Raw genomic sequence first — 60,948 nt, 5'->3', positions numbered from 1 at the left:
AGTTTATGAATCTCATTACGATTCTGTCAACATTCTCGCAGTTTGATGTCAGCTGGTGTGATAACAGAATTGCATTTTTCCCCTTACTTTTGTATAACAAAGGAACAATTTATAAGCCTCTGCTTTTCACTACAGAAGTATTTAATATATTTTATATGTTTTGTAAAAGGGAACTCTAATTAAAAGAAAGCCAAGATATGATCCTTTTCCATGTGTTTCACTAATAATTTCCATTCTGTGCCTCCATATGCTGACCAAAACAAATTTATGTTGATTTCTTTTTCTCTATTGAGCAAAATGAAAAAGGGGAATGTGATTAATGTTTTTGGTTTGGCTGGGAAACTAGATGCAACACTAATGCTTTCTAAAGAACTACTGTTTCTGTTCCCAGGAATTCCTTTTAACAAAAGGTTGCTGTTCTCCAGTTAGTATGCTGACACGCTCTTTGTTTCTATAGTAATACAGAAAACAGGCTTTGTTTTCAGCTTTTAGCCTTACATTGCTGTTTCCCATTCAATAACCTGTATATAGAATCCCTTCCAATTGTAAATTAAATAAGGACCAATTTCTTTGGCATGCTGTTTGCTCCTTGCTTCCTTAAGCATGCTGGACTGTCCTTGCAGGAAGCATTTGATTCTGGAGTCATCCAGCCTCCGGTCCTGCACAGGTGTAACACAGAAGGGATATGTACAAGTCAGTCTCTAAAACTATGCACACAGTGATGTGTAGGTGCAAACACCTCACTGGCATCTGCATTCACCTTGTTGGTAAATGCATTCACCCTGTTAGCACCTGCTTCCACAAAGATCTTAATGGTACCTAAGTATGGGCCTGGTCTTACTTTCTGGCAAATCGTGAGCAAAGCTTCCATTTGGAAATCAAAGGGTGAGGCTACTGATGGTTTCACAGTACTTCTGCCAACCCATGTCCGGCCACTGTTTTTATCAAGTCACATTTTTCAAGTGATATTTTATAGTATAACAGCACAGATACTATTGAAACAGGAGTCATAAACCTGATTTTACAAAGAAGAGACAGAAAAACACCTACATAAATGACAAGCTCTGTTATGTTGAAACTGAGAGTCCTCCACAAACCTTCACAGACAGATGCCGTATTTTCACAAGTTGATTCTCACACCCTGTCTCCTCCACCTTCCACTTGCATTAGTTAACCAGAAGCAGTAATTTTACAGTTAAAGCTACAGTTCATGGTTGTAGGAATGCAAACAATCCAAATTAAATGTGATCCCATATGTAAGTAAACTGTAGCAATGCACAGACCTACTGTACTATGTTTTTTGTCCTAGGAGGTTTATGTTAAATAAGCTTTTATGAATCCTTCAGGTAGATGGAACACAGCTGGGAAATCCTGCTTCCTGTCTTCCCACAGGTTTTCTGGCATTGGTAGAAGGATGCTAGAGGCAGTATTCGGCCTCAGTTTTGATTCAAATTTAGAAGACTCCAGCTGCTGCGACTCCTGAACAGTTACATCCATTCAGCCAGCTGGGGGCAGCAAAGACGTACAAGGGAAAGGCAATATTTTGATGATCGTCTCAAATGCTTCAGCTCAGTATTAAGTGTTTTTCCAAGCACAACTGATAACCAGTTTTACTGCAAGCAAAAGAAAGCTTCCTAACCACTGTACCCATCAGGTGGCTAATGCAGAGTCTGCCAGAGAAAGGTTCGATCCAGTCTTCTGAGCGTGTACTAGCTGTTTATATCCTGCCCTCTGGAAACAAATCTGTTACTGTGGGAAGCCTCATTATTTCTTTATTAAGAGTTTATATGAAAGAACACACTGGAGCAGCATATAGATTTTTTATTACTTTCCATAACAATGTCTACAGAAACTTACTGTCATAAACTGAAAGTTACTTCATATTGTTGTTTCATTCAATGCAAAATTAATTTCTGGAAAGGAATGTTAGGAAGCTCACTGGATTCTTCAAAAACATGACCATTTCGTGTCATTCATACTACCTGCACCTTTGTGAACTCAGTGCCTGGTGAATGCTCCTTGCTGTAAAGTGAAGTTTTTCAAATCATAAAACCCCTTCAGTGAGCAGAAAAAAGAAGCAAAAAGGGCTGAGAAAAATAATAGACGTTGGAGGATGTCTGAAGAAATGCAATTCTCCATTTTTATTCTGAGATTACTTTGCAAGAATTACTTCAAAAAATTAGTACTTTAAAAAATAACCTCCTATGGTAATTGCTAAATTATACTTTTTTTGTGTGCATTGTTTGAGATCTCTCTAATACAATTTCAGTGTACATCTATCTCCTTCCAGCTAAAGTTGTCACTTAATGTCTATATAACCTAACATCACAAAGTCACACAGAAGTTAAATAGCCTGCTGTCCTGGTTTTGGCTGGGACAGAGCTCTCTTTCTAGTAGCTGGTACAGGGCTGTGTTTTGGATTTGTATTGCAAACAAAACTGATCACTCAGGGATGTTTCAGTTACTTCTGAGTAGTGCTTGCATGGCATCAAGGCTTTTCTGCTTCTCACCCTGCCCTGTCAGTGAGTGGGCTGGGGGAGGCACAAGGAGCTGGGAGGGAGCATGGCCAGGACAGCTTACCCAAACTAGCCCAAGGGTTATTCCATACCACAGAGCGTCATGCCCAGTACAGAAACAGGATTTAGCAGAGATGAGTGGATCACTGTTCGGGCATCAGGCAGCAGGTGGTGAGCAACTGGATTATACATCACTTGGATTTTTCCCATTTTTCATTTCACTCCTTTTATTAGAATTTCTTTTCATTACAATTTATTATTATTATTGCTTTTGTTGTTGTATTTCATTTTAGTTAGTAAACTTTTCTTATCTCAACCCATGAGTTTTACTTCTTTTCTCCAATTCTTTTCCCCATCCCACTGAGGCGGGATGTGTGGTGCTTAGATGCTGGCTGGCGTTAAACCACAACACCTACCCTTTTCTTTGTGTACTGCTGTTTTGATGGCAACTGTTTGCTTACTAATTTGTTTATTTCTTTTATAATGCTTTTTATATCTGTCCCATCCTTGGAAGCTTGAAGTGCAGCTTCATTGAAAGGAAAAATAAGGACAAAATCTCCTATGCGGGGGACAGGCCTTTGGTCTTTATCAGAGAGGAAATAAGGGTGCGTGGTTGACTTGCAGTCCCAGGAGTCAGGTGTAGGTAACAAGCGGCTGAGTTGTGCACACTTGTGTGGGGAACATCCAGGTCTTGGGAGTTGTTTACTTTTAGCTTCAACTTTTGCTTGGGGAAGCATTTTTGGCATGTTCATCCTTTCCCGCAGCTGGGAAGTCAGTGTTTTTCTTGGACGTGCTCTGGCGGTTTTCTTGGTCAGGGTAGCCACCTTAGGAATTGATCCTCTTGCAGCCTGTAGGGCAGGCTGTACAGAAGAAGCAGAAGTACATTTAGCCACATTTTGACAAGTTAGTAAGCCAGGTGTCCCCTTAGTTGCACTCTCACCAGCTGTGCTCCAGGGCACCTGTCTTCTGCCAGCCTTGATGCTGGCCACTTGGTTTTGCCTCAAAGTGTCAACCTGCTTGTAGTTCAGCAGTTCAATAATATCATGGAGAAGCTTTCTTTTCACAGTGTCATCAATGGAACAGTCTAAACACAAGGCTGGGTTGTAGTTGACTTCTAAAAGCCATGGCTTGAATTTGTCATCAATCAGGATGTCAAAGCCAAAAAGCTCAAAGCAATTGGAAGCCACTGGTAAGGGGGTTACAGCAAGCAGGGTGAGAATCACTATGTTGTTGATCTTCTGCCAGAGGACCGTGTCGTCAGCCCCAAATATTCGAAGGTAAGAACGAAATTTGCTGAATGTCCATTTGCAGCCACAGCCAATCCCTTCTTTATATTTTTTATATGAAGCTCCATATTTGTTGATGCTCGTGTTTGTTAGGTGGGCATAGATGTTGTCCAGAGAGCCGAGGTCAAACTTTTCAGTGGCAAACCTCACCAAACCTTCCTCATAAATGTAAATAGTGAGGGGGCTAAAGCTGGTGACGCACACGTAAAGGCGCAGGTCCATTTTATACCCTGAAATGAGCAAGGGGTTGCTAATGTACTTCTGCACAATGACTGTACAGTCATATACTAAGTCTTTAATGTCCTGGAAAATGAGTATGCCCCTTCCACGTGAGAGACCAACAGGCTTGCAAATCCAGTAGCTAGGTCTCCTGCCTACTGACTGGCTCCCCTTGCTGTATTCTGCTAGAAACTTGACGTAGTCATTGGGCATGATGAATGCCATCGGACTAAATTCATACAGAGCTGACCCATATGCTCCTTTCATGCGTTTCAGATGCCTCGCCAAGTAGTCTTTTCTAGTGATCTGGACAGCCTCTGGGTAGTGGTTGAGCCTCTGCCACGGTTTAATGTTGTGGTGGTCTGCCATGCGGAAAGGTGAGTTCCGCCAGTACAGGTTCCAGTCTGCATCACCATGCTCCTTTTTGTCAAATGCAGTCCAGCCGCGTTCCAGTAAAACCTCACGGACTATGGCAGGGGCATTCTCATGGAGACGGAACACCAACGGCCTCAAGACATCTCTTGTATCATAGTCACCTGCCATCATTTCTATCTTACTAGCTGAAAGAGAACACAATCACCAGGAAGCAAACAATAAATATAATACCACAGATTGTGCCAGCAGTCATCATCTTCACTACACTCTTAATGCTTGTCACTCTCGATATATGTTTCTGTGGTCCATGACTGAGAAGTCAAAGACTAGTTTAAGCTGAAAGATATTTAAAAGGCATTGATTCCAGATAGCTGTAAAGGCAACAATTTGCACTGACAGCTGTGAAGTTATATGTCTCCAGACTTTATTTACTTTTTCTTTGAGGTAGCTTACTATAGCAGTAGTAGTCCCAAAGCTTTTGCAATTCTTGGATACTTACAATTTTTCTTTATGGGTTTTGGGTGGTTTTTTTGCATCTGCCTTCAGCCTAATGGCAGTAACTTTGTAAGATTTGCTATGCACTGCTGCATTAACAAGACATCTGCTAACTTAGCATGTTGTCCTGCTCTGAGCGTAATCTCTTGGTTGAGATTATAAAGCCTTCTGTAAGGGGACAGTGTACCCTCAGCAAGTTCACTTATGACACCAAACTGGGAGGACTGGCTGATTCACCAGAGGCTGTGCTGCCATTCAGCGGGATCTCGACCAGCTTGAGAGTTGGGCAGAGAGGAACCTTGTGAGGTTCAATGAGGGCAAGTGCAGAGTCCTGAACCTGGGGAGGAACAACCCCAGGCACCAGTACAGTCTGGGGACTGACCTGCTGGAGAGCAGCTCTGCAGAGAGAGACCTGGGAGTCCTGGTTGATAGAAAATAAAGCATGAGCCAGCAATGTGCTCTTGTGGCCAAGAAGGCCAACGGCATCCTAGGGTGCACCAGGAAGAGTGTGGACAGCAAGTAGAGGGAAGTTCTTTTCCCCCTCTACTCTGCCCTGGTGAGGCTTCATCTGGAGTTCTGTGTCCAGTTCTGGGCTCCTCAGTTCAAGAGGGACAGAGAACTTCTGGAGAGAGTCCAGCGCAGAGCCACCAAGATGATCAGGGGACTGGAGCATCTTTCATATGAGGAAAGGCTGCGGGAACTGGGGCTGTTCAGCCTGGAGGATACTGAGGGGGGACCTCATTAATACTTAGAAGTATTTGAAAGTTGTCTATCAAGAGGATGGAGTGACACTTTTTTCTGTAGTGTCCAGTGATAGGATATGTAATGGACAAAAGCTGGAACACAAAAAGTTCCACTTAATGAAAATCTGTTTTACTGTGAGGTTGAGGGAGCCCAGGCACAGGCTGCCTAGGGAGGGTGTGGAGTCTCCTCTGGAGATTTTCAAGAATTGCCTCCATGTGTTCCTGTGTGATCTGATCTAGGTGGCCCTGCTTGAGCAGGGGAGGTGGACTAGATGATCTCTAAAGGTCCTTTCCAACCCCTACCACTCTGATTCTGTGAAAACTGATGGTCAACAGTATAAAAACACTTATTGATTCCAATGCTCTTTTCCACCTCTGATGTGCTGATTTAAAGACACAGATAATCACCTGTTGTTCCTCCAGTGAGCTCCTCCACAGTTCTTGAAGAACAGGGCACATTCTTGCCTCATCACTCTCCTCCAAAGAAAATAATGTTCCATACAAATCTATGTAGATTCTCAATGAAATACCATTTCCTACTATCTACAGTGGAAGTAGATGATGGCTCCCATCTATTTTTATGTGTGAGAAACAGATTTTGAGCTATTTTTAGCATAGCAATTCTCAAACAAACAGCTCATGACACGTGTTCTTCCCTCCCCAGATAATTCAATGTATATGAGACTCAAACCATATCTATCTTACTAAGTGATGGTCCAGTGGACAAAAAGACCCATGGACCTTTAGATCTGAGATTGTTTCTCTCAGTTTTAATTTCCTCAAACCCTGCAGAGCTGCTCCATGAGGATTAGACTCCATGCTTGGAACAGAGAGTGTCTTGGATGAGAGAAGAATGTTTGTGTCAAGGACCATTCTGACACCACATTAACATACTGACCTCCATCTCCTCTCAGAAAATAGCAAGCAAAAGAAATACAAAGTGAGTGAGATATAGGATGGACAAGACCCCTTCTCATCCTATTTCCAGAGTGACATCCTTGCTCTTTCTTTTCAGCTTGAATTTTAGATTCCAGAATGAGTACCCTCTGCCTTCTAAATAAGTCCAGAAAGCAAGGACATGTCACATCTGAAACTACTCAACGCAATGTGTAATTGAGTTGGCCAGGGATGCTATTTCTGTGGAAAAATATACAATTCACTGAAAGCAAAAGCTTTTCTCCAGAGAACAACAGCAATCTTTGGAGAGATTTTTCAATTTAATTTGATTTTTCTTGGTTTAAAATTGTCATAATATCTATTTCTTTTATAAAAGATAATGGTTCAGAAATACTTTCTTAAATGCTGATTTAGTTTTAAAACTACAAACCCAAATGTGAAATGAAATGCTTTACCATTACCTAAATGCAAATTAACATAATTCAAAAGTTTTGCAAGTCACAAACCAGTTTAAGACTCTCATTATTTTATTTGAATGTGAAAAAAAAATCCTAAACTTTTGCAGCATGAAAACACGTGTTTCTCTGAAAGTCAGTGATTCTCTGTACCTACATCTCTGCTGTCCAATGCATTCTGCTGCTGCTCATGGGCTCTGACGGGTAACCACAAAGCAGTCACAGAGCTCTTCCATTAGTGCTGTTGTGAAGTGTGTAACAAGCGTGTTACAATTCAGGGAGTAAAACCAGGAGAATCTGGATGGAGGCTTGATGGGAGGAGGGTTTTAGAGAAGGGGCCAGGGAGGCTGGGTAGAAGGGCAGTGGTGTTAGAAGTAGATGGCTACTTTACCACAGGATTGTAGCATGTAGGTTAAAAACAGCTGTGGACCATTTTATATCCTGTAGTGAGAGAATCATTGGCTAAAAATTCAGAGATTTGAAGCAAGCTTTGGTCCAGGACATGAGGAATGAGGCTCCTATTGGAAACAGACTTCAGCCCTCATTAACGGGCTACAATTGTGGCCAAAATTTGTCTTTAAGTATACAATGACTTTCTATATTTCAAAGTAATATGTAAGTCTATATTCCAATAGTAATAAGCATATTAATATATTTAGTGATGTTTTGCAGACAGACATGCAAGACCCTTCTATCTCAGGTTTAAGCTAATATTGGAAGGCAAGAAGGTCTAAACTGCTCAGGGGTCATTTCTCTGAAGCCCCTTAGAATTCAAACATTCCCTCCCTGTACAGACTGCAGTTGAATTCACCCTAGTGAGAGCTTTCCTTAGGTAAAAGGTTTATAGGGAACAGGAGACAAACATGAAAAATAGGTGCTGAAGGGCAGTCATGATGTTACAGGAATTACATAAAATATCACAATGGGAAATGTAGTCTTGCTGTGTCTTTTGCAGTCAGTGCTTCTTTTCAGACCTCAGGAAGTTGGGGGTTTACTGTTGAACTTGCACACAAACCTAACATGGAGGTCTCACGAACCTTTGTTATCTTTGCTTCCACTTTCTTTCCGGTGAGTTCTTTTTCTCATCTGCTTAGTAAAGAGCGCTATGTCGTATGCTTAAAAAAACAAACAAAACCCCCAACTATACACAACTGAAGTTTTATAGTAGCTGGTTCAAACCCTTGGGCAAAGATTATTAAGAAAAAAAAATGATGTAGTTTGAAGTAGCCATGCTAAGCATTTGGATGACTCAACTGCAGTTATCTTTGTCTTTTCTGCACTGCTCAACGTTGCTACTAAGCAGCATTTCAGTGAAAGGCACTGCTATACGTGAATCCAGTGTGTGGTAAACTGTGCCATCACGGTCTTTGCTAGGTAATAATCAATTAAGCTGTTTTTAATGTCTGAACAATGAAGCCTTCTTTGGATCATGTCAACTTGTATTAATAGGACATCTTTCACACCTCTGGCATTCACAGAGTAGTTTACAGGAAATTGGCTCACTAAACCTAACTACAGCAACTGTCAGCTTCAAATGCCCTGCAAATTAAGTGCAAAGAAAATAAAACATTTTAACCAACAAAGACCACCTGCCTGCTTTTAAGGAAGTTATGGCACATATACGCAGAAGCTCTCCAAGTGCAATTACAAAACAGTAACTCTGGGGCTAGGCATCCATCTAAACGAATGAACACATTTCTCTCACGTCGCATAAAGGTGTGCCCAGATGAACAATCTCTGCCTTCAAACCTTTCCTTAATAACTTGCAAACCCACCCGTGTGTGCGCAAACGTCCTCACACAACGCAAAAACGGCTCCCTTTGTCCCTGCGCACGCCGAGCCGCCCCGGCCGCACACCGTACCTGTGCCCGCCGCGCGGCTGCCCTGCTGGGCCCTGCCCTTCGCCCGGACCGCCGCCGCCACCGGCTCTGGCGTCCTGCCGCACGGAGCGAGCGGGGCCGGCAGCGGCGGGGCCCGGCAGGGCCCGCGGGCAGCCTCAGGCCGTTGCTTGGCAATGGGCAAGGAAAGGCGGGAGGCCCTCTCCTCCCTCAGGCTGAGGCCGCCAACGGATGCGGCGGCTCTTGGCAGACTTTGGAGCTGTCCCCGCTCATCTCTTGCAGGGCTCTGGCTGAGTGTTGTTTTAGCCACTCGCAGCCTTTTTACCCGAGTCTCTCAGGGCAGAAGCATGCCCAGAAGTGAGAACACCCATCAGCTGCAGCTCCTCCTTCTCTTGAACTGCTTTTTTTTACCCACTGTGCTCACTCATGATGCTCTCTGCCCACTCAAGGGTCCAGGCACTCAGGCTCAGCCGGGCCACCTGCCCAGGTGTTATGGAAGGAGGCTGCTCCACAGGGCCATGCGCAGGCAGAGGCGGGTGTATGTGTCCTGGGAGTTGCAGATGTGGGTTGAGCCTCTGTACATCTTCCACCTCCTGCGTGTGCATCTCAGTCCAGCTGCTTGGACATTTGGCTGCTGCTGCATTAAGACACCACAATATTATGGGCCTCATGCAAGTAATTACTTAATCACAGGACAGTCTAGAGGTTGGAAGGGACCTCTAGAGATCATCTAGTCCAACCTCCCTGATAAAGCAGGTCCACCTCAGTTAGGTTGCACAAGAACATGTCCAGGAAGCTTTTAAAAACCTCCAGAGGAGACTCCACAACCTCCCTGGTCAACCTGGGCCAGGGCTCCCTCACCCTCACAAGAAAGAAGTTTCTCCTCTTGAGTGAAACTTCCTGTGTTCCATCTTGTGCCCATTGCCTCTTGTCTTGTCTCTAGGCACTACAGAAATGTATCTGTATTGGTGTATCAATATTACTTATTTGAACCTGAGTATATTACATTGCAGATGAATGCCATAATCCACGGGCTCCCCAACATCTGTGTCCTCAACTGAGATGGGTGTGTGACAAGTCCCTGAAGTCTCTGGAAGAAATGGCTCAGCCATCCTTCTCTGTGCTTCTCCTCCTGTCTGGCATAGGTGACCTGGTGTCCTCATTACCTCCATCGTCTCATGCTCCTGTTGTGTGAAGGCCTCACTGTTCTATACTTCTAGGGAGCTGCAGTTCAGGACTGAGGATACAAGGGAACACAAGGCATTCAGTAGATGAGCGTTAGTGGGCCTATTACCCATTGCCAGGTTTAGAGCTCTTGAAAGTTTCAGCACCTGAGTGTGGAGGGATTCATCTGACTACAACTTCAAACACCAAAGCTAGTGTTCACTGAGGTTGCTACATCTGCTCTCATTAATCCCACACAGAGTCAGACTGATAAAAGCTATTGTTTCATTGCAGTCGTGTAGTGTCACCATTGAGTGAGATACAAGCTTGTCTGGTAGTGAAACATGAGGTGAAGAAGGGTGAGTCTACCTGCACTCAGCTGTTGATTGAGGCCTCAGCAGAGACAGACCTATGCTGTTCACTGCCTGCTAGACCACTGAAGCAGGGCTGACAGGGTCTTCCTTGGCCATGAAAGGGAAGAAGCCTCATGCCACAGGAACCTCACCTAATTATTTTGTGTATTTCAGTGAAGGGGTGTTCCTAGATGAACTTGTGCCTGAAGGCTTTTTTTTAATATACTCTGCATCAAAATCCCTGTTGCCTTTATAGTAAATAAACCTACATACATTTTACAACTGTGTACTGTCCAGATGTAATGATGTCCTAAATGTCAACTTCCATTTAGATCACAGCTAAGACAGATGGATGCCTTTATCCTCTGTTCTATACTTACTCTCCCCAGGAGTAAGCTTGTTCACTGCATTGCCACGTATAGCTGTGGCTTTTATTACCAAGGTAACAGAGTTTCTCCTCATGCTACCTGTGGGAGGAAAGAGCTGATTTTGCCCTTATTTTGCAATTGGGGAAATGACTAAAGTTTTGTGATGATCAAATACTCAAAACAGCTCCCAAAAAAACAGACTACAGGGTCCTTTCTCCCATGCTGACTCTGTGTCAGTGATATTGAGGTTCTCTGTAAGGTCAGAGCACCTTTCTTTGCTCCTTGGTAGCTCCTCACAGTTTCAACTGGAGTCTGTGGAATGAGGAGCTGTTTTCTGGATGTGTTGCTGAATTTTACTGTGGGCAAATCCTGGGCACACAGAGTACAAAATAGTTAAGGTCTGCTGGGTCGGCCCTGGCCACCAACAAAGCACCGACCTAGTTGCTACTTGGTCCTCCCACCAGTGGGATGGGGGAGAAAATCAGAAGAGCAGAAGTGGTAGAACTCCTGGGTTGACATAAAGATGGTTAGGTAGGTGAAGCAGAGCTGTGTATGCAAACAAAGCAAAATAAGGAATTCATTTGCTAGTTCCTATTGGCAGTCAGGTGTCCAGTCAATTCCTGGAAAGCAGGACCTCTACACATAGTGGTTCACCAAATCACAGAATGATAGGGGTTGGAAGGGATCAAGACAAATGCCATAACGAGGAACATCCACACTTTATTTATTCCCCAGCTTTTATTCCTGAGCACAGCACTGTGTGGTATGGGATATTCCTTTGGTCAGTCTATCTCAGCTGTCCTGGTTGTGTCACCTCCAATTTCTTGGGCAAGTGCAACCTACTCACTGAGGGGGTAGAGAGGGAAAAAGAGAAAACCTGGGTACTGCGCAAGCACTGCTCAGCAATAGCAAAAACACTGTTTGCTATCCACACTGGTTTGGTTACAAAAATCCAAAATATCGGACCATATGGGCTGCTGTGAAGAAAATCAACTCCATTCATCTAGACCCAGTATAAAAGCAGGGGGAAAAACTTTTCAAGCTGTATATTCTCTGAGGAAGGGATCATCTTTTTGTTCCAAAGTTGTATAGCATCTTATGTGGGAGATCCTGATTTCTCTGTTGGACTGTTACAAATGAACAGTAAGTGATTATGTTCATACAGATCAGACGTTCTCTGATGTTGATCTCAAATATCCTTTTTGCTTCACATGCCATTGAACATTGCTATGTAAAAGAGAATCAGAGGAGGATTTAAAGATGTGTTTCACTGTTTTTGAGATGAAATCGGGTTTCTATATCAGATGGAAGCAGGGCAGGGGGAGAATCAGCAGCAGTCTAGCAAATCCAGTATCTCTGGGCAGCTGGGAGGCTGTCAGGATTCTGCAGTCACAGTAGTTTTGTCATTTGTATTTCCAACAGAGCAATTAACAGCGTGCCTTTGAGCAGAAAAGGCAAAGGCACAAGATAAAGGTGTATCTGTGAGGGACCCCACCTGTCACCTTCTTTTCTGCAAGACAAAAAGAACTCTACTTAATTATATGACCTGGAAAAGAAGGGTATCATCTGAGAAACCATGAATCAACACAGTTGAAGCCTGGAGAAGAGTCGAGATGCTTGGGAGAGAGAAAGATTGGAGTGGTAATAAAGTAGCACTGTTACTTTAAAGATCTAAAAATTTGGTGATTTTTTTTCCCACATAAAGTGTGTTACTGATTTCTATCATGTTATCACACTCTATAGTGCCTCATCCTCCTGTTACAGTTAATAACTGAGAAGAAGTAGTTTCAGGTGTGAGCTCCATGGCATGCAGCAACTTAACTAGCCATATAGTTTATTTCCTGGGGCAGCACTAATCTTGGAGATGAGCAACATTTGTCTTCAATTCCTTTTATGCTATCTGCCTCACACAGAGGATCTGATCATAGTGGCATTATCAGTAATGATCATGTTATCTGTACAGTGTACTGTACATCTGTACTCATCAAGATGTAGGGATGCTGCCTAGTATTTACACTGTATGACTCTACTCCTTGCACTAAAGCCACAGAAATCCAAATCTGGAAACAATATAGTATGGGTGAAACTAAACAGAAGTTGAAATGAGATGAGGAAAACCCTCATCTGAGCTACTGTTGAGTGCATATAGATCTCTAGGAGATATTACAGCATAGGCCTATCCTCTTTTTCTCCTTCTGACTCAATGACTTGCACTACTACCTGCACCCTGTTCATGGCTGTGTTCCCCAAGTAACGTGCCCTGGCTGCGTATCTTGAAAAACCTCTGTCCATGGATGGGAAAATGGGGAAAGTTCATCATGACTGAAGCAGTTGGTCATGTGGAAGACACCTCTTTTGGGAGAAAGCTGCTGTGAGTGGTGATGGAAAAATTGGAGACAAGAAAGCCAAAAGGAAAAGAGAGCTGGGACAGAGGGATGACGTGGACAGAAACACGGTCTTCTGCTGACATAAGACAAGTTGGTAGACTCAGAGGCCAGTGTTATTTTGTGGTGTTCAGACCTGTACATATAGCCAGTTTATAACAATGTAATTTACAGCAAATGTTAAAGACCAAAGAATAAGAACAATACAAATCTTCATTATTAGTGGTTCCATCAAATGATCATAGAATCATAGAATGGTGGGGTTGGAAGGGAAATGGCGTGTATTATCTGCGAACAGCTGAGCAGCCCCAGATGCTGTCATCATCTAATTTCTCATGTGGGCTTTTCAGGTTTGATTGTAAAGCTGTAGTACTAGGTCTGATCCGCAGACACAAAACTGTGAGGACATTAAGAGTCTTATTTATATTTATTAAGACTTTATTAGTTAAAAATAAAGATAAAACATTTAGTTGGTCATTTGTATGAAAGGGCAAAGTGAGACAATCTTCCATTATAAAACTGAGATGTCAAAAGATATATTTACTCCTGAGACACTTCCTGATGACAGCACCTTCCTCACCTTCCTGGTGACAGTACATGTTTTAACGCCCTTGGAGACATGCCTGTAGGAGCTGGACAGTTTGCTATGCTACCATCGCTCTGACCCTCTTGGATTATATGTGTGTTTCCTCAATGGAGGGTCCTACTTTTGCCTTCTTTGTAGCAGTAGGTGTCCCAGCTGAGCTCTGAGCTTCAAGATATTCAACCATTCCATACATCACCATAGATAGCACAAGCACAGATAGTAAAATGTACAATTTGATGTAGACTTGCAATTTGGTGCTATAACCAAAAGCGATGACAAATCCAAATGATTCCCAGAGACGGTAATTTGCAAAGGCAGCCTCCTTGTGTTTCTCAAATAAAATGCCATAGAGTCCTAGAAGGAAGGAGAGACATGGCTTGTGAAGATTAAGTCTGCGATCATGTATTTTCTGCAAGGAGAATAAATAGACCACAAATGTCAGACCATAAATGTCAGAGAAAAGAAAATACAAACTTTGTCTTAAAACTTTTTTGTGCTCCTGTGAAAAGGTGTAAGTGAAATAACAAAAATGACAAAATAGAGAAAAAGGGAAAGAAAAATGGAAGAAAATATGGGCTCTACTGAAATGAGATGGCAGGAATTTTATTTTTCAAGCTATCAGCCATGTAAAGGAAGATTCTTTCACTGATGGACTAGCAAGTAAAGAGGAAGAGGAGATCGCCAGAAGTGGCCCTTGACATGGTAGAATCTCCATGTATAACTGTTAAAAAGGCTATGCCAAGTCCTTACAGACTTTCACAGAACAAGCAGTTTTGTTTAGGAACATGGTCCTTAGGGACAAAGTTGCTCTTTCAATGGGAGATGGAAAGGAATAAAGACCCATAGTGACCTCCCTGCTGCCACCCTTCACCAGTTTTGAGAGAGCCTGCATGGACGCTACATACCCTGTCTACCTATTCTTCAAACCACTTCTTTCATCCACCTAAGAACATGAGAGACTGATTATATAAAATGCATGCCCCTTGTTTTCACCAGAACTTGGCCCCAGGGAACTCCCACTTGAGGCTCACAGAGTGTTGCCAATGATAATAACATGTGCTACACATCCCTGCCAAGAGAAACAATCTGACCCAAACCACTTGAATCAGAAAGTTGAGGAGAGAGTTACAACTGGACTCAGATTAATAGGAAGAGATTTGCCTCTCTGAGATAACCAGGTTTTCAGTGTTTCAGCTGGGTTGGCAAAAAGAATATCCTTGATATGTACAGAACCTTTGGGCAGCAACTGGGAAACTTGCTTGACGTACAGACTTAGCTAAATCAATCATCCTAGTGCAGTCATGATCATGGGTAAGCTCCCACTGAGTTCAGCCACCTGCACACCCACAACTGAGAGTCAGAGAGGGATTCTCAGCCTGCAGACCTGAGTAGTAGGGGACATAGGGAAAAGGAGAGAGCTTGCTTTCTCCTGGGTGCTGAGCTAGCATCAGTGGTGATAAAGAAGTAGGCGTTTCCACTGACTCAGCTGTGGTGTGCAGGGAGGGAAGGGGAGGAATATCACGAACCTTGACTCTTCTCATCCACTTGTCTAACAATACATCTGTTTGAAATATGCACATTCAGCCAAAAGGCACAAAGGAGTACAAAGTTCTCTAGAAGTCTGAGTACTCTTTAACTGATACTTCAGTTTTGTATGTAAACTGCATCCTGATGACTGTAAGAGGACATTTATTGACTGTTTCAATTTGGATAGAAAATATGGACAAATGCATCACAAGACATACTCAGTTCATTAAACTGTCTGAGTGTAGTGTAGTGTGAATTATTTGATAATCTTTCATAGTTTTGACTAATAAATGAACAAGTTGCCCGTGGAACTCTGATAGTATTCCCTGTGTTATCTTTTGGAAAGGAATTAGTGAGAAGAGTTCAATATAGGAAATTTTCTAATGCCATGACAATCCTGTGTAAAGATTCTGGCTTTCAAAGGGCACTTGTTTTCCCTTGCTATTTTTTTGAAGCCTTCTCTTTCAATCAAAACAATGGGAGAATTGAGTGAGGATCTAGTCCAAGTTTCAGCTATAGGAAGGAAGGGCTGACTTGGCAGGAAAAACATGTTTCGATGTTGCATACATGATATTAGCTAACAGTTACATAGGAGCACAATGGTGTCTTTGCCTCAAATCTAAGCATTTGTTTTATCACAGAGACTGTCAGGTGCAGTGTGGCACAAGTTGCCTGGCTGAAGCTTTAGCAAGACCTGCTGGGCTGGCTGAGTGGCTGCTAGATTTGATTTCTTACATCTCACTTTTAACACTGTTTGCCCACTTCTTCCCCTGGTACTAGTAGGCATGGAACAGGGCTGCTGCAAATTATTGGAGTCCAGGCTTATAAACTTTCCAGACTGATTCATATCCTTTGCAAAGATGCATGTCAGCCTGGAAAGAACTCTATTTTACTGTAGTCTAGCCAACAGCTCTGTGCTACCCAAGTGTTACATCCCAAGTGCAATTATTGCTGTGGGTGTACATATGTAATAATAGCATCTATGTTCCGATTAGATAAGAGGGAGCACTACACACTCTGAAATGAGCAGCATTCATTGGAAATAAATGAGAGTGTCCACAAGCGTACATAACAAACATGTTGGGAAACCTTTATATGATGGACTTATCTTCTGTGAGCCTCTATATCCTCTAGAGGGAACTCCAGTTCTATCCAGAAGGAAAAACAATACAAATGTTTTCCAGAAGGAAAACAATATTGACGAAATGAGTCAAAATACAGGAGCAGATGGGAGAGCATTTAACTACCTTACTGACTCAGGCTCTGGCAGTGATTTAAAAAAAGTATGTCTGACAGTCATGAGCAGATTTAACTTCAAGTCATCACAGACTATAGCTCTTTCTTACCTTCTCCAGCGTTTTAGAGCCTGTCTTTAGTCTCTACAAGAGAATTTTCTCTACTTTTGATTAAGGCAAAACATTTAAATAATCCCTTACAGAAGTTGTTTTTTATCAGCTCATTATCTGAACTGTCAATACATAATAACTGCACTGTATCACAAAGCAGAAGAACATGAGAGATTATAAGAGCAATTGTAATGTGCCAGATAAGAAGTTCAATGTTTTACTTCCAGTAACAGACTCCTAGGATAAGAGTGTAAGAAATGAGGAAAGTATACAGTGATTATTCCCCACCTGATTATGCCAGTGATTATGCCAGTGACCTGATTATTCCCCAGTAATTATGCCCTCCTGACTCTGGCAATCAAGAACGTAGGGACTTTCTGAGTTGGAGGTTTCCTCTGGGCCACCATGCTTTAATAGCACCTAAGAATGTTTTCCCCTAAAATGTTATAATTCCATCTTGAAAACATTTACATTTTTTACAATGAATTCCATACTTTATATATTGTGTGAAAAGAACTTTTCTTTTGATATTGATGCCTGATAACTTTCTTTGGTGCCACTGATACTATTATTAAGAGAAATAGTGAGTTTTTAATCATCTTCTCCATACTATTAATAATCTTACTAACTGCTTTCCTTACTTATCCCTTGTCCGGACTCAAGTGTTCTAGTTTGTTAGTCTTCCTTTAAATGAAAGTCTCCCACAAGTCTGTTCCTTTTTATTGCCTTCCTATGCCTTATTGGATAATTGGATTATTATTTTTGAAATGGAGCAAATGAGAATTGCATGGATTTGCTTGGATGCTTAATGTTACTCTCTGCAGTTTCATGCTTCATTTTTTTTCTAATAACTACTAACAGCCAATTTGCTTCTTTTGTTGCTGAGCTTTGAGTTGATTTTTTTATCCAGAGCGCTCTGCTTTATTGCAAAAGACAGACTAAATGTATCATTCTTCTTAGTTTTCTAATTTTCTTTGAAATACTTATACCCATCCAGAATATTTATTCTGAATATTTTATCGTCTTCTGCAGTGTTCTTCTCTCTTCATCTTGGAAAAAATTGTTTAATGAGAATTTTACTTTCTTATTCCCAACTTGGTCTTATTTCTTATACTTTTCGATGAACTAATGTATTTCCTTTAGATGCTGTCGTAAATCCGTTATCATTTTTATTCATGCATTGTTTTATAAACACAAACATGAAGATTTTCATAACTCAAGAGAATACATTTCATTGTCACCAGGACTTACCGTTAGTTTGTGTCTGCCAAATGGCATCAGCTAGGCCCCAAAGAGCAGGGAATATGAAAAACACAGCAAACTGCTTAGGATGAGGTTTCCACAGGAGAAGTGCTATTATGCAGGCAGTGTTTGTAACTGTGGCTATTGATTGATTTAGAAAGAAAGAAGAGAAATATAAATGTGATCACAAACAAGACAGATAGTGGCTAATAACACTTTCAAATTCTCCCCCCATCTAAAGCACAAGGCAATCTTAAAATCTTCGTGGTTCATTCATATTTGTGCTGAGTTGGTATCACATGAAATACAAGACAATGTAGTCCTTTTACAGTCTTCAATTAATAATTCTGAGCAGTATCCTAAGCTGAAAGATCCTGATATGGCTGTTAGCCCAAAGGGCAACTGCCACTGAGTAGAAGAGGCTACTGAGTCTTGCAGTCAGGACATGAGGATTTCTTTCAGGGCCAGAGGAGACAGTTAAGGGTATCTAGAGAGTCTAGACTTTTTATCTTTCTTTTTAAAAGAGGTTTATAAATGAGTTACTAATTCCTTCCCCCAAAGGTACACTTTCTCAAGCTCAGAGCAAAGACCATTAAACAGAACAGAGAGGTTCAGAGGTCTTGCATTACTAACACTACAGTTTCTTTATTATTATATTTGGGATTTTTTTTTAGTCTCAGTTGATTTAAAAATTCAGTTTCACAGAGTGGGACATGCACCTAGGACAGACACATACAGAAGAATCCCTGAACTAGTGACTGTAGCATAAAGGACTCTAAATTTCCTCTTCATTGCCCAGGTTTAAAATTTCCATTGGAAGAAATGCCTAGAATGTCTAGATGCACATTGACTCAGTGACATTTCTAATAATACAGGTTACCGTGTAGTGGAAGTAAGTTATTAGTAGACTTCAGTATGCTTAGTGGATTCAGGGACACAAATGAACAGTGTCCTCTGTACAATCTCATCTCATAGCAACCTGAAGATTACTGTCCCATACACAAGCTCTCAAGTTGTTCTAGCCTGACACTCACAAGTAGTGAAAAGGACACCAGGCCAATATTTAATATTTTTCCTGAAATTCTCAGACTGGTTGCTGAAATTTTTGATTTCACCATCTCCCGGGACTCAAATCAACAGTGTCTCTCAAAAGATTCTCAGTTACTTCTACTCCATAAAGGTGAGAATGTCTCACCACAGTGGAGAAATTCTTCTCAAGTATAGTGTAGGCCTCAACATATGTACTCTTTATCACTGGTTGTGTAAGAGGTAGAAAGCATCAAAGCTGTAGGGTGCTATCTACTCAAAAGCAAGGTGAACTTCACCACCAGCAAAGTGATATAAGACGGTGACCTCAGTACAGTAAACTGTGTTGCCCCTCTTCTCATGAAAGAAGTTTGCCTCCAGATTAGCTTTGGTTTTAATTGTTAGCTGACAGTGAGCTCTCCCTTTCTAGTGCATGGAAAATGGGGAGCACTGGATTTCATGTGTTACATGAGGTGATCAGTCCTCCAAGTGACTTACATACCTAATGCAAATAGAAGTTTTCTACCCGTGAACTGAGAGATCTTTCCGAAGAGCAGAGAGCAGAGGGAATTTATGGCTGAAAAGCAGATCATCGCATAACCAACATAGTGTATTCCCAGAGCACAGGTCACATATGTCTGTAAGAGAAGAGATAGTGATGCCACATTTTATTCAGTGAAAATATGCAGCTAAGGTTCAAAGGTCTTAGCCTGAGTATTCAGTAAATAGCCAGCATGGACAAGATCAAAGGAGCACAGAGAGAGTTTGCTGACAAGTCTGTGGTATATTGACATAGTTGGCCTTCAACAGCAGTATTCCTAACCCAGTTCCCAATCAGACTGATGCCATGCAAACAGAGCAGTTACAAGCAGAGAAAAAAAACAGTTCACTATGCAAAGAAAACTCCTGGAAGGGCCACTAGGAATTTTCCGCCCTTCTCTTCACAGCCCAAGACGTGAAAATTGACAGCACTATGGTCATTACAGAGCAGCTCCCATGAAATGAAGGGGACCTCACCTGTAAGAGCATATGATGAATGGAGATGGCCACAGAGTGCCCCTTTTCAATGCATTCAAACACAGCAGCAAATGCACTGTTCCCTACACTTATATGCAAGATTTGAAAAGCTTATGTATCAAATAAGTAGCTCAGCAAGATTGCCCTTTTGTTTTGGAGGCTTTCTCAATGAATGTCTGGAGAACACACCTGCTCTGTGTCTAGATTTGTAAAGAAACTGGAGGAGCAGAAGTGGGTTTTGATCATTTCAATGTGTAAGGGTTTGGACCTGTTGCACTAGTGACTGGTGAGGGCTTTCAGCCAGCCACGTTAAGGACTTGCCCTCTTACCGTAAAGGTTGTCAAAATAAAATACGTGGTATGTGTGCTGACTTGCACTTATACAAACTCTAGGGAAACAAGAAGGAAGGAAGATATGAAAGCTTTGCAGACTTCTGGCTTTTATCCCGGTTTGTTATTTACAACAAGATGAAGAGTTTGAACCTGTAGTTCTCTGCTGTGGCGTCCACTAGTGAGTTAAGCTCTCCACAGCGTTCTTTTTGAGGCTGTTCCAAGGGACATATTTACTGTTGGCCTCTCCTGTTTGAAGATGTCACTCAGAGTTCATTCAAGTAGAAGTAAGCAGTAATTTAGCAAGCCACAAATCGCCATTGAAAACATCTTAATTTAACAAGTAAATATAGATCAGATGCAGCGGTAAGACACAAAAACACAAAACCCAATCAGACAGAAACAGATTTTCATTCTCATCCACACCTTTGTGTAGTCACCAGAAAGAAATCCCTGTTCAAACCCACTGTACATTGTCAGAGGGATTAGAAGACACTGTCTTTTATCTTTAAGATGCTGGAAAGTTGCTAGGAACGTAGACCAAAAGGATGATGTCTTTAGTGTTTCTTTCTCAGTCTCTGCTTGGTCAGATTTGATCTGGTCCAGAAATATAACAATCAGCAACACAGCTAGCACACCACTAGCTGCAAAAACAAAACAAAAAGTTCATGAAAAACCGAGGAATGCTGGAAGAATAATGGGAAGTCGCTTGCTGCTGTTATTGTTCTGACTTAGTGCTTAGCTCTCTGTGGGATGTTTTGGCAGATGCCTCTGATTCGGCTTCAGTGTAAAGGCCATTTCTGTGTAAACAAGAAGGCCTGATCTACATTCTCATCTCTGCATACAGCTGTGTCCGTTGCAAATCCCCTCAGCTTAGCTGTGACTGGCCTGTTATGACAGCCGCCGGGCCAGCTGCACGGCCACAGAGGGTGATCACTCACCCTCCCAGGGCAAGCCAGGGGCCGCCCAGGGGCCGCCCGGGGGCCGAGCTGGCCAGAAACAGCTCCCTCGGGAGCTATCAAAAGGCTTTAAATCAACACAAGAGAGGAGTATTCACTCCCAGTGCCAAGGTTGTCATGGCTAGGGGGGATGGGGATCTTCCTTCAAATACATGGGAAGAAAAATAAAGGGCTAGAAGTAGCACTGCTGTCTTGGATCCCAGTATATGTTGCTTGCTTTTTTCTTTCTATTTAAATTTTGTTCTCTTGGAGCTATGCTTTGAGTACAGAATAGGTGCTATTTTAAAGATGATAGTGAGCAACTCAAGTCATCTGAAAAAGATGGAAGTTACAGCTTTGAACCTGTAATTTCCTAGCAGAAGCAGCATGTGAAAAACTGCATGGGGTAGTTAATCAGAAAATGATCATGTGTGTATTGGTTTAGATTTGTTGCTTGTGGAGTGAATCAACGCCATTTTTTTTCATGTTATCAAGAACTTAACCATGTCTAATAATATACATGAAGCAGCCACGGATTCACAACTGATTGTTTTGTTACAGGTGCAAGACATGATTATGTTTCCTGTCTTATTTATGCTGACTAGAATTCCTTCCGTGGAAACAAGTGGAGTTCAGAGTAAGAGGAGAATTAGGCACCTCTTCCCATCCACATTGCCTGTTTGATGTGCTTCCATGTAAGTGGATATGGGCATGCTCTTTTCTGTGAACTTTTAATGGCCAAAATCATTGGGAGATTTACAGTAAATTACCTCAAATTTTTATTGCTCATTATTTTTCATCCACATCTTCTGAAATGAAATTATGTTCTTCAGTGTCCTGGTTCTCCGCTGTTGCTGAGTTATAAACATTTCATGATCTAAATCGTTGTTGGTTCTGCCAGGCTGTTTATTAGTGCTTATGAGCTGATTGCAGGACTTATGTGGGCGAGAGTGGGACATGCATATTTACAGGACAAATATTCTAACAAATATTGCAAATGAATCAAGAGCAATTATAGGAGATAAGTAACTATATGGCTTAATAGTAGTTGGTATGAACATAAATAGAAACATCCAAAGTTCTTGAGAAAACTAAACAAGAGACTTATCATTATTATCTCCATCCAAACTAGGCAAAATATGTGTTCAGCAACCAAATAGAGGAGACATTTAAAAAATGCCTGTGAATGAAATATTTAGCTATTTGGTTTCCCTCGAGGTATGAAAAGACATATCTTTTATTAAGAGCTTAAAAGAAAAATGAGACCCTACTGAGGCAGGGTCAGTAGACAGCAGGGTTGCATTCATTTTGCATGAGCAAAGCCTAAGGGAGTGCTCTATATGTTAGTCATCAAATTTAAACTTAAACTTGTGAGCCAAACCTGCCTTTAGCAGAAAGTCATCAGCTACAACTCACTCTGGAAGGGAAGTGGGGAGATATTCTTTGCATTTTCACACCCATTTGGAGTGGAGATTGCGGGAGGACGAAGAGTTTGTTGCAATGCCTTTGTCCACTTTGTGGCTCTGACCACATCACAAACTCTGTTTGAATGTATGACAAATTCTGTGCATCTGTCTCAGCATAGAGAGTACTTCTGTGCACAGAGACTGTAAAGATATTTTATCAGAGTTAAGGTGACATATTGCGTTGTCAGATACCTCCTCTTTATCCAGAGAATGGCTTGTTTTGGGACAGATACTTTTTGAACTTTCCTCATTGAATGCATTTTTGCACATCTATTTTTGTCATCTATGTTTGATGGCATCAAACAGTCTTCTGAGTCTTTGATTCTTTTCTAGCCTTATGCAAGGAAGGTCTATAGCAGCTGTAGTTGCTGAATGGGAGATGTGCCAATTCACCTAGTGCTCCCCTTTATCTTTGCCTTTCATACTAAGGTATTATAATTCAAGCATCACAGCTGAGAATTGGTGAGATTTGTAAAATCTCCACAGGGATCCAAAAACCTCCTTCCAAATGTTTGCATGTTCTGGGAGCCATGGTTCAAGTCTACCTCTAATCACAGTGCAGTTCATGTGCTAAAAATGTTTTATATGTGGTGCGACGTTGGCCAGTTCTGATAGGCATCCCCAGATGACTAGAAGTTGGTGAGTTCAAGCATCACTGGCTGGGCTGCTCTTAGCATCTTGGACCTCTGTGTGCATATATAACTCTGCCCAATGCCATCACTATTGCTGATCTTGAAGGCAGTTTAAAACTCTCTCATGCATAGCTGGATAAACTGCTGTAACTCCCTAATTGCAATGTGGGTGTACTTGTTATTCCAGTCTGTAGAGCAACACTGACTTCGAGTGAAATAGTAGGGTCACCATACAGGTCTTCAGCTTTATTCCAGGTGAAAAGTGTAAAGAACATCTTACTCCTTTAGATAAAAATGATATAGCATTGGTACAAAGAATTTCAAATTATTTGGGAAGGATTTGTTTACAGTTGTCACATATCTTATTTCCTTTTAGCCAGTTGGAGCAAAGGAGGAAGCTAGAAACTTAATCTGCAAAGTCATGCTAGGTTTCACAAGTACAGGTTCCCCATCAGTGATACTCATTGAAGACTGTGGGTTACTTACCAGTGTAGATCCCAAGCACAATGTAGATTAAGGAGCTGGATGGTTCTGCTGACCCAGTGGTGTTAGTGGCATCAGTCATGCAATCATATGCTCCGCAGCATGCCAGGCTTTCTTCTGAGATTTCCACTAAATCAGTAAGAATCAAATGAAAGGAAGGTCAGGGAAGAGATCAGATGAGTGCACACTGTATGTAAGGATGTAAGGAGGATGGAACTTGGCACTTGGTCCTGGTTTCAGATCCTTCCTGATTAGAGATGTTTTACTTCAGAATCCCAGTTTGGCTTAACAGAAACAGTTGCTCAAGACAGGACACTGAAGTGATGGTTACACAAAGATATGGACTAAGGCCAGAGGCTGAAATCTGAATCTGAGCTCAATCTACAATATGTAAAGTTCCAGTGTGTATCTGTACCTCTTAATCATAATACCCCACATGACAGATCCCTTAGTTTGTACCATTGCTGAACTGATGGACCTCTCTTCTTACAGCCAGAGCACATTATCCCTCTCCAAATAATTTCTTCATATATTATAAGAACAAAACCACCTTGAGACATCCTTTTGGTTTAGAAATTCAAATTACAATTACCCACTAATGTAGTCTTCCAAGAAATTGGCTTTTCCTGTCTTTATTACTCTTTGAGAACATACTTGAAACTAGAACAGTTTGGAAGGGTTTGGAGTAAGACCTTTACTTTGTTCAATCCCATCTGTGTTGTCGTACTCATGCACCCTGTGTGTCACCACATTGTACCCACTTCCTCCAGTACCCTTTCCGCAAAGAAAAAACACTAACTCAAATTGTGAGCCCAAATAAGCTGTGTGGTGGGGAAGAATGGTCAAAAAACGTACAATTATATAAATGCTTTCACTGCAGAATTTGTCACACGTCCAAGCATAATAAAGGGAAATACAATGTACCTTGGCTGATTCCTTAAACAAGACTTGATCTGTCATTTTTCAATTAGGGTTATTGTGTAACGTTAAGTGTGTTTTTCCCCATTGCTTCCAATCAAAGCTGCTGCAATGTGAATCAGCTGTATCACTAGCTTTGTAAACAACTTTAGGTTCAACATCAGATAAACCTTAATAATGTAAAGAAAATTGTTACCTTATTATAGCCAGTGGCTACCACTACACAGTTTTGAACAAACAATCTCTCAGCAAAATTACCATATGCAAAAGGTGAGTCACACTATTATAGTGTGGAAGTGTGTAAACCAAGTTTTTTATCTGTTCATGCGTCACCTGGAAATGAAGATGCTAGTGCAATTAGTGATATGGAAGCTGCAAGGCAGAGTTTGCTCTGTTCCTCTGGAAATAAGGCTGCAATATTGATGAGCAAGAAACGATGACTCTTGTAATTTACGTTGATTACTGTCTTCTGTTGTAGTACTAACTCATGGTGTAGCTTGCCTTGCTGCATCTGGATGCAGGGATGCAGGCATGCAGGCAATGTCAAGTATATGTACATCTGAGTTTTATGCACTTTAATTCCACAGATACATACCATATCTTTCTAGCTGATCAATGAAATGGTACATTTTAAGTATCTTAACAATATGGATGGATACCTTTGTTTCACTGTCACAGGAGAGGAAAAGGAATGACTGGAGCCTTACTCCCTCTCCCCACAAGAAGTCTCTTCTAGGTTAAAGCTGAGTCTTACTGAGAAGGCACAGTTGGGAAGGTTATAATATAATTGCTCTTCATTCTTTTGAAGATATACAAGGCCCCTGGCTTTGAGACCTCGTCACAGCTCATCTCCCAGGAACACAGCATTTCTTGAAATCCAATGTAATTGATAAAAAATAAGTAAAAGAGTTTCTTAAGAGTTTAGAAGAACATTCCTTATGAGGAAAGGCTGTGGGAACTGGGGCTGTTTAGTCTAGAAAAGAGGAGACTGATGGGGGATCTTATTAATATTTACAAATATCTAAATGGTGGATGTCAGGAGGTTGGGGCATCCCTTTTTTCTGTTGTATCCAGTGACAGGACAAGGGGTAACGAGATGAAGCTGAAACACAAAAAGTTCCATTTAAATAATAAGAAAAAACTATTTTACTGTGAGGGTAACGGAGCCCTGGCAAAGGCTTCCCAGGGAGGGTGTGGAATCTCCGTCTCTGGAGGTCTTCAAGACCTGCCTGGACACACTCCTATATGACCTGATCTAGGTGAACCTGCTTCTGCAGGGAGATTGGACTAGATGATCTCTAAAGGTCCCTTCCAACCCTACCATGCTATGATTATATGATCCTCAGTTTTAAAAAACAGGAGAGAATTTACAAGACCATAAAAAGTATTTTAATCCTCTTTTTCACATGGTGTGTGTTCTGAGGCAGAGGAAAGTGTTTGCAGTCTGTGCAGACCCCTCAGCTGTACCACAGCCTCTGCCCTGCAAGTGAAATCAGAATGGGCAGTCCCTCCCGAGATATTGTGGTACTCAGTGATCATGCCAGTGAGGCTCTGTTGCACTTGATGCAGCCCTTTAGTGTCCTGCTTTGATGATGTTTCATCTCTAGTTGCCTGAGTTTAAAGGAAGCATGATTCTCCATGTCACACCTTGTAACACTTACTTTGCCAGAAACCGAAGGATTCAAAGATTAAAATCTGATGTCAGCTCCCTGACATTTAGTTTTAAGGTAAAACCTATTTGAATACCTTCCGGAGGATGTGCTGCTTAACAGAGCTAGGGAAGAGAGTTAACTTCTTGCTAGTCATAGTAGCAGTGTGTATGGAAAACTCTTTCCGTGTCCATCCTATTCTGACTTTGCCAGGATAAGGAATGTGTTGGAGTTTGCATTGATAATACACTGTAATACTCTGAATCTCTAAGTTGGTGTCCAAATACTAATTTATCTTCACAACTGCCTTTTTAAGGCTTAGACCAATTACAAGCATGGGAAATGAGGGCAAAACTTGAGTGGTTTCTTCAAGCTACATTGGCATCTGCTGTCTGAGCCTGAAATACTGCAGAGGAGCCTTGGCATGCAGACTCCTGGCAACAGCTACTTCTATTTCTTCCCCACAATTCTGTAAAACACTCATTATCAGCAAGCACCAGTATCAGCTTGACTAACTTTGAGTGTTTAACAGCAAATTAACCAACACTACAAGCTTTGCAAAAAGGCTGCTTTTGCTTTTTGTTTTAATTCACTTTAAATATGTCAGATGTGAAAGACTGTCACTGCCAGCAGCCTACCTCTGCTTTACAAGGCAGGGGTGGAATTCAAAAGGAATTCAAGAGACATCTATTTTTAAGCTAGTTGTCTGAGCTCTCTTTATAGTGGATAAAGAGCTGATAAAAAAGAGACATTTCCAGAGAGCAATTTAGCCCATCTATTTCAGATATCTACCTTCAGATGAGCTAACTCACATCTAAGTGTCTGTTTCCATTGACTATGAAGGCAATGGAGGGTCCCCAGCTCAGCTACAGAAGTCTGCCTTTTAACTATCTAGAACTAGCTGATGTTTATAGGAAGAAGTGCCAATGTTTTAAACTGTATTTTACCTTTGGTGGAATCTTGACTAAATATCAAGGATGAGATAAGATTTCCCCAGATGCCAGCAGACTGAAATATCAGAAAGAAGACCCCAAAGTATTGGTTGATAATGTCTTTCCCATCTTTTCCTGCTTTCTCAGCATATGAATTGCCAGCAATGGTGAGGTAAGTGCATTTGGCAGACCAAAGTAGTGCTCCTCCTAAGCCCAGGATCACAGAAGTAGGGATTAGTGTGTACCTGCCAAAAAACATTTTATTTAGCATAGTTATTAGCCATTAGCATAATAATAATTTGCCCAAAGATCCAGATGCAAAAATAGACATCAAAGAAATAGATTTACCCTTTGTGTGATTCAATAAATCTGTTACATGCAACTAAGAGAGGGCCAGTCTTACAACATTTAGGATGTTCAAGCATGCCTAACTGTGTCCAGGGGCTAAGCCTATGCTAGGCTGGCCAGGCCTGTGCTGATGTACCTTATCTTCTCTTAACTGAGAATAATTGGCACTTGCCCTTCAAAAGATGGATCACAAAAACTTTCCTTCACAGTCGCATCTCCTGTCATTTGGAGAGCAGAAGTTGTTCATCCAGCTTTGAAAGAATAAGGCAGGAGCTAGTCTTCTTCTGTGGTGCTCTGCTCCCAGAGACACTGCCCAGAAGACAATCTTCCCTTCAGTCTTTTCCAAAACAGTCCTAAAAGTAATTTGGATTTTAAAACTCATGATTATTTTTTTTAATTGAAGGGAAATCTCTGCTACACACATGAGTTAGAGAAGCAGCTTCAATGGGCAGATGGATGCATTTATTCTGGCTTTTACCATATTTACACCTCTCTGCTACACCTGCTACTGGATTTATTTATCCCTGTTTCTTGCAGGTAGCACCTTTTGCATCCAACTTCCAAAGCCACAACATAGAGCTAGAGTAAGAATTGATAAGCAAAAGAAGAAAGAACCTTACCCTTACTAATTTTTCTCAAACACAATAGACAGGGTTAAACTTTTAAAATTGTACCAGCTAGGGTAGAAATTCCCTAAGGAGAAGGTGATGTAGCAGCACATAGAGCCTGCAATGGTCCACTTGCAGCCCAACTTCTTGATGAGGATTGGAGGGAGGAACATGGACGACAAGATGAGGGCAGCATAGATAACACTTAGGGAAGCAACGCCCAGGCCTTCTTCTGAGTGAAGACTGCTCTGCATGGACAAAACAGCAGTTGAGACAAATTTTATCACAAGCACATGTTACTGTGGTGTACAGAGAGTGATTTCAGGCAGAAATAGAGAGACACAGCAGCTGGGGTTGGGTGTTACCATCTCCTTTTCCCAAAGCATCTTAATTGCAGGTTTATGGTTTTGCTCACAATAATAACCCATATATTAAAATGTAATATGAAACCTGGTGATGATTGCTCAGATTCAAAGCTTTGATAATATAGACTTTAGATTGTTTAATGCCATTTAAGTTTGCCTTTGAAAGCAAGCTGAATGAAGGATAACCTTTTTTCTTGGCTTTCACTTTTTGTCTTGGGTGGGAATATCCTCAAATCTGTATTGCAATGGCTGACTTGGCAACAGTTAAAGCAGGTTCTTTGCTTTAAACTACAGGTCTGACAGTTTCTAAACTCTCCAGGGACCAAGGTCCAAATATCCTAATATGCTCCCAGTAGCCCTTTGTAGTTGGAAGTAATTGTTTCATCCACATTTTCACAAGGAAGGAGTAATATTTTCCCTATCTAACCATTTTTTAAATTTCTATGCTCAAAACAGTTCTCATTTTGTTACTGTGAAAGTTGCAGTGGGAGGATTGAGATGCCACTTATCAACATTTTCCTGTTAGTTTTCATTAAAACTTGATGTGATCAAGTATGATTTTGGAAGGGGGAACGGATGCTGGTGGGAGTAGCACTGGAGAGCATTGAAGGAAAGAGAGGCTGATGGCAGCTACTCTGAGCACTTGTAAGCCCTGCAGTGGCTGCATGGTCTGGCAGTGCAGTACTACAGCTGCAGCCACGCAGCACCCTTGGCAAGAGGCATCAGGATAGTGAGGTGAGCATATTTTCTGTCAAGCAGTGTCAACATATTTGAGAGCCGCAATGGTTGTTTTGTAAACAGGCAAAGAGGCTTCCTGATCACAGAGATCTTATGTCTGAAATACCACATGTCCGCTTTTGTCAGCTACAGTTTCCAAAAATTAGAAGCCAAGCCTTCAGAATCATTTGATTAGCATAATTGATACTGGTTGGGTTGGTTTTTGGGGGTGGGGAGGGTGTTGAAATAAATGGTAAACATTTTTTAATGCTTCTTGTGCAGGCTACAATACAATAAAACAACTTATTTGATTGCATCTCAGCATATCCTCTTTAACCATCAAGGATAAATGGAGAGAGAAAAGGGCTGCTTTGTGAATCAGCATCACTCCCTCCTACAGCATTAGGGGAGGATTTATGTCCAGAATATAACCTGACCATACGCTGTTTCAGATGCTGGGGCTGACTTGTTCCTTCTTGGGTTTATCTTCCCCTGCCTTGCTGGTCTGCCCAGTTCATAAATTTTCCATCCATTTTTGGGATTGTTTTTGGAGAACTTCCTTGAACTCAGAATTTGACAGAGTCAGTGAACAGAAACTGCTTAAGGAGAGGAGGAGATGTACAGAGCTAGCAGGGACCTGTTCTTGAAATGAGGTCAACCTCTATTATTGCAAAAAAGTGGCTGATATTAGGTATCAATCACCACCTTTAAAGCATAGAGGTTCCCACAGTGGTGGGAAAATCACAGAATCACAGAATCTTAAGGATTGGAAGGGATCTTGAAAGATCATCCAGTCCAACTCCCCTGCCAGAGCAGGACCACCTAGAGTAAGTCACACAGGAACTCATCCAGGTGGGTTTTGAATCTCCCCAAAGAAGGATACTTCACAACCCATCTGGGCAGCCCGTTCCAGTGCTCCAGCACCCTCACAGTGAAGAAATTCTTCCTTGTATTTCCTTGGAACCTCTTATGTTCCAGCTTGTACCTGCTGCCCCTTGTCCTATTATTGGACATCACTGAGAAGAGCCTGGCTCCATTCTCCTGACACCTGGCCTTTATATATTTGTAAACATTAGTGAGGTCACCCCTTGGTCTCCTCTTCTCCAAGCTAAAGAGCCCCAGCTCCCTCAGCCTTTCATCATAAGGGAGATGCCATCATCCCTTCATCATCTTTGTGGCCCTGCGCTGAATTCTCTCCAACAGCTCCCTGTCCTTCTTGAACTGAGGGGCCCAGAACTGGACACAATATTCTAGATGTGGTGTTATAAGAGCAGAGTAGACAGGGAGGAGAACCTCCCTCGACCTGCTGGCCACACTCTTCTTGATGCATCCCAGGATGCCATTGGCCTTCTTGGCCACACGGGCACATTGCTGGCTCATGCTCATCCTGCTGTTCACCAGGACCCCCAGGTCCCTTTCCCCTACACTACTCTTTTAGAGTTCATTCCCTAGCCTGTACTGGTACATGTGGTTATTCTTTCCCAGATGCAAGATTCTACTTTTGCCCTTGTTGAATTTCATTAGATTTCTTCCCACTCAACTCTCCAGTCTGTCCACGTCTTGTTGAATGGCAGCACAGCCTTCTGGTGTGTCAGCCAGTTTAGTAGCATCAGCAAACTTGCTGATAGTGCAGTGTTAAAATTGGATGCAATTGATCAGGGTCATTATTTAGTATCCTGCCTAGAGTTGTTCATGGATGGCTTATATTCATTTGTTTGTCTTTAGACTGGCAGAGTCTTGTAGTCTGAGAAGTTTCTCCCTGTGCGTATCTACTCTGAAGTTTTCACAGGCAGCAACAGTAACACTCAAGTCTTTCATTCTGACTATACTAAACAAGCGAGCTCTGATGGTATCCTGAGGTCATTCAGGTTCAGGTCACTCTAGAAACCCACCTCTGTTGTTGTGTATTAAGATACAGGGCCAACAGAAGCCACAGCTGCCTTTGATTTAAAATACTGTTTATTATTATTATGTTGTGTCACAATGCCAGAAATCATTGTATTGCTTTATACTTAAATTGTTTAATGGATTGGGCACTTCTTTTTTTCTTTAAATTTTACTTTGCTGTACAATAATAGTAAAATTATAGCAATTTAGAACTATTGAAAACAAACCCTTGCCAGAAATGGAATTCATTTTCCATTTTACAATATCTTCCTTTGAGAAAAATCTCAGAGAAGTTTAGTTTTCATACAAACAACTTTAGTGGACCTAAAGAAATAGCCTGACACAAGTATTCAAACTGTTTGAGAAGTAGTGGAATAAAAAACTATTTAGTATATGCTACAGATCTGGATGAGGAATACTAACCTGCAGCAAACTGATGTCCTAACCCACCTCATAAAAAATCTTGCACGTGCCTTCCTCATAGAAACTATGGAAAGATTGATGGGTTTCACACTACTAGCTTCCAGACCAACTGTCCTGCTAACCAGTTAGAGATGCTCCACTTACCTGCAGGCTCTGGAGTCCTCCATAAGCAGTGAAGAGAAATAAAAATCCAAAAGAAATGACCAAAACATTCTTAAGATTCCTTTCCATGTTGATTCATACAAGACAAAAGGTCTGCCAGTAGACAGAGCTGATCCAATTATTCCAGGGGATGCTTTGAGTTGGAGAAATCCAGCTTAGGTTTTGTTGGAAAAGGTCACTTTGCACTGCATTTGTAGAGGAAAGATTTGTTAATTATTTGAGGACTGGCTAGTGAACTTTACCTTTACTGATACTGAAAACTCCTTCCAGAGTTGTTATTTTTTCACGTGTTGTCACTGAGGCAATAACAAAAGTTCCCCGAAGACATCTATCAGCTTTTATTAGCTAGGTATATAAGTCACTTGTACCACTTGGACCAATTTCAGTACTGCAGTCATACATTATATGACTCTCTCTCCTACCATTTGTATAGAAGAAAAAAAAATGCGAGCACTGAAATGACTGTCTGGTATAAAGACACACTAATCCATAAAGGGCAAAGATTAAAAGATCATACTGAAATCTATATTAGGGCTATAGCTTTACTAAGGTAACAAAAGCACACAAGGAAATTAGATTGTTTCTATTACAGTGTTGTCTGCATATACCAGCTCAAAAACTGTGCAGTTCAGGAAACCAAGTTTTCTGGCTGCTTGGCAAGTTGAAGAGTCGTTGTCTGTGGTGACCCACGTGGCTTTGCTGTTTCAAATGTACCAAGTTATAGTCATGAAAATAATTTTCCTCCATCTTTCCCATTAACTCAGAAGCCAAGAAGAAACATGGATTGCACAGATAAATGAAACAGCAAGTTCCTTTCCCTTCCTTTGTCCCTTAGGAAAAAACAATCTTTGTGGGATGTATTTTGCCTTGCCAGTGCTGCCTAGCTCAACGAGTGAAAAGTTTATCCCTAGCCAGCCAACCTTACTGTGTTTGCCCCTGCTTTCTCCTATTGTCAGAGCCTGTTCTTGTGAAGTTGCATTGTCTGTTTGTAACACATTGGCCGTTTTGATTGAGCTTTTGAATATTCCTCTTCTGAGCACACGAAGTCCACTCTGCCCCTAAGCCTGGCAGGGTGAACAGCTTCTCCGTAGCAGAGAAGGGATTTTAAATTGGGTGTACATGGAATCCAAAAACCGTCCATGGTATAACATCAACAGATTCAAGTGGAGGTGGGTTTTAGAGTGTCAGTAGTTTCTAGAGAGAATGCACAGCTGAGGCTTGGTCTATATCTCACTAGATGGCACAATTTTGCTTCCCACAGGGACATTCGAGGGTGAGGGGAAGAAGGTTTAATGCATTTAATTCATTTAGTACATTCAAGAGGTCACAGCTAGTTTCTACTTTGGAGAAAATTCCAATATGTGCATTTTCATTTTCTTCTTTTGTCTATAATCTTCTCAAATGAAATTATGCAGAAAACATAATCTCTGAATTCTCTGTTGTTGACAGTACTTCTATATTGCAAGTCTAGATAGTGAAATACTGGCTTTTTGTTTTACAGACTACTATGCTCAGCATGCAAACACTTTCAATTAGATCACAGTGCTGCTCCTGCTTTGCAGTATTTGTAGTCCCCTACAAGGTTTATAAACAAAACTGATGGTGCTTTCCCCAATCTTTTTAGGTTTAAAGACCCTTGGAATCTTCAGGTGATGACACTTCATAATTTACATCTGGTGATAACATGCTTGTTTCTGTTTTGGAATCTGCAAGATTCTACAGGTTTAATATCACAAGTTTAAAACCACTGGAAAAGTGAGTGAGAAAATGTAATAATAATGTTTATCCTAAACAAAAGCAAAATTATCACCTGCTCTGACAAAGGCAAGAAGCAAGGATAATGCAGTTATAAAAGCCTTTATTTTACTACTCTTTCTCCACATGAGCAGCTTTTAAAAAAATCAGCATAATGAGATGCTTTTTTAAAAATTGAATGTTGGAGAGGTTTTCTCATCAACACTTCTGCTCAAGAGGATTTTTAACTCGTAACTCAGTTATGTCCCTCAGCAGCGCAATGTTGGAGAGCATACGGGGGATAGTGGGTTTTTTGTGAAGGTTTTTCTTTCTCTCCTTTTGACTGATCAAAGGCATTTTGGCCTGTTCCACATCCCTTGTGCTGAGCTTTGGGTTATCCAGCTGCCTAGTCCTGAGCCCCTCCTTAGGAAAGTGCAGAGTCTTTGCTGAGGAGATCTGATAAGGCAGAGGATTGCTTCCTTTGGTACCAGGCAGTGGGTGGCTCTGGCAGGCCTGCTGTGTATCACCCTTGACACCGCTTTCATTCTTTCTGCCGGTCTAAGATTAAGTGAGCCTCAGAAGCTGTGCACTTCATTTTGGGCTTAGCTTTTGCATAGCAAACTGCAGCCACCAAACTGAAATGTCTCACAGAGTGCAATCACAAAAATGGGAGATGGAAGGGACTGTTTAAATTCATGACTTCATCCCACAGATGACCACATTTATTTTCCTGTGTTTATTTTCTCAGTGTAAATGAGGGCAGCCCTAAAAGATTATAGCACCAGAGGTTAATCTTTGGAGGGGGCTGTGCTTCGTAATTTTACTATTTAGCTTTTAGCTGCTTAAATATATTGTTTAAGCAGCTATTTTAAACAATAAAAAACCCCTCCATAACACTAAGAGTACTCACCATAGGATTTCCTGTTTTAGGAAGCTTTTAACAGATTAGCTCCTTGGTCGTACACAGAATCCTCGAATCTATCTGTAGAAAGGACTCTATGTGATTTTGTGAAGTGTTGTAAGAACTGTTCTCAGAACTGGACCTCATTGGTACTGGTCTCCAAGGAGCTGACACTGAGATGCAGAGGGCAAGTGCTTGCCCATGGATACCTCTAAACACAGGACTGGGGAGAGGACAGAGTGGAAACAGAGCCTGTACATTCCCACCTGGAAAAAATGAAGCTATTTCCTTTTTCCATGGGGAAGGTGTGGCAGATGTACTAGAGGGGATCATCATGACTCAGCTTGTTGTCCTGAGCTGAGGCAATACTACAAAGCTCTTAGTATATTGACTTGTACTGGAGCTTTTAACTGTGGCAAAGCCAGTAGATTGCATCTTTCTTTTTGGTAAGCTACAGAGAACTACATGGCTCACATTCCCCAATGGCTGAACTCATACTGCTCCTATTTAATCCACTCTATCAGACACATTACCTCGAATTATCTTTCCAGAGACTATTGTGGAGTAGTCTGGACCCTCCTTTGACTCAGCTTCTGGGGCTGTCCTGTTGTCCCAGGAAATTTGCCTATCCTGACATACCTGCAGTATGTCCTACCTGCCAGACCGATGTCTGAATTCTCCATTTTTATTAGTGTCTTCAGAAAAAAAAGAAGCTAATAAATATTCAGAACTGCTTGGTCCAAGCTACCTACACAGCAATTCCTTTCTTGCTGTGTAAGTCTGGCCATGTTGCTCTGTACTTCTCCTCCATCACTTGCATTGATGCCCTGCTGATTTTGGACTTGAAGGAGGAATGGGTAAATGTGACACACATGCTTTGTGAAGCCCAGACATTCCTGACAGAGGCCTTCACAAATATAGGCTGTTACAAGTGGAGACAGGGTCACAGCTCAAATGTGAGATTCATATCACTGGGCTGAACAGATGAAGCAGTAAAAGCTGTTTTCTCCTGGGAAGGGAGTCGGCAGGGAGTTGACAGTGAATTCTTTTTGCCTGCAAAGTTGGAGGAAGATAATTTTTGTTGTGCCAAGGGCTCCAACAGTGTGAGTTGCTCCTGTGTACTTCTAAAGATTTCAACATCTCCCTCTCCTCCAGAATTTCAGCTCTCATTCCCAAATTTTCTGTATTTCCCTTCTCTCCTTTCAAATACTGCTTCTTTCCCACCATGCAATGCATCCAGAGTCTCTCCTTTCATCTCTTCTCCCAAGACCACTCTACATGCATGGATGCATAGATATCAGTATGCCACTTCTGTCTGAATCCTACCTGCTGACATCCTCTGTCTTTCTCTGGAGGCACCAAACTGTCTGTCTCTCTTCTCTTTTGTCCTTGATGTATGCTGTCCTTCCTTACTGCTTTGTTGTTCCCTAGCCATCATCCTGCTTTCGTCTCTCTGATTCTTTCTTCTTACCTCATCTTCTGAGTACCAACAGACGTTTTACTTCTTAAGGGAGTCACCTGAAAAATGCTGGTTGTATTCATATCTCACAGGTTGTTGCACTGCTTTTAGCCTCACTGGATGTTAGGTCCCTCTCCCTCCTCTCTCAACACTGGTCTTAATATCTCACAAGACCCATTTCCAGCTCCATTATCTATCCCTTAGGAAAGAGGAGGAGAGATGCCTTGTCTTCTGGGCTGGGAGCCAGCTCATGGAAGAAGAGGAACCAAACAGAAAAAGAGATGAGAGGGTGCAGGCCATAGGCTTGAATCAAGTTGTGACTTTTCTATCAGTAGGACTGTGTAGGAGGCTTTCCTTGCAGGACACTTGTTTGCTCTGTGGAATGCAGTTCTCCAAATAGCCAATGTTCTCTCTACAGTAAAGGCAGGACTCAATTTAGGATAGGATGATGTGATGTCAATCCAGGCTCACTCATAAATTTTTATGAGCCAGAGAAACAGGTCATTTAAGTGTTGGAGTCCTTACAGATGTAACTCACCACCTGGGATTTGCATCTCGCTTGGCTGGAGCTTTCAATGCATGAACATGTCTATGAGAGTATTCACAGATACTAATTCTAGCCTGGGGAGAGATTCAAGCATTTTGAAGGTAAGCCCCTGCCCTGTGTAGCAGCCAACCTCTCTGCAGAGGACAGCTAAAGCAATCAGCTTCTCCAGGCTTACAGCTGCCCGTGAACAACCCCCCATTTCTCCACCAGAGTTGTATTGCATTAATTTCATATAAAAAAAATGCTGGGTCAGGCTCTTTAGAACTGTTGCCTGGGCACCAACATTGTACGTGTTCCTTGCACTGCATTTTGGATATTTCAAAATAGCTGGGGTAAATCCATTTCTAATCCTAAACCAGTGGCTGTGACTCAGTTGGTAAGACTTAACACCCTGCTAAGATAAACATGCCACTGTTGTGATCTGTGCTTTTATAATGAAAGAGTAAGGAAGCAGATCCTGCATATGAACAATAGACTTTTGTATGGTAGCGGCTCTGAAGCCTTAAGAGTCGTTTACTGGAAACTGCTTGACTGCATACTAGCTGTTCACATGAGCATGCATCAGAAATTCCTTGCACACACCCATGGTGTGGGCTGGAGGGCTAGGTCTCGGTCAGCAACCCAGACCACATACTTTCACCTTTCCTTTTTGGTTAAGAAGTAGCTGTTCATGTTATTCATGTTCACTGTCAAACTAGCACAAAAGAAAGGGTCTCTATTAGTCAGTCAGGAAGCCTCTGTTTTTGAAAGGCTATCACAAAGACTTGCAACCAAATTATATCTGTGGAAATAAAAGGGAAAGAAGAATGAGGCATGGTCCCAGAGAGCAGGGTTGCTTAAAGGCATATTGGTGTAGATGTCCCAAACATTACAAAAAAAAGTCTGTTTTTTATAGGCTGGTGTGCAGTATGGCATGAGAGAAAGGAATTGTTGTAGGCAAAAAAAGATGATCTATTAGAATGAATCAGAATAGGTAGTTCTGTTTTTTTTTTTCCTGCAGTAAATTTTGATGATAAAACTTCTTCCCTATCCAAGCAGATATCACCATATCTAGGACAAATAATTACCTATTTTACCTATTTTCCTTTGACAGAAAATATGGGGAAGCTTCATAATGTTCCCCTAGGGTAACAGAGTTCCTCCCAGGCCTGAGCAACAGACTGCTTCCCTTGCCCTAGTATCAGTAAATCATGCAGCCATCCAGGACACTGTTTCTCTTCCAGCCATCCCTAAGCCATCTCTAACTCTTTTTCTCCCATCAGTAGCCCTGCCTTCTCCCACACACAACTGTCCAGTTGCAGGCCCATTAGTCTGCATCTCCTTGTGTTCAATCAAATTAAATTACCTTTTCAAGTAGCTTCCTGTACTTTGAAATCATGGAGCTATGATAGACCTGGAAATAGGTAGCGGAGTCCAGCTCGGAACGTCTTGACAGTTGCTGCTCTGAACAAGCTTCACATTTCCTGTTGGTTTTAGGGAGAGCAGCAAGTCCTCTATGTATATCTAATCTTGCAGTGATCTTTACAGGAACTGCTCACCCTGGTATGCTTGTGAGGGTTGCAAAACTCCTATCCCATCCTGGTCTGCAAACTCCTCTTCACTTTGTCGGTCCTACAAGAGTCTTGAATCGAGAAGAAAACAGTATTTAGGAAGACAATATGCATACAATTCCACCTCTTGCTATCACCTGAGATAAGAGTAATTACTATTTCATATTTTCATTTGCATTTTAATTTCTCATGTACTGTTAATGTTCCACCAAAGTGCTTGCACCTCCAAAGAGATTGCAAAATCTCTGAGATTGCAAATCAGAGTCACTCTGTTCATTTCACAGAAGCCATTTCATAACTTCAGGATGGTGAGGGCTATCAGTCACCTGCACCGCGGTATGGTAGGCACTTAGCAGAGCCTTATAGGTGAAAAGTGACAGTCTGTTACCACCGCTTCATTGATCATTTAATAATACCACAGGAAGAGTCACTGCATACAGATACTGTCAGCCTGAATTGTATCTCTGGAAAGTCATCCCTGTTTTTTTTCCTATTGAGAGTTAGTCAAAGACTCTGTTCTAGGATTTGCTGCAATCGCTGGAAGACTGTTGGCTGGCGACAGTAGCTTCCTTGATTTGCCAGTGGATGGATGCCCTTGGCTTTCCAACGTGAGAGAGTTAAAGTTTGGTGAAGTCAGCTTGAGTAGGAGGCTAAAGACTTCCGAGCATTGTAGGACAACTCTGGAGAAATGTGTAGGAAAAACTGTCAGAGCAACCGGCAGGAAATCTAGAAGAAATATCTCATTCCTAACAGATTGCTAACTTTAATGGGTTCTCTGTGAGAAAAGGCAGTTCCATTCTGTTTGCTAAGTGCCTTGTGGCCAACAAGACAACCAGAATGGACTAAATATGTCTGTGACTACTTTAAAAAACAAAAAAAAAAAGATGGTGAACATGGATTCCTCCACGTCAGGTCTCTGGAGGTATGGTAGTTGAATTACTCAGCATTAAAGACTGACTTAATAATTGAGCTTTATCTTCAGTATTTTCTTCCAGAGATAGCTTTCTAAGTGACTAGAAGTGGTTTTTGACACATTTGAAAAGAAATCTAGAGTATACTACAAAAAAAAAAATCTTAGTGACTTTTCATTGTGAAATCTGTGCTCTGCAAGGGAGGAGAAGAAAGTTAAGGAGTAAAACCTCATTGCGTGTTGAAAGTGCACCAGGGAGTTTACTGGAGCAGTTGGAAAAAAACAAAGAAAGTAGTGGCCTGTTTTTTCTGATTGCCAAACCCTTAAACAAACAAACTCTTCATACTTTCTTTCAGTTATCAGAGACAGAAGACTGACACTCACTGCAAAACAGGCATGAAGCAGCTTTTAGTAAACATACCAAATTCATGCTACAAAAACATGTAATGAATGGTAATTATTTTTGATTTTCAGTGGTAGTTATTGTGGCTTTGAAACAGATAACTGCAGATCCCTTGACACGAACCTAACACCTTCTGGCTGTTTAAACTATGGCCCCTGAGAAGAGCTCTAGGGCCTTTGATCAGCATAGGATTTAGGCAATCCAGGGTGCACAGGCTATTTCTCCAGAGGACCCTACTACAATGGAAACAAGTGCTAACAACAACTGGGGCTTGTGTGTGAAGAGACTTCCAGATATTGACTGGAACTGAAGCTATAAGGAGACACAGTTTGGTATGTAATAGTGTAGGCTGTAACCTATCTGTCTGCTGTGAGAGGTCCCTCTGCAGAGATTAAAAACTAGACAGAAAGAGTCATCTATTTGTTATTTTTTGCATTGATATTGGTGAATGACCAGGGCCTGAATCCCTGGGGCTGAATCCATTCAGGGCTCGGGAAGAATGAAGCTTAAGCCTGTGTTTTGGGTTGCAAATGTTCTTTCACAAGTCAAGGTTCTGATATGTGCTTTTAATTAGTTATACTTTTAAATCTTCCTCTTTTCTATTTCCATTTTGTTTGTAGATGCAAAATTCCAATGTACATAAATGTCTGCTAAGACAGATCTCTTTAGTGGCATGACTAACTCAGACCTCAGAGAAATGCATTAAATATTGCAGCCTAAAGAGTTTGCTGAAATTACAATTCAAAATGGCTAAAAGTCCTTTTGTTTCAGCTTTTAAACAGGAGCATGCCTCTCCTAAAGATGTAATCTACGAGGCATGTCAAAGGTTTTTGACATTTGAAATTGTAGCTCCAGTACCAGAGAGGCTGTCAATTTGTAGCTTTGTGGTTTTTCTCCCTGTAAATGTGAGTAATTTCTTTTAGCCCTCAGTACATCAACAGTGTATTGTTTTTTGTGAAGCTGTTTGGATTTAGTAGATGAGAATCAATAAGTGAACCATTTACTGACTGTGAAATTGACTTTTATAATTGGGAGACTGCTGAAAATTTATGTATATCTGAGGGAAGCAAAAATCAAACTGCGTTATATTGCATGTTTGGTGCAGTTGTGAAAGAAGTAAGTTGACCCTTTTGGATAAAAGTCACAGAATCCCATAAAAGTCATTTGGAAGAGACCACTGGATGGCACCTACTCCAACTTCCCACTTCAAGCAGCGAAGACAGATTGGCTATGATTTTGTTTACGTTAAGTCTTAAAAAAATTCCAAGGACAGAACCCACACAGTCTTTCTGGTTAACTGTTCCCATGCTGAGCTGCTTTTCCAGTGAGGAAATGTTTTTCTTTGTGTAATGCAAAAGTGATCATTCATTGTCAGAAGAAATAAAATTCTACCTGCACAAACCTGGGGCCAGTCTTGTTCAACATCTTCACCAACAACCTGGATGAGGGGACAGAGTATACCCTCAGCAAGTTCCCTGATGACACCAAACTGGGAGGACTGGCTGATTCCCCAGAAGACCGTGCTGCCATTCAGCGGGATCTCGACCGGCTTGAGAGCTGGGCAGAGAGGAACCTCATGAGGTTCAACAAGTGCAGAGTCCTGCACCTGGGAAGGAATAACTCCATGCACCAGTACAGGATGGGAGTCAAACTGCTTTAGAGCAGCTTTGGAGAGAGATACTTGGGAGTGCTGGTTGATAATAAACTGAACATGAGCCAGCAATGTGCCCTTGTGGCCAAGAAGGCCAATGGCATCCTGGGATGCATCAAGAAGAGTGTGGCCAGCAGGAACAGGCTGCCCAGAGGGGTTGTTGAGTCTCCTTCTCTGGGGACATTCAAAACCCACCTGGATGAGTTCTTGTGTGACCTACTCTAGGTAGTCCTGCTCTGGCAGGGAGGTTGGACTGGATGATCTTTTGAGATCCGTTCCAGCCCTTTAGATACTATGATTCACAGCTCTCAGCACATCACTTTTAGATGCTTGGGAGAGGAGACCTAGAGCTAGTCCCTGTTTTGTGTTTTGCTATTTCATATTATCCAACACAGAGGATAAAATACAAGACCCAGTATTCCATTTGCCTGTTTCCTCTTTCCCCACAGAGTGAATATCTGTGTCATTGAATTAGAGATTCATTCACATGCTTACTACTTTTCCCTCATCTAATGCATCTTCCACTTTTTGTAAAGTAGTAGTGGCAGAGGAGGATCACATAGCCTGTAAACTAGCAGGTTGGGCACCCTTTACACAGAAGCACAGAACCACAGAATCTTAACTTGAAGGAAGTGAGAGAAATGGAATTGAATCTCTGCAGAAAGAAAAAGGAATTTCATTTGTTTCTCATAGCCAGTCCTATAGAGGTGTATTAGGCACATCTCAAGGTAATTGTATCAAGTCCCTCTGAGGAGATAGGCCCTACGGGAAACATTTCCAACACTTATTGCTAATTATATCTGTAATCTGCTAAATGCAGCTGTCTGAGAAGTGATACTATTTAAAGAACTTTAAGGTTTTCTAGATGTGTAAAACCAGGTAATATCCTGGTTTACCTAAAATTATGCTCAATTATCCATAAATTTCATTGGCTGTTGGGTGGGATGTAGATTTTAAAGATTCCTGTCATCCACTTATGAATGGGTGATTTGGTATTTTAAGTAATAGCTTCCTTTCTTTTACTTTGCTTGACTACCTCAGATTTAAGCGTGAGGCTATCATATAGCTGAGTGTTGTGAACTCAGATTACTTATTTGTCTTCCTAAAACATCGAGAACTTCAGTATACTGAATTAGAAGCATACTAATGTCAACACAGAAACAAACCCAAACCTCTCCTTTGGAGGCATCACGTGCAATCCCTGTACTACACTCAAGAAAAAAGCAAGATGTGGGAATGGGGAGGGAGATGGAATGGAGAGAAGAAAGTCTGTTAGATAGGAAGAGACAGAGACAGTAAAATAAAGAATAAGAAGCCATGAGCTCGCTATCTACAAATAAACACATTACAGAAGGAGATTTATATAGATTAAAGGACAAAGGTGATACAAGATCAAATAACCATGAGGTAACCACAGTTAAATAGAGGGTGCATATAAGCAAGCTCTCAAACCATCAGAGGAAACACACTCTGAGGTGTCTAACAAAGACAGTGACCTGAGAGGATACTGTTATAGCAGCTGAGAAGAGACTGTACTGCTTTCAGCCTCAGGCTCTCTGAAATGATTTTTCAGTGCCCTCCATTCCCTGTGCTCATGAAAACACAAAGACAGCACTATCAATTCTAAATATTCAAAATTATAAACAGAGCCCTTGACATTACTACTAACATGATTTTGTCTTTAAGATAATAAAATTTTAAGAATCAAAAGTAGAGGATGTTATTTGCCACTCAGGCAAATAAAAAGCACAGTTGAGATCCTTGTACATAATTCTAGAAACTGAGACTTCACCAAAATAACAAATAACTTGAGAGAGGGGAAAAAATCCTCCATCAGTATGTAATTTCTTTTTCCAGACAAAAACATAAACCAAACCAACCTCTGTAGAAAGCATTCTGGTGGGAGCAGTGACCAGAAAGGTTGTAAGGGCAAGAGGCTTCCAAATGCACTCTCCATTCTTGGAGGCTCCTAGGTCTGACTTTGCAGGCAGAAAAGGAAGGACTATAATTGGAACTACACAGAGAAATCTTGGCTCTTGGAAGAATTATTAGGAAGCAGAAAAGTTTTGGACAACCATCTGTGAATTGAAATACCTGTTTTTAGACAACCAGGTTCAATTGCCACCCATGCTGCCTGAAAAGAAGGGCAGGTTTGAGAGTGTTTGAGAGCATCCAGGTCAGGCTAACACCATCCAGCTACTAGTAGCACTAAAAGCAGCAACGTTGGAAGCTCTCCAGTTCTGGACATTATGTCCCAGTTAACAAAAATCAGTCTGAAATTCTTGACTGTGTTCAAACAACTGTGGAGCCTGAACACAAAGTTATGTGTTCAATTAGTCAAGCATAACAATGCAAGACTTCTTAACCTTTCAAAACTGGAATGAATTTGTCAAACAGGAAAGAGTAGGAATGAAGTAGAACAAGTAATTCAGAAACCCTTTGGATGTAATCTGACAATGTCTTGCACCTTAAACCTCACTTCTTGTCTCCCAGCACAGTAATTCATGAGTGCTAGCAGATTTCCAGGACTGAGAGCAGAATCCTGCACAACCTGCTCCTCTACTTCTTCTTGTGTAAATTAGAAGAATGTGGTGATTTATCCCCAAGTGTGCGTCCCTCTATACCTCTGGCCTGGCAGTGCCTGTCCCAGTTGTGTATTAAATGAGTGTTCATTGCATGTGACTCAAGCACAGAAGGAGATAGGAACAGCTGTACCTGTTCTGTGCCAGTTCTCTGCCCATGATTTGGTTTCTGACTGTGCCATAGGCAAGAGCATGAGGAGAAGAGGGGGCCAAGTGGACACCATGCTCCTCTCTTTCAATAGCTAGTTGTTTTCAAGTTATTTTCTGGAGTCTGACACTGTACTCTTTAGTAATATTTAGCTAATCTTATCTTCAATTACTTTGGATCTTTTGGCCCCTCAAAAGTATAAAAATGTACTTTTGGTCCCCCAAACTGTATCAACATAATGATGTGTTTGTGGGTTTTTTTTCTGTTGCATTCTTTATCTCTTTCCTAGTAATTCCTAGTATCTAATTTACTTTTGGAACTGCTATCCCAGCACTGAGTTCATAAAATACACATGGAGGAAAACTCATGGCTGGGTGGCACAGATTTTAGCCTCATGTTCTTTGAAGTCATCTGGTCTCCCTTCAGGCTTTCCCCTAAAGATGAATGCTTGGTTAAATTAAGGGACATATACAAGGACTGAGAAAGCCATGGGAGAAAAGGGAGAAACAGTAGTGCTTGTAAGTGGGGAGGCAGCTACAGCTGTGTGAACTGGAGGGCTTCCCTTTCAGCTGCCTTCACTCTTCTCTCAGCAAGTTCTTGAGGAAACTTGGATAGCAAAACGGAGGAAGAGGTACACAAATGACATCACCCCAGCCTTCTCCTCAGGTGGTTGTTGGCTTCTCCTAGCATCCACTGAAAGGCACTACCTTTACACCTAACTCTCTGCACAGCCTGGACACACCCTACATGAAGCTGTCAGCATATCTTTCCTTCAGGGACAGAGTCTCTGTAGCCAATGCCAGCCAGACAGCAGCTCCCTGAATTTATTAATTTTTCTTTTTCACTGTGTTTTGCATATTCTTCCTCTGTAGCTGTTACCTTCTTCTCTGGAAACAGCAGTTGCAGTCTGTTTTCCTGTTTTTTAACTGTGGGAGTATTCGCAGTGAGGTCTCCAGGGCTACCTACTCTAGCCTCAGTGCCTTATTCCTCCTTTGCACCCTTCACCCCTGGCTGCAACCTGTCAGATGCCTCAACCTGAGGACAACCCTCAGGTATCCACAGAGAAAAGATAAATGGAAGGAAAAAGAGAAAGCTCATGGATACGTGGAGCTGCATGCCCAGTCGCCTGACAGTCGTGCAACTGCGTTCCCTAGCCTCAGACTAAGCTGCAAACTATTTTTGCCAGTCCATCCCTGGCACAAGGCTGCCCAAGGAGCTAGTGAAGGCACCTGGGACAATGAAACTTGTGGGTACACTAATCCCCCATGCCAGATCAGAGCAGTGATTCAGTAGGAAGGGTGCTGCTTGGGCAGTTACCAGCAGTGGTGTGAAAGACACCATGATCAGGTTGAGGATTTCCTAGGAGAAGCTTCCTCCCTCACATTGTCAATGTGTCAGCCCTTCCCTGATTTCCCACAGACTTAGGAAAGTTTGCTATATTATTTGTAGTAGTGGAAGATGACATTTGTACTTTTCTCAGGGAAAAAGAAAAAAAATAAAGAAAAAAAAATAAAAGCAATCATGCAAAAACTGGAGACGAATTTGTATTGAGAAAACAGACCTGGGCACTAATCTGGGGAGATTTGAACTGGGTGCTCAGACTGGCCTCTTCTTTAAATGAGCAAAACGAATGAAATGAGCACTGAGCCAAAACCCAGTGAAAACTTGCATCTAAATGCAGATGTGAAGTGTGTGGCTTCAATTTTTCTCCGTAGGAAATTGGTTTTATCGGGTAAGACAGTAGACTTCTAGCTAGGCATTCAGTGAAAGGGACAGCAGCAGCATATGCTGGGGATAGTCCCTTTTCAGTTGCCTGGAAAAAAATATTGCTGACGTCCATTGAAGCAGTAGCTTCCCCTTAAGCCTGCTAATGCTCAATGATACGAATTATTCTATGTATTTAGTGGCTGTATTTTTGTTGTGAAAGCTTGACTGCACGTATTTGACTGAGGAGAGGTGCGTGCAAGTGGAGCAACCAATGCTGTGGTCAGTAGAATGACTGGAAAACATCCAGCCTTTCCAGACCTGACATTGTTGCTACACTGACGTTGTGTAACTGCTAGTATTTTGCTGCCCTAGGCAACCACCTGTTATGATTTTTGTTGCAAAGCCAGTCTGCCATGGAAACACTTCCAGCCCACCAGCAGCTGCTGGGCCATTAGGTCATTGTGAAGATGTTAAAAAGTGGATTGCAGATGTAGGCCCTTGGATCTGAAATATTAAGTACTGTGTTGCTTTGGGATTAGGCTACCTTCAGTCTTGTTCACACCAGTAGAGTCTAGTGTGAGTTCCTCTGTCACCTCAGATTGTTTATGCTATACCAGGTACAGTCGTGCACTCAAATCCTGACTTTAACAATTGTCATTGTATTTTGTAAAATGCAATATTAAATGTTGGATGAGCCAGAAGACCGACCATGCTGATGCCACCAGCAGCTGCCCAGAAACCCAGGGCGTGTGCGCTGCATGAAATGCTGTCCTCAACCAGGAGTGGGAAGTGATGTGTACAAGCTGTCACCACGAGATAGGCAGTGACACAGCAGCATAGGACTGAAAGTCTTGCTCATGAGCAGCAGCGGAAGGATGACAAAGGTTTGTCCCGTTGATTCTGTCTGTACACACACAACTCATGGCCCTTTAAAGCCATCGTGCCTAACATCAGTGACTCAACAAAAGGAACATCAGTGAAACAGAAAGGAAATACCACAGTGCTACGGAATTGTTTCCATGAGAGAAGGTTTCTGGTATAGAAGCGGTGCCAGTACCCTGCCTCACACAGCAGCTGATGGAGTTGTGTGGGGGCCAGGTGCTACTCATTGCGTGTGTGTGTCAGAAGATGGTCTGTCCTCGTGCAAACCAAAATAGGCTGTATGTTTCTGTGTGCTGAGGTCTGTGATTCCACTTGTGAGAAGGATATGCAGTACATCTGGAATAATTAATTTCTCAGCCTATTGTTACTTGTGGATCAGACTTTGCTGCTTCTGAAGTCTGTTGACTGTATTCAATATCTCTTCCTGTTTAACTTTGTTATTCCAGACTCCTACTTTTTGTTTTTGGTTTTTTTTTAGGGCCTATCTTTTCATTTTCCCCTCAAAGCAGAGAATTTGCCTGAAGTAGGAATGAGTCACAGACACCATGTTTCCTCTTCTCTGAAGCACATTTACATTTTCATTTTTGAGGAATTACAGCTGACAGCGATCAGCCGTAGTTTCCAAAATATCCTTTCAAGAAGGAGAAAGGAGGAATGATGATGTTGAAGTCAGCCTGAAAGGTAAATGACTGAAAGATGGAGATAGAGAGAAGTAGGACACAGAGAGTCTTAGAAGGGCAGCCGGATGCAGGTACTCACTGTGCAGCACTTGATGGCTGTGTCTCAATTGATAACGTTCCTGTAATCAGAGGCACTCTGTCATACCTGTCAGCAGCTATTCAAGCGTATCACGGGAAGCTCTAAACACAAATATCAGAAGCAAAAGGGATAAATATCAGGAAAGTCAGTTCATTTCCCCTGCTCCTAGCCCAGCATTTTCTGAAGTGAAGGAAGGCTTACAATGGTGTGAAAAGATGCTGCCAAACCTACGTTATCCCATCAAAGCCATTGTACAGATTTTAGCTGGGATAGAGTTAATTTTTCATCTTGTAGCTGTTATTGTGCAATATTTTGGATTTACATTTAAAAGAACGTTGATAACACAGAGATGTTTTAATTTGCTGGCAGTGCTTGCACCGTGTTAAAGATTCTTCTGCTTCTCACAGTGTATTGCCAGTGAGTGGACTCAGCGGATATGTACACAAGGAGCTGGGACTGTGCCTCCTAACTGACCAAAGGGATATCCTATATCATACAGTGCCATGTTCAGCAATAAAACTAGGGGTGAAAGTTCGCTAGTTTGCTTGGGGACTTGCTGGGCATTGGTCAGCTGGTGGTGAACAGTTGGGAGGATTTTTTTTTTGCTTCACTTTTTTTTTTTAATCTTGCTTTTCTTTGTTTCTTTTTTTTTTACTTATCAAACCTTCTTTATCTCAACCCTTGATTTTTATAATTTTTGCCTTTCTGATTCCCTTCCCCATCCCAGTGGAGCCAGGGAGAAGTGAGTGTGCATCTGTGTTGTGCTTAGCTGCCTGCTGAGGCTAACCCACAACAGCCACACAGCTCCAGAGGTGTTCCATGTTGTGTCTCTCACTTGAAGGACTGCAGTAAAGTACTTTTAAAGCATTTCGTTTTTGTCTCAGAGGTCAACTGAAAATGAAGGTTCACATCTTGTCTTTTGTCCCAATCTGTTCCCTAAAGCAGGTGTTATGGTTTTATTCCTCATGTTCCCACGGGATTTTTTGTTGAAGTTTTGGGATTGGAGGTTATTAAGGGCTGAAGTTTACAGGACTATTATAGCCTCTGTCTTTTGATCCCCAAATTGTAAGGCTGTATGTGGCTCAATAATGGGGATTTCTCATATGCAATCATTGACAAGACAGGATAATTCCAGCTGTCTCTTGCTGTGTATCAGAGTACCTTACATAAAAGCTGATCAAGCATTCATCCATAGTAGAGTTAACGATCAGTGATGGCACACTGCATTCAGCTGGAACCCCAGAAAGGGTCATCCTGACCTTCAGTCATGACTGGAGAAAGGTCCTGTTACAATCTCACTGCACTGAACAAGTTATTCCAGCAAATCTTTCGTAACTTTAGCACAAGGTAGGTGCTGCAGCTGCTCTTTTGAGGAATCATAGGTAGAAAAGGGGTCTGATCTTTGCATCTGCCTCTGTGAGATTTCACTGCACAGCTAAAGGCTGCAGCTAAGAAGATGAGATAAACATAACTGTTCTGTTTCCTGGTTATCTCCTCATTCCCAGTGAACTGCCTTGTCTCACCTGCCAGCACTCAGATACTGTATTGTGGAAGGCTGGTCCTCTCGCGGGCTGCTTGGCAGGGGACAATCCAGGGTGGGAAGGACAGGGCGACAATGAGGTACTCATTCATTAAAAAAATGCTTACTTGTCTGACAATCTACTGATAAATATCAGAATATGGAAAAAAGAGTGATGGAATTGGGAACAATGACTATTTATTGGTTTGGGGTTTTTTTGTATAGTTAGAGCCTTATTTCCCAAACTTCTGTTGGATGAGGCATTTCCCTTCAGTAAATGATCTGTTCCTCACTTCCTCAAGGACTGTCTTCACCCTCTTACAGTTCTGGGGAAAGCATGACCTTTTCTTCACAAGTCTCCAAGTTATTACCATAATGGGAAACATTAAGACAGTTCTAGGTAGATGGCCTCCCGTCTCCATTTATTTGTGAGGGCCAAACTGGTTTGATATGACCACTGTGAATTAGGTAGTTACCTGAACAATGTGGTCAAATGTGATCTTGCTGTCTTTGAACATAAGGGGTCCCCAAGGAGACTCAATGTAGTTGGTAACACTCTGCTAACAGCAGATGGTAGGATATTGAAGGAAGGACTAAGGAATGACTAGATAAGAGATTGAGGCTTCCAAATTACCTGCAACAGGAAGAGTATTGTTGTGCAGTTTGCATGGTCATTTGCTCCATTGTCATTGGTTACTGTGGAGAAAAAGCACAGATGTTTTGAATGCAGCCCCGCCTGATGTGCCTAGTATCTGGCCCAATGTTTTGGGTAAAGAACTGTTGGGAGGAATGGAAGGAAACAGAAGCTATTGTCTGACCCAGTGAGTCCCTGCTACTAGGAAAATCCCTCTAGACCATCACCATCAGTTCTGTTTAGGAGAGTGCTTGAATTCAGAGGTGACTGAAAAGTAAAGGGACACTTTCTGCTGAGCTTCTCATTTCTTGGACATGGCTGAGAGCATGGCATTGTTTCTTCATGTAATTCACTTCCCAATAGCTTGTCCATTCCTAGCTAGTTTTGCAGAAGATGTTGATTAGCATAATAGCCATGATTGTAGTACAGGCCTAAGATCAACTCAATGCTTTCAAACTTCAAACAGATGGACATGTGGGTGTCTTGTGCCTCACAAAGCTTGGAGTAGCCAACTCCAACTCTCTCCCCAGAGCATATATTCTGACAGCTCTTCAACAAAAATATGAGGAGTCTAACCACTGGAGCTCACTACTCCTACTAATTCACTGCACACCTCTGCCTTTTCCTTTCTTCAAAAGATATCAGTGGCCATTTGTGGGCCTCACTGGCAATGCTGGGTTTTTTTCCCTGACATTTGGTAATCTAAAGCAGAATCCATAATCTCTGTTCTAGAGATAGAAATAGTGAAAGGGCAAGTGTGTAACATCTATCAGCTTTTCAACCATTATGCTCTTATTCAAAGTGACTTTTGGTAGTACAGTAGCAACCAATGTCTAATCTACATTACAATTCCTTCTTGACAATGTTGGAGATATAATATTGGGAAGTCTGAAGAAGATGAATCCACAGTAAACAAGAGCAGTTAGTTTTTCCAAGTTTGCCAAGAGGACCTACTACTGCCAATTATAGTTGTCATGCAAGAGTAACTTGATATAAATAACTGGGATTACAGATAGTACCAACTGTATGAGAGGGGAAAGAGACCTATGACTATCAAGTTCACAAAGTCTTTGCCATAACCTCTTGTCCCTTGCCTTTGTTGTCTCACTTGCCTTAGTGTTGTAACCATCAGTAAAGTGCTTGAAAGTGAAGGAGAGACTCTGCTAGTCTGAGATGAGAGAAGTAGAGCTGGAGCAAAGGCTCAGACAATGCAATACAGCAAGACACAAGGTAGAGATGCTCACATCAGCACATAGAAATGACAAACTCCCAGGCGTGACAACAGAGGTGCTTGATGGGGTTTACTTTCAGGTACTGAGGAGGCTAAGATAAAAGCAGGCTACAGAGTACCCTAGTTCATTGCTGTTCTCAACATCATTCATGTGGATGTCCCAGTGGCCTATACCTCTGGTTTCTGCTACTCTTATTCCTTGGAGAACATGGTTCCTTCTCGAAGAGGTCACATCAGGTGACCAAGCAGCTAGGATAAGTTTTTGTGCTTGAGGTTGCTTTAGATGACACCCAGTCAAAGGAGAACATTTGCCATTGTGTCCTCTCTGCCTTATAGAAACTGCCATCATGCCACTTGATTTTCCCAATCCTACTAATACCTTTTGGAGCATTGATTGTATTGAGGTGTCAATCTGCAACCCAGTCAGTTATTGCTTTTGCACTAACCTTTTACCTGTGGTGCAGTGATTTGCAATTGTTGGACAGATATATAATAGCATTCTTTATGAAGTAGTCTCCAGGGTTTGGCTACTCTGTTCATTTGACTCCTTTTGTTAGGCCTGCCATTTCTCACACTAAAATATGTGTTTGTCTGCATGTATATGGCTGAACTCCTGGTGATATTATACATGGAAAGTGTACTTGGATACTAGGGGTCAGCCTCCAAACAAGACCTCCATTTTTTTGGAACAACTTTTGTTTTCATTCTGCTTTGGAATAAATTAAAAGCTTTTCAAAGGAAAAGATAAGGTTTTCAGTTCAAGCTGTCTCTTCAAAAATGGCTAGAGTCCACCTTAAAGCTTTGAGATCTCCTGTTATAAACTGCATCAAAATCAGCATGTCTTGGTGAAACATTTTGGCTTTGACTTATTCAGCATTTTAATAGAATGACTGAAAACTGAAAATGTTCTTACTAGTTGTGCACTTTAATCCAGGTACCTTTAAGATGCTTGTTTGCTCGATGTGTTTGTTATGAGTATAAATATCACAAAGATAATCAAAAGATTCAACACTCCAAATTGCAAGACTTTTTGAACTTCCTGCTCTGCAGAGATTCTTCCCTTTCAAGTGGAAAAATTAAAGCAGTGATTAACAAATGTACATCTGAAATTGGGAGATCTCCCTACAGACTGCAGAGGTTGCTTTACACAGGAAATGTTGTTTCCAGTAATTGAATATGGTGATATAATTTACAGCTGCTCAGCCACAAGTTTGCACAAATCAGACATAATGCTCATGATTAATTAGTTTTTCTGTTTATCACAGCACCACAATCTCCAGGCCAAAGATGATTGTTCCTCTTTTCTTTATAGCTTTCCAAGAGGCAGAAGTCTGAGAACTGAAATTGCTTGGCTTCTTACATAGCTGCCAGTCAGATGGGCTGCCCCTCATGCTACAGCATTTGTCATGATTCACCCAGCATCAGATGTTCCATTGCTGAATTAGCTATCCTATGGTCCTGGGACATGTGCATCATGTGCAGGTATATGCACATGAGCACATGCCCACACATACATGATGATCATTTGATGTCATTCTCTGTTTGAAAGATAGAAAGCTAATGTTGTTTTGTTGGTTTGTTTTTTTTTTTTTATGTGAATTGGGAAAGCAACTTCTAGATTATAAGACTGAGGTTCTTGTACAGGATTCCAGAATTGGTTTGTGGTTTGGTGGTTGTTTTTGTTTTTGATTGTCTGGGGTTTTTTTTCCCAGCATTTAAAGTCCTCAGGTAATAAATTCTGCATGCAAAATTATATTGATTGTTCTGGAACAGGTATGGTAAGCTGCAGTGAAGTTGAACACTGCAATGATAGTCTATTATTGTTGTGTTCTATGTTTTAAAGCACTAGCATAGTGTTTAGCATTGAGCAAAACACAGAAGATAATTGGCATGCTATTTGCCATCTCTGAACTCACTGCTCAGACAGACTTTGGGATGGGAGAAAGTGATCTGTTCAGCTCCCCACATGACACTGCAGCAGTCTGCTCCATCCCCATGTAATAGGTACATGTCCAGGCTATCCCTTCATTTGTCAAGTCCTTAGTCACTTGAGTTCTGGAGAAGGGAAGAAATTAAGCTGAAAAGTGGGAGCTCTGGATTTTTTCTTTTAGTAAAGAAGGTAACACTGCATGAACTGCCCTGATACGTGATTTTGTAGTCCCAAAACACAAAACATTGTTAAAAACCTAAACAAAAAACTTGCTTTTCATGCAAAACAAAATAACAGAAACTCTGTGCAGATGCTGAGGAGCAAGTGAGCTCTATTTCCAGGAGCGGGGCTGCTCTCCAGCCTTGCTGGAGACAACCAATGTTGGTGCAGGTGGAGTGGTGAGTGTGGAGTGCCAGGAGCACACTTTCCTTACCATGCAGTTTGGTGGACTGCTCATTTCCACTGTATGACTGTCATAGAGATTCATGGAAGAGCAGAGAACTCTCTGCTCTGGTTTGTTTCACAGGAGCAAGTGACAGTCACAACTAAGTGACAGCACTGAAAAATAATCAGTTGATATCAGCCTTTTCTCAAAGCAGGGAGGAACTCATAGAATCATACAATGGCTTGGGATGGAAGTTTAGAACAAATGATGGAAAAAAGCTGAATGAACGGAGAGGTTTGCTGGCACGAGTAGAAGAGATGGAACTCAGTTCTATAAAGGAAATAAACTAAGATATATAACATTCCCTGTAACATTTCGTTTTCCTGTTCAATCAGGGCCTTTTTTAAGTCAGTAAAAGTCTTACCACTGCTTTCAGGGGATTTGGAATGGACTCATCCAGTAGTTTGTGTTGTTGACATATATCTGGCCCTTAATCTGTTGCTTTTAATGAATGCTGTACGAAAGAAGTATTGGTTTCCCCTCCACTCAGACAGTACCTAATGTATTTGTGGTAGCTGTTCAACCTCCTTGTTAACAGTTGTAAAGACCTAAAGGACAGGTGTCGAGAGGATGGGATGAGACTTTTTTCCTGCAATGCCCAGCAACAGGACCAGGTGTAACAGGCACAAGCTGGAGCACAGGAAGTTCCACTTGAACATGAGGAGAAACTTCTTTCCTGTGAGGGTGAGGGAGCCCTGGCACAGGCTGCCTAGAGAGGGTGTGGAGTCTCCTTCTCTGGAGGCTTTCAAAATCTGCCTGGACACGTTCCTGTGTGACCTGATCGAAGTGAACCTGCTTTAGCAGGGAATTGGACTAGATGATCTCTAGAGATCCCTTCCAATCCCAACCATTCTGGGATTCTGTGTGATTCTGTGATGTGTTGAAGTGGACAGGTAGACACAGCAGCCTAGTGTTTACCTACCCTTACTAGTTTTGAGTTTACTTCAACAAAGGAGTTTGTGCAGAGGACATGGCTAGGACATGGTTCTCTGGAATATGGACCCTAGGAAGGAATTTGCTGGTGACACCAAGATGGGGGGTAGTGTAGACCTACTTGAGGACAGGAAGGCCCTTCAGAGGGACCTTAACAGGCTGCATCATTTGGGGTGGGGTTGAAGTTGTGCTAGTCTTCAGCATAGAGATCACAACTCTCCAAAAAATTCTGGCAAATGCCATCTTTTTCACTGTCCAACTACAGAGAAGAAGAGGGAGAAGCAGAGAGGAGATACTCATGGAGTAGCTTAGCAGCAAGTTCAAACCTGTGAGTTGTCACTGTAGTGTCTGTTTTCAGTTTTCCAGACTGCCCATTATGATTCTGACTATTGGCAGGGGGTGGGGAGAGGTGGGAAACAATATTGGAATTGAGTAATTCTTTTTTTTTTTGAAAACAAACCCAAAAATAAATAACTGTCTTTTTCTATTTAATGGCTAAGAGAAAAGTGAGAGACCCGATGTCATTGCTTCAATGTGCTAAAAGTTACAAGGGAACCTTCAGTTTTCCTTTAGGTCAAATAAACCATTGAATCTGACAGATGGCTGTTACTTGCCTGTTGCTCCAGATTCTCTGGTGCTAAAGTATTCTGCTACAATGCTCTTCTACAAATTGACTATCTGGCTTTGCAATGATTTGGAACTTTTCATGCTGATATTTTTGTGTTCTTTCTGAAGTACTGTTACTTGGGATTTTACTAGATGCTGCTGAGTTTAGGCCAGACCAACAGTCACTATTTCTCTTTGAATGAGTCCACTGTTCTGACAAAACACAGAGAAGTGGTGCAATGACTGGGTAAACCTGCTATGACTTCTTAGGACTTCTGGGTAATAAGTATGGAATTGGTTTTGATTAAGTGCTTAGGTGAGTAGCAAGTCAAGCAGAATGCCCCTTCCTCCTACTACACAAAAGGTGAGAAAACAAACAGAAGCTTTTAGGATTAATACCTGTGCTGTGAGTGGGGCAAGCAAAGGACAGTACCAGGTTGGAAGGATAAGGAGAGAAGTCTTTGCCTCTGGAGAGAGGAGGCTCAGTTCCCTTAGAAGAGACTCCAAGAAAAGTTACATGTAGGAGAAGGGTCAATTTGCTTAAAAAGTATGAGATAGCCTCAATGAACACCAAAGATGACTGAGAATTGCATACACATGCTCATTTTTCATAGCTGTGAGGACCACCTACGACCTCAGAAGAGCCACAAGCAGTCTAAAGACAGGTGTTTTCTTCAGGATAACCTATACATCACCAGCTAAAGAATGCCAGAAGTGAAGGACAATACTGTTAGAGGAGCCTCCACTTGTTCTCATAGGAAGCTCAGCATGAAGCAGACACATGTTGAATGTCCAGCAAGAGACGTCTACAGACGTGGGTCACAGCTTTGCTGGGGAGCATGATGTAAGAGTGATGAATATTCATTAGGCATGACACTCCAGTCATGCAGGTAGGTAACTGAATTAGGAAGCAATATTTCCATCGACACTGATACATCACCACACAGAGTGTGTAGCCAGTCAGGCTTCTCTTCAACTACCACACTGCTTGGTTTGTGATCCAAAAGGATGTGGCAGAAAGGGAAAAAATTACAGATGCCTTTTAGTGTATTATCTATGTAGCAGTTTTAATGCCTTCATCTCTGTACTATCTGAGCACACAATGTCCAGCCAGAGCCCTGTGAATTGCTGTCTCTCACAAGGTGTGTTTGTATTTTACAAGTAACCTTGCACTGACTGGCTGAAACATGAGCCCACAGCATTTAGACCAATAATACTGTACAAGCTGTAGTGTTTTCCTCAGATTCTGGGTATCAGTGAGCTGCAAGGCTGCCAAAGGACATTCCACAGTCAGAGGAAATTGAGTGTAGGTGGGCAGCCCAGAGCCCAAGTGCATACTTTATAAAACTCTCAGTTGTTTTAGGAGTGAGTCACACAATAATCATCCTATTTTCAAATTCACTGTTGAGTATGTTGGGTTTTCTCTTTTAACTCAAATTTCTGCAAAAGTTTCCAGTATTTTCCAGAAGTTTGATTTAATTTCATCTAAGCTTCCAATGTAAATTTCATGTAAAATTTTCCAATATTTTTCAGAATTTTTATTTCAGAAAGCAGAAGAAAATTAGGCAAAGGTAGCTAGCTGACATATTTACATGTGTGTACATACTACTTCAGTTGTGCACTGTTTTGTTCTTTTAAGTGCTAAAAAATATTTTAAAATATTTTTATATCAACTGAGGCTGAGGGACTCTGACGGTAAAAAAGGGCTTGGACATCCCTTTTGTCCAATGCCAGCTATTCATCTTTCAATATTAGATAGGCCCTCAGTGCTCGTATCTTTCTAACAGGACAGCATCACCAGGTGAGTAAATAGTCAGTCACTTACAGGAGGCATACAATCGTAGAATGGTAGGAGTTGGAAGGGACCTTTAGAAATCATCTAGTCCAACTCCCCTGCAGAAGTAGGTCCACCTAGATCAGGTCACGCAGGAATGCATCCAGGCAGGTTTTGAAGACCTCCAGAGAAGGAGACTTCACAACCCCTTTGGGCAGCCTGTGCCAGGGCTCTCTCACCCTCATAGTAAAATATTTTTTTCTTATGTTAAATGGAATTTTTTTTTTCATCCTCTTACCCCTTGTCCTGTCACTAGATACAATAGAAAAAAGGGATGCCCCAACCTCCTGACATCTGTATACAAAAGATTTACAAATTATGCATATACAAAATATTTTACCTCCAACGATTGACCCAGTCTAGTATAAGATAGAATTTGTTGAGGATTTTTACATCTAAGGCAAGCTTTTAAATCAGAGAGCCTTTTCTAACAGACCTAGGAAAACATTTAGGGCAATCAGCATTGTTCATGATGAGCTCCCAATGAATGACCTGTGGTGGCTTCCTCTGATCTCCATGTTGTACACAATCATGTTTTTTACTGTGGGATTTGCTGACACCACAAGTGAGTGGGCCTGGAGAGAGGTCCTCAGAGACTGGAAAGAAGCTGTGTGGGCCTTGAGCATCACCCCTCTGCCCAATACTCATGTCAATCCTTTGTTGGTGTCTGCTATCCATTTTGCACACAGGAAAACTCCATCCCCTACAAATCCAAGGAGTGTCTTCTGCCATGGGATCCTCAGAATTTCTGTTTACCCTGAGTTTATCTCTTGTGGTATTTCAGGCAAGAGTAGAGTGATTCCTTGGTCAGGAACATCTTCCATCTCTTTTCCTCTCCCGTGATGGAAGAATTTTAACTTGGCCTCTGAGGGCTACCAAGGTCTTGCCCAGAATATTGTACGCTGTATCTCCATATGCCATGGCCCAGCAACAGCTAACATATCTCCTCCAGCTGGCAGGTAAATGGCTTGTAGTCAGAGAGGCAGAAAAAGGAGAATAAAAGGAGTATCATTAATGATAGTTCTCTCTTTTCACTTGGTTACTTCTTGGATTAACACACTTTAAAAGCCATTAATATCCTGACAGCATAAACGAAGACAAGATTTTTCATTTAATTAGAGTAGAAGTTAATTCTGTACTTTGAAGCCATTCTTTCTGTTCTTTACTTTCTCCTTCAAAGGCATCCTGGAAAAGTCAAACTTCTTTACTCATACTGCAGAGCCTCCATGTAGTCCTACCTCTTGTTTTTCTAAACTACCCCCCAAGGGAGCAGAAAGGCTATAGAAATGCTACCTAGCCCTGAGACAAGCCAGAAAATAGGTAGCCTCCCTACCCATGCACCATTTGTAGAAATGCTGGCTCAGCGGTAATTGCACAGCTGAAACTGATTGTCTTGCAGGCAACACTAATGCTGAGAAGAGAGGAGCCAAACATGAAAATAATTTCTGATAAGTATAGTGCAGTAATTGCTAAGGAGACAACAACCATCTTCATATTATGCACATAAACAACACAGCAGGCCTCCTTGACATCAGCGTCCCTTGAGGGCTACCAATATTGCCTTGGCAACCCTATATCCATATTTGGGTAACTTCTAAGCCTGTCTCCCCCTCATTTCCTTCGAGTGCTCAGGTGAGAACTATTTTCAGAAGAAAATACCCTTCATTTTTTGTGACTCAATCTCCCTTCTTCCTCTTGAAGCTGAGGAGCATGCCAGGTGGTACACTGTACAGATGTCTTCTGTGTGCTGGCTGAGGCATCTGGAGCCTCCCAGCCCTGCCCAATCACAGAGCATTTCCTGACATAGTTCACTGGAACAGCTATTTGTTTCATCATTTTTTCATCAGGACCACCTTTTCCCACTGCTACTGCAAACCTTATTATACTCCTGGAGGCTGTGTTTCAGTGGCTCTGTGACTCATGTATAAGCCAGCCTTTGTACCAAAACGTTTAAATTACTGTTTTGCAATTTAAAATGAGCAGTGCCACAAAAATGTTAAACATGATCAGTTGCTGTTTTTATTTCCTTGCTTTGGAACAGGAAAGAATGAACGGTTGTGATAAATAAGACTATTACTCATGCTTTGTAGTGCTAACTAATCTGTATCTCAGATGAGACTTTTTTTCCCTGAAGGACAAATATTGCTGTCTCTCTGGCCAATTTGCAGCCTGAGTGTTACATTTTGTTTGTTATTTCTCCCCGTGGATTCAATCTGATGTGCTATTCTGCTTTGCTTGCCTGTCAATCTCCAGCACAATGCCTTGTCTTACATGCATCCAGGCAGTGCTTTAAGTCACTGCCTTTTGGTTTTGCCTGCCTCACAGACTCTAACAAAGCTGAATCAGCTAGGACTCTGCCCATACTACTGAAGCTAATAAAAGCTTTCTCATTGACATTAATGGAAGTTCAATCTTCTTTTGGTAAGCTGCCTCGTGTCCCTAGTTCTTGCTGATTTTTAGTAGGCCTAAGTGGCACAAAGCCTCTCCAGTGCAGGCCAAAAGTGTGCACCTAGCTTCCGCTGGCTTGCACTGGAGCAAGACGTGGTAGCTTTTGAAGCTCTTATCCTTAGACTTGTAATGCATTCCAGGAACTTGATTTGAAAGGTACTGTAGATGCTTAGCTCAGTACTATAAAAGCAGGAAGAGAAATATAGTTGTGTTTTCTGGCCAGCTAAGTGGCTTCTGTTGTCAGGTACAGTGTATCCAAGAGTGACCAAAACAAACTACTTCAAGGAAAGATGCAAAAAATCCCCTCATCACACATTAGGTAGTTCCAGGATAATTGCTGCTAGTGCTACTTCCAGCACACCGTATTTAATAGCTCACTAGTGCACTGAAGTTTACAGATGTAGATATTCTATAAAACTCCCATATTATTTTTTAAAATTCATATTTCTGGTGTTGGATATTCTTTCTTTTTATGTCGAAGACTGATGTTTGTGAGGCCATTAAGATGTGCCACTGAAAACTGTCCCATAAAAAAAACCTGCTGCTGGCACAAAACACAAATGTGTTCTTGGCACAGTGTTGCAAATGCATGATTTAGAATCTCACCACCAATGCCAAATTGTCAGAGATCCTGATTTAGATCACTTAAACAGTACCATCAGAGGTGTCTGAAAAGGTGATTTTAATATAAATTTATAAAATTGTGACTTAACAGAGTTTGATGGCAAGATTCAATCTCCTCCCTCTACTCTGCCCTGATGAGGCCTCATCTGGAGTACTGTGTCCAGTTCTGGGCTCCTCAGCTCAAGAGGGACAGGGAACTTCTGGAGAGAGTCCAGCGCAGGGCCACCAAGATGATCAGGGAAATGGAGCATCTTTCACATGAGGAAAGGCTGCGGGAACTGGGGCTGTTTAGTGTAGAGAAAAGGAGACTGAGGGGAGATCTTATTAACATTTGCAAATATCTAAAGGGTGGGTATCAGGAGGTTGGGACATCCCTTTTTTCGATGGTATCTAGCAACAGGACAAGGGCTAATGGGATGAAGCTGGAACACAAACAGTTCCATTTAACATAAGAAAAAAATATTTTACTGTGAGGGTGAGGGAGCCCTGGCACAGGCTGCCCAGAGGGGTTGTGGAGTCTCCTTCTCTGGAGGTCTTCAGGACCTGCCTGAATGCATTCCTGTGTGACCTGATCTAGGTGGACCTGCTTCTTCATGGGAGTTGGACTAGATGATCTCTAAAGATCCTTTCCAACCCTACCATTCTATGACTCTAAGAAAAAGAGTAAGGAAGACCTCCCTTTTGGGTCACAAGGTGCAGAATGGATCCTCTGTTTTTCTAAACTCCTTCTCAGAAATAAGTGCAGCTGTTTACAGACTTAGTATCAGGCTTTGTGAAGAGTTTATGTCTAGTGGAATTAATACAAAGGGTAAGGAATTACCATGTGCACACACACAGAGATATAGGGATTAACATACGATTGAGATTTTCCTTTCTTTGCAAATGGTAGTAAATTATTGGTACTAAGTCGTCTTTGGAACCTCATGAAGTCTGATTGTAGTGAATGAGTATTCCCCTTTGTTAGCATTTGTCAGCAGATAATCTTTGACTCGTTGTTGTCACATTCTACCAGTGGACTGTCTTGGAAAACCTTGCAAAAGCTACCCTTTAAAAATCTTGCAAAATCTACCCTGAGAGCTGTCCCAGCTCAGTGGAAGTGGGTGGATCACAGCCTGCTGTGATTCCAGAGAGCTCAAAGGTTCTCACTATTTATAGGTTAATTATAGGTTATATTGTAGTTATTTCTGGGATTGTGAGATGATTGACTTCAGTCAATAGTTTCAGTATTTCTTTTCATTTTAGCCACAATTCTTATAAGGGAATTCGTGCACCTTCCAGAGCTAAAATCAAAGCAGCAGGAGTTTCAGGTACAGTTCCCAGGCAACAGGAGCTTTAGGTAGGATTAGGGAGTGCCTAATCATCCTAGCTCATTGTACTTGTAACTAGAGTAGCAGTTGTCCCAACTCACTGCACTTGTAGCCAAGATAAGAGAATGTCAGATCATCCCAGTTCACTGCACTTGTAACCAAGACAAGAACCCAATGTTGACTGGTCCTGATTGCAACATGGCCCAGAGGTCTGCACCACCACACACTGTCCAACAAGCAATTGAGGGGTCATTGAATAGTGAGTGAAGATTCTAGGGAACCATGTTTCAGCTTCAATCTTCCATGAAACAACTTGTGAAAACAGTGATCAGAAATTATTTTAAGAATTTTGAAAGACCTCTTGTCTGTGTCCTTTCAAAGAAATGCAATTTAGTGTGCTTTCCCCCTCGTGTAATAATCACAAGCTACTTCTGCTGTGGTCGCTAAGGATGTTCACTCTTCACCGGATGAAGCTCACACTAGAAATTATTCAGTGTGTCTAAATCCCAG

The 60,948-nt window shown here is 41.7% G+C and overlaps 2 protein-coding genes across 2 annotated transcripts; both read right to left on the bottom strand.

Moving 5' to 3' along the window:
- Positions 1–2,914: 2,914 nt before the first annotated feature.
- On the bottom strand, positions 2,915–4,567 carry TTLL2 (tubulin tyrosine ligase like 2). Its single transcript, XM_010209741.2, has one exon. It carries the CDS (start codon positions 4,565–4,567, stop codon positions 2,915–2,917), a length of 1,653 nt encoding a protein of 550 aa, XP_010208043.1.
- Positions 4,568–13,767: 9,200 nt separating this feature from the next.
- On the bottom strand, positions 13,768–31,763 carry UNC93A (unc-93 homolog A). The gene is made up of 8 exons (XM_010204036.2): positions 31,677–31,763; positions 28,207–28,388; positions 27,200–27,429; positions 23,689–23,814; positions 20,593–20,810; positions 19,323–19,458; positions 17,804–17,935; positions 13,768–14,033 (listed from the first exon to the last, which is right to left on the bottom strand). Exons 1-8 carry the CDS (start codon positions 31,761–31,763, stop codon positions 13,768–13,770), a joined length of 1,377 nt encoding a protein of 458 aa, XP_010202338.2.
- Positions 31,764–60,948: the final 29,185 nt, after the last annotated feature.

This window comes from Colius striatus, chromosome 2, assembly GCF_028858725.1.
Source record: "Colius striatus isolate bColStr4 chromosome 2, bColStr4.1.hap1, whole genome shotgun sequence".
NCBI lineage: Eukaryota > Metazoa > Chordata > Aves > Coliiformes > Coliidae > Colius > Colius striatus.
The sequence above is the reverse complement of the archived record's forward strand: the minus strand, read 5'-3'. Positions and strand labels throughout refer to the sequence as shown.

Excerpts from the sequence above, each read along its gene's own strand:
- TTLL2 (XM_010209741.2), bottom strand. The coding sequence starts at position 4,567 with ATGATGGCAGGTGACTATGATACAAGAGATGTCTTGAGGCCGTTGGTG.
- UNC93A (XM_010204036.2), bottom strand. The coding sequence starts at position 31,763 with ATGGAAAGGAATCTTAAGAATGTTTTGGTCATTTCTTTTGGATTTTTA. Across the intron at positions 19,459-20,592 it reads TTTCTGGTGACTACACAAAG|ACATATGTGACCTGTGCTCT; the intron begins GTGTGGATGAGA and ends CTTCTCTTACAG. Across the intron at positions 14,034-17,803 it reads TTGGCAGACACAAACTAACG|GACTCTATGGCATTTTATTT; the intron begins GTAAGTCCTGGT and ends CCTTCCTTCTAG.